Source organism: Zootoca vivipara, chromosome 4 (genome assembly GCF_963506605.1).
Source record: "Zootoca vivipara chromosome 4, rZooViv1.1, whole genome shotgun sequence".
Taxonomy (NCBI): Eukaryota; Metazoa; Chordata; class Lepidosauria; order Squamata; family Lacertidae; genus Zootoca; species Zootoca vivipara.
Window position 1 is genome coordinate 39,027,847 of NC_083279.1, and position 60,760 is coordinate 39,088,606.

General features: G+C 40.2%; 2 protein-coding genes across 13 annotated transcripts in view; both read right to left on the minus strand.

Annotated features, from left to right (window-relative positions):
- Positions 1 to 6,599: 6,599 nt before the first annotated feature.
- BCLAF3 (BCLAF1 and THRAP3 family member 3) lies at positions 6,600 to 35,832 on the minus strand. Of its 4 annotated transcripts, none has more exons than XM_035116802.2 (12): positions 35,523 to 35,832; positions 24,730 to 24,797; positions 23,537 to 24,118; positions 22,536 to 23,189; positions 20,064 to 20,242; positions 18,661 to 18,769; positions 17,675 to 17,738; positions 16,879 to 16,997; positions 13,446 to 13,560; positions 10,006 to 10,101; positions 8,545 to 8,694; positions 6,600 to 6,954 (listed from the first exon to the last, which is right to left on the minus strand). In XM_035116802.2, exons 2-12 carry the CDS (start codon positions 24,768 to 24,770, stop codon positions 6,940 to 6,942), a joined length of 2,124 nt encoding a protein of 707 aa, XP_034972693.1. In that variant the 5' UTR covers positions 24,771 to 24,797; positions 35,523 to 35,832; the 3' UTR covers positions 6,600 to 6,939. The 4 variants fall into 4 exon arrangements, with proteins under 4 accessions (XP_034972693.1, XP_034972692.1, XP_034972694.1 ...); XM_035116801.2 differs by having other exon boundaries at positions 35,509 to 35,832; XM_035116803.2 differs by lacking the exon at positions 35,523 to 35,832 and adding an exon at positions 35,442 to 35,470.
- A 4,380-nt stretch (positions 35,833 to 40,212) lies between these two features.
- The window catches only part of MAP7D2 (MAP7 domain containing 2), a 65,789-nt gene continuing 45,241 nt past the window's right edge, over positions 40,213 to 60,760 (minus strand). For 3 of the 9 annotated variants that reach the window (XM_060273517.1, XM_060273521.1, XM_060273522.1), the window contains 13 exons: positions 59,327 to 59,437; positions 57,182 to 57,304; positions 56,227 to 56,375; positions 53,585 to 53,712; positions 49,824 to 50,068; positions 48,645 to 48,771; positions 48,136 to 48,340; positions 46,806 to 46,910; positions 45,548 to 45,601; positions 44,274 to 44,352; positions 41,879 to 42,065; positions 41,049 to 41,324; positions 40,213 to 40,249 (listed from right to left, as the gene is read on the minus strand). In XM_060273517.1, the coding sequence (XP_060129500.1) occupies positions 41,075 to 41,324; positions 41,879 to 42,065; positions 44,274 to 44,352; positions 45,548 to 45,601; positions 46,806 to 46,910; positions 48,136 to 48,340; positions 48,645 to 48,771; positions 49,824 to 50,068; positions 53,585 to 53,712; positions 56,227 to 56,375; positions 57,182 to 57,304; positions 59,327 to 59,437 (1,763 nt within the window). In that variant the 3' untranslated portion in view covers positions 40,213 to 40,249; positions 41,049 to 41,074. Of the gene's footprint in view, positions 40,250 to 41,048; positions 41,325 to 41,495; positions 41,579 to 41,878; positions 42,066 to 44,273; positions 44,353 to 45,547; positions 45,602 to 46,805; positions 46,911 to 48,135; positions 48,341 to 48,644; positions 48,772 to 49,823; positions 50,069 to 53,584; positions 53,713 to 56,226; positions 56,376 to 57,181; positions 57,305 to 59,326; positions 60,755 to 60,760 lie in introns of those variants that run through there. The other 6 variants (XM_060273524.1, XM_060273518.1, XM_060273523.1 and 3 more) reach the window with 6 other exon arrangements.

A 60,760-nucleotide genomic window follows, 5' to 3' on the forward strand; every position in this document is an offset into this window, starting at 1 on the left:
TCATCATCGTAGGAAAGAGGGAGGCGCTTGTTGTGGAGCCCCCTGTATGCAATGCGTGGCGACCCACGCGCCCGACAGAAACCTCCCTTGCGGAGCGCGGCGCTTTGCGCGCCTGCAGGGTGGAAATGGGGTTGGGGAGGCGCCCTTGGAGCAGGCTGTCCGGCGCGGGGAGATGTAAAATGCAGTGCCGAAGTCCCGGAGACGCGGGTGCTTTTCAGGCGCCGGCCACTTCTCCCACAACACTGGCCGCATGTCCCGCCACACCCACAAAAAAAAACCGCCTCGCGCGGTGTAAGTGGCGCCCTTACAGGCGCCCGAGGGCGGGATCCTGCCAATCGGGGAAGAATTGGGTTTCCTGGCAAAAGGACTCTGTGCCAAAGCAGCGCGCGCACAGCCACACGGCACGCCGGGGCAGATGAGTGCCGGCGGGGGAAGCAAGGGGGACTGCGGAGTGCTTTTTAAAACGCCCGTGCCTACAGTGCGACAATTATTCTTAGGCCATGTGCATGGCAGGAACGGGTCTGTGACATCCTGTTTTCAAGGCCGCCATGAGGAGGAGACAAGAAAAGCAGATTTAAATGGAGGAGGGGCATCTTAAGATTTATTCAAAATTTAAATAGCAAGAAAGCTGAGTATTTTAAAGGGCCATAGCTCAGTTGTAGAACACATGTTCTGCGTGCAGAAGGTTCAGCCCTTGACAATAATATGTGACTCTATCTTGAATGAATAGAATCTTCTAAGAGCCAACATTTCAGCTTTGTCAGTTAGACAAGGTTGAGTTCAGTTGATGGGTGTTGTACATAGATGTGTGTTTACTTATTAATAAAATACCTCCTGATCTGAATTATGGCATTAATCTGGATCTAGATCTGCACTTCTCAACTCCTGGAAAAGGACCAGGCAGTGGGTGATATGAAAGACCTCTACCGGAGCCCCCAAAATGCTATGGCATGTAGGAGTAAACAGGATTGTGATTCGTGGACCTGGATTAAACACTGTTTGCTTAAATGAGTCATACCTACTTGAAAACTTAGGACAATTGATTAGAGCTGCTGATTCCTTCATGCAAATATTGCACTATAGTTGAGTGTACATATCTAGAAAATTTTATCTCCATGAAGCCCAATAAATTCTGCTGGAGTTCATGATCCATTTGTGGACATAGCATGCACCACTACAACACTTGTGTATTTTTCCATATGTGTGCATGCAGAACACACAGTGATGTTGCTTAAAGTCACATTCCATGACATTTACACAGTGGAAGAAAAGCCTCACAATTAGGGATTTGGCAGCAGTAATATAGAGGAGCCATAAGACACGTACACTCTGCCTCAATACCAAATGCTGATGATGGAATAGGTAAATGCTCTGCTGTTTTTAAATTTCTCAGAGGCGTTTGGCTGGCTACTGCTACAAACCAGGTGCTGGACTAGATGGGAGATTATTGCCCAAGATCACACTGAATACGTACAAGTCAGAGGTGACACTAGAAGGCATGTAATTTGTCTCGGAACCCAAGTGCCAAGAAGACAGGGACGTTTGGTCCTCATCACGCAAAAGTATTCCTTTGAATGCAGTTTCTCTCTTTAAAGACCTCCCGGGGGGGGGACCCTCAACTCTTAACATACAAATCCTCTCATCCTACACTCAGCTACACATACGCACATCATCCCCAAACACACATAGTCTCTCATATAGAAAACTCCTCACTTTCCCATTATACCATATTGATTTTTAAAGTAATTTAATATAGAGAGTACAACTCACTTCCAGATATGGTGGGGTCTGACTGTTAGATGAGGTAGCTGTTTTCTTTTGCCCCTTTCCAAACCCAAAAGCAGACAAAGGCAACCACACACATTTAAAATGCCTCAATGGCTCCAGGGAAGAAGGGAAATTACCTTGTTTCCCTTCTGCCCTGAGTCAGATGCAGTGGTCCGTTTGGACAAATGGGACACTGCCCCACCAACCTCAGACTGCTTTCAGCTGGCCCTCACGTTCCTGTCTTCTTACTTACAGCCAGCCCAAGGGGTGGCACTACCTGTCAGCTTCCTCTCAGTTTCTGTTTTATCCCTGTAAAACGGGGCATGGAGACTGAACCAGAATGAGTTGGCTCTGCCTGCCATTTGCTCTGGCTCCATCTGCCGTTGGCCTCCCTGCCTTCCACCCTACCAGTCCCTGTGCGCACCAGCTTATTTGGAGTGGTGCAAGGGCTAGGCTCTCCAACTGCAGAATCCCAACTTTTTACATGTGGCCAGCTGGGATACTGCGATTAAGCCTGGTCCCCATGCCGCTGCAAGCAATGTCAGAAGCAGCAAAACCCTTGCCACCTCATAATGGGGCTAGAGAGGGTTCCTAGCCAGGGTTATGCTATATCTGGGCCATGCCTCAATATGGGTCTGGCTACAATTTATAAAATAATCTCAAGGTGGAAGGGTGGGGAAGAAAAGCAGCAGGTACCTTCGTTCTCGTTGCTGCTGCTGTGACAAAGAGTCCTGATTGCTGGTTAATAGCAAGGCAAGAAGCTGGCAATCTGTGCATCTTTTCTGTTGTTACTGGTGTGTCTATTATAACAGAGAGGAAGATCCATGATTTGCAAAGACCCTGAAAAGCAGAGGAAATGAATGTGTAGATCACCCTGAGCATATTTTTTTTGGTGAGGTGGCCCTCTAGAGGACACAAAGACACATTGCGCACTGTACAGTGAGAAGGGAGTTGGGGAAGGTTGTGAATTTTTAAATTTTGTTTCGACTAAGGCAGACCAACATGGCTACCTACCTGTAACTTAAATTAATTCCACCAGTAATTAAGGTGCAAAATGTCCATGAGGAAATCATACTATTTCCAAAGCAAAGGACACTTTGACTTCTTACACACTTTAAGGAATACTACTGAGGAACTGCTTGAGATGGAGGAAGAGCTTATCCCATCACTATTGTTTCTTAGTCCAAGAAGCAAGTTTTTCCTTATCAAGCACTATTTCCAAATGAAGTTCTTTTCTTTCTCCCATACATAAGTTAATCATTTCTATGGGAAAAAGTGAATCATAGAATCATAGAGTTGGAATGGATCCCTAGTCACCTAGTCCAACTCCCTGCAATGCAGGAAGGTGGCCATCCAACCTCTGCCTAAAACCTGCTTAAAAGGAAGGAGAGTTCACAACCTTCTGAGCTCTTACTGATGTTTAGTAGGAATCTTGTATTTTGTAACTTGAATCCTTTTGTTTGGGTCCTAGGCTCTGAAGCTAGAGAAAACAAGCTTCCTCCATCCTCCATGTGACAGTCCTTTAGATAGTTAAAGATGGCTAAACATACCCCATTCCTCAACTGTTCCTCCTAAGGCTTGTTTTCCAGACCCTTGATCATCATGGTCACCCTCCTCTGCACATGTTCCAGCTTGTAAATATCCTCTTTAAATTGTAGTGCCCGGAACTGAACACAATACTCCAGGTGGGGGTCTGATTGAGGCAGAATAGAACAGGACCATGACTTCCCTCGACTGGGACTCTTAATTCCATTGCTGCAGACTAGAACAGCATTACCGTAGCTTTTTCTTTTTTATTTCGTTTTTGCTGCTGCATTGCCCTGTTGACTCATGTTACGCTTGTGGTCTACTAAGACAACAGGTGTTTGAGTAAAGAAAGCATTCATACAGTGGAATACCTGAGGGCTCCACATCCTTGGAAGGAAACAAAGGAGGAAAAAATGTGATTTTAAACAATGGCAGAGGCTTCATTTGAGGTGACAATGAGGGGTGGAAAGTGGTAGTTTAAAACAAGATTTGAGCACAGTGAGAAGGGAGTTGGGAAAGGTTCTGTTGTGCTAATTTCTTGGTGTTTGCTTCTGTGTTATGCCCATCTCTATTTATCCTTGCTTGTTTTCTTTAAAAAGGCAACCCCTCAGAATCCTGCTCCCCCTGCTTTACTCAAACCTCTGACATTGTTTAAAAGTGCCAGTCCCAAGAGAGGACACTTCAGAAATAGAGTTGGGGAACCGAAAAGGGGGTGTAATAATTCCATGGGTTGGAAAGGAGGTCTTTGGTATTACTATGGGGGTGGGGTGTGTGTGTGGTGAGCACTGGGGCCGAGCCCTACTAGTTATAAATGACAGATAGGGGTGAGAAGGTCCATATGCCTTTACCATCTCATCTTCTGATATCATGCCAAGAACCAAAACCTAACATAAGAATGGATCTGTTGGATCAGACTAAATTTCCCTTTAGCCCAGCTTCTGATTTTCAGCAACAGCATATCACATGCTTCTGGGGGAAGTTTCCCTCTCATTGGTAACTGTACATAACTGTACATACACATTTTTGCAGATTGTGTAAAAAGGCCTTAAAGCTTGATCCCATTCAACTATTAACTCAATAAATGCCTAATTGTTAAAGGCTTGGGGAATAAAATAGTTTGCATTTATACAGTTACTGCTGCCACAGCCATTCCTAGTAATCCAAAAAACCTTCAAAGAATTTTTAGTTAAAATCACAGCATGGATCATTTACTGCATGGGACTGCATAAATAACATATCAGCAATGAACTTTAGCACTATCACACTTTTACACTCTTATGACATCAAAATACACATTAAGAGATGCTGAAGTAAAGAAATGTTTATAGTACAGCTAGGGATTAATCATCACCATCTAAATTAAAGGCCTAATAAGCTCTCTCTTTCCCATCTGTTGGTAGGATATTTGCTTCAATTAATTATCAGAACTTTGCACATAATAATTGTATTTTGTGGAGGACAAATGTGTTATATGTAGACCTGGATTCTTCACAGCTCACTTATTTTAAAATGGAAAGATTTTAAAAAGATTGGGTTATAGGGAAACTCAACAAAAGCAGGCCACATGTGTGATAAAAATGCACCGGTGACAGTTGTTATGAACAGACTCAGTTCTGTTATGATAGAAAGAAACCTATAATGTATTATAATTAGGGAAGAAACTTACAAGGCTAAGATCTGGCTAATTGCAACCTCCTTTTGTTACTGTGAGAAGACACTCTGGCATACAGATCCAGTAGAACAGGAAATGTAAATGCAGAATTTTGTTCTTCCATGGTTAACAGTTGTTGCATAGAAGAGAGAATTTTGGCAGGTACAGCTTGTCCAACCACTGCAGAAAAACAATCATTTGTACAGATCCTTTTTACCGCTTTTTACATTGGGCACTTTATACATCTGCAAAAATTAAAGAGGCGGGGAAAAATATTTGTATTTTATTATTTCCCCAACTCCTAACAAACTTTATTAAAAAAATAATTAAGCAGCTGAGAGGCATCCTACTTCATTAACAAGTGTTACCAGACAAATCAGCTGAAATAAAAGATTATCCGCTACAGAAAACATACAGGTGAATTATTTGCTCCTGGAAATACATGAGCCTATGAAATATACTACCGTAGCACTTCTGTGATATACACTCCAGAATTTTAACTGTCATATCCTAATAACTTATATCACCATCTGCATCCTTCTGATTAAAAAAGAAAAACAGGTGTGCCTTTTTTTTTTTTTTGCTTCTAGGGGCTATCTTTTCTGCTCACTATTATGAAATTAAAGTCTCATTACCCAGTAATGTTACCTTCTGTCCTGTGAAATTATGTTTGTTCTCACAGTGATTTCCTGTCTTTTACTTTTATTTCAGATGCAACAAGTTTGTTGTTTTCTCATATTCTGATTCGTATCCATTGCCCCACAATACACTTCTCATGCATTGCAATGTAGTAACCACATGCAGCTCTTCTTATTCCCAACATCTTGTGTTTTTTTTCAAATGGCCTTGGTTTGAGTTTAAGCAAGAGGCTGTGAATGAAGAGTTGGAGCTTACGGGGATGCCTACAGCTTTCAGTGCTGTTGTAAGACATCCCACAGTTCATAGTTCTTTGAAAGCATTATTAGACAGTTGTACTCAGTGTAGCACTTTGGGAACCTGAAGACACCATTCGCTATTACAAAAGTGGACCCAGAGATAAAGCTGCATATATCGTGATTCAAGTTACAAACTTACTCCATTGCAACAAGGTTTGAAACACAATTAACCATCTCCCTGCAGAATGTACACCACTGGTGGAATTGATTCCATCTTCCCACTAAAGCCCCTCTACCTTCTACTTATCTGATCTAGGGTTGGGGATGCAGCAGAATAGATTTGGAGGAAGGGTGCACAAGTGAAAGACCTTTTGCAAAATGTTGGGTGTCATCCACACACACTCCGTGATCCACACATTCTACTGGTTTTTTAACAGCTCCGAGCTGGCTAGAGGTTTTCTGGCAAATTTCATTTTTGCATAACAGAATGTAACCAAATTTATTAAACATAGTATCCTCCTGATATTGTTGGACTCCAACTCTTAACATCCCTTACTGCTGGACATGCTGGCTAGGGCTCATGGGAGATGTGTCCCACAACCTTTGGAGGGCACCACATTGGCTATTCCTGTATTCAGTATTAAGAAAACTTCCAGGTGAGCAGAGCTGTAGCAATTCAGAAGTTATTGCTTAGAGAAATCATAAGATACTCGTGGCATAGGCACTTTTTGATTTTTATTATATAAGCAAATAAACTTTAAACATATAAACTTCTGTGTATGACAACTCGTTTTCTAGTAATAAAACCATGCTTAGAGTGGGGGGGAAATATTCAATAAATAAAGACTCCCTTCAGTCTTTTTTTTTTCTCTGACTTGCCGGCAAGAGGAAGTAAAAGGAGCAACCCTGCAATGTTCAGTTGAATACTGTATTTGAAAAGCCATTATTAAAACTGTAAAAAAGTTCTGCAACATCCCACTAATGAAAAATAAAATTATCTTTATCAAGAAAAATTAAAGTATTAGTTTTGCTTTTCCCATTTCAGTTCTTGACAAATGCAATCGGATGCTCCCTTGCAACGATCATCATAATCAGAGATATCGCCTTCAGTACTGCAGCTCATATTTCCAGGCCCTATTTAAGGAGAAATATATGTTATTATACGAAGTAAGTTTTTGTAGTTAATCCACATTTTAATTTATCCTGTGTTTCAAGAGAATGCTGCTTCTGAAGCTCCATGTTCCATGGGACAGGAAAGGGGGAAGGTGAGCTCGCCATGGCTGCATTTGGACTGAGAGAACTCTGCCACTCCACCACACATCATGAGAGGACCATATGCCAACTGATCTAAACATTTGTCAAAAAACAACACTTAACACAGGAACTTGTTTTAACAGAGTCAGACCACTGGTCCATCTCAGTACTGTCTAAACTGGCTGGCAGCTGCTCTCCAGGGTTTCAGGCAGGCAACATTACCAGTCTATACTTGGAAACTGAACTTGGGACCTTCTGTATGTAAGCCAGATGCTTTAGCATCAAGCTATGGCCCTTGATGCAATCTCTCTGTGTTAAAAGGCTCTGGTTCCCCCCCTTCCCCCCCCCAGTAAAGAGAACTCATACTCAATTGATGTTCTTTCTCTTTTGCTCCTTGCAAGGGTGGGAGAAAATGGCTACGCAAGCTGCTTCAAGAAAGCAGCTCTGCTCTGGAGCATGCAATACAAACTGCTTTCTACTTCCGGGAACGAAAAGGAGGTGGGGATGGAAACAGGGAAACAGCCTCATTCATCTGGAATTGAGTTCTGTTCCATGAGGAAAGGTGTGCTCTGGTTAAGTGGACATACATTATCTCTGTCTCTCTAAGCATAGCTAAGAGACAAATAGAAATCAGACCATTTTCTGGCTAGGAAGCTATCTGCCTCATTGAGGAGAGAGAATACAAGTCACCCTAGTTGCACTGTGTTTATGCACATGGGCAAATGAAGAGCTGAATGCAGATTTGTTGTCCCCTTCCCCCCCCCCTCGGTTTCTTTCTGCATCTCACCCTGCTGTTAAACAGGGGAGGAAACAGAAAAAGGATGTGTCCCTCTGAATTCACCAGTTGGGTAGTGCGGGCTGCCTATTTTGCTTCCTTTTTCAGGGACAGATTCCCAGAGGATAGACGCCTGCACTGTTCTCATTAGTTAAAGCATGTAGCTTCAAACCTGCCAAAGAGGAAATGATAGATACCTTTCGTTGTTGTGCTGTGCAACTGTGTTAATGGTAGCTGACCCCCCTGACCCTATTGGAGAAAGTAATGTGGCAGGGAGTGCATTAGAAGCTGACTTCCTCTGCTCCTGGAGTGAAGAGGAGACCCTTAACATTATATCCAGTGGCAGATTGGGCATGGGATACTCAGGTTTAAATACTCACTCTGCAACAAAAATATAATTGCCTTCCTGGGTCAGGACAAGGTCTTTCTATTCCTGCATACTACTATAAGCAGTGAGCAGCTAGCTGCCATGAAGCAAACTGGGGAGCCTGGGATCGTCATCTTTCAGGTTAACTTGCCTCATAGTGCAGTGAAACTAAAATGCCACTCTGACCATCTTAGAGAAAGGACAGACTACAACTGTCACAAAATGAATGCATTCAGTAATCAGAAGGAGGTACAGTGTGAACACTTGCATACAAAATATTTAAAGATAAAAGCAGCATATTCTGGGATCGAAGTAAAAATCCACTCACCTTATCTTTCCTCAAAAATCCTCCTCTAAATTTGTTAGTGGTAAATCCCCTTGTTCCAGCATAACGTAATCGTTGGTATTTGGCCTGTATGTATAAACCCTTCTGTACTAAGTTTGATTTAAAGTGGGGACGGCCATCACTAAAGTGGGGCTGTTAGAGAAGAAAAGGAATGGCCATATTAAAAATTTTCAGAATTCTGACCCTTTAATCTGATAGTCAATAATTTTAAAGTGTACACATTACTGTATAATGAATTTTTTTAAAGATACAGTGGTACCTTGGTTTACAAACTTAATCCATTTCAGAAGTCTGTTCTTAAATCAAAGCGTTATTAAACCAAGGCGTGCTTTCCCATAGCAGCGGGGGACTCAATTTACAAATGGAACACACTCGACAGGAAAAGGAACATGTTCTGCTTCCGAGGCAAAGTTCACAAACCAAAACACCTACTTCTGGGTTTGCAGCATTCTTAATCCAAGTTGTTCATAAACTAAGCAGTTCTTAAACCAAGGTACCACTGTAATGATCTTTTCCCCCTCAAGACTTAACACAGCACCACAAACCATCTTCACATGTTACAGTGGAAACAACTTTCAAAACATGCCATGTTTAGGAATTTTAAATGCGATTAATTCTCTATAAAATGCATCTCTTAAGTCTCTTATAATTCAACACAATACAAAAGTAGAACAGATGCCCGGTGATACATCCATATACTGGATATGCCCATTTAACAAATGTCAATAAATCTGTATATTTTCTTTCGGATCCAGGCAAAAAACTGAGAATACACTGCTCCTTTACCAAAGCTGCTTCTGATGATTAAATGAAGCAAAAGGGGATTGATTGTGCTGATTTCTTCTATAATTTATCTCATACTTTCAAATCCATATTTTTCTTTGTAGCCAAGAGATAGTGTGCAGCACAACACCTTCTCAGAACTAATCAACAATTTTGTGCATCTTGTATAACAAATGAAGAGGATGCCAAATGGTGTAAAAGCAACATTTTGCAAATGAAACAATAACTCTATCTTAATTAACAGTGCCCAAATGCAATAAAAGAGAAACAAGTTGTTCTAGATTAAATTAATTACTTTCTTTCCTACTATTAGTAGAAACAAATTCATCCATGTATAGCTTGACGCCTTCAACAGGTAGGAAGAGATACACGGCATCTTTGTTTATAATGCAATTGTTTCTGCAACTGGCATAAACAATGGCTTTTCATAAGACAATGATGCTCTTTCTAAAGCAGGGCAATTTTTCATATGTGGTTGGTTTTTTAACTCATTATCAGAGATGCTATGCCTTCCTACTTTTTTTACTTCATTTTTTTACCTCAATACTCAAATACTGTATAAAGTTCAAAAACAGATATTGCAACCTGGAAAAGGGGTGTGGAAGAGAGACAAATGAATTATTCTACTCCATTAGAATTCAACAAAATTAGAATTCATACCTTGAAGGGTCTTCGAAATGTTTCATGATGTTCAGTATTGTCTTCAAACCGATCATGTGCAATATCACCATGTGATTTTGAAGTATAATAATGATTCTGCATTAAAAGAAAATTACACTAAACACCTGCACACTTAAACTCTTACAAAAAAAATATGAATTATACTGTAATTTGTCAATTATAATTGAAACAGTTGTAAAACACACACACTCTCTGTGGATTTAATGGTTTACGTTAAGTGACAATAATACCATTTGTTTCTGAAGCAGCATAAATGACTTACTGATACTCTTTAAAGGGGTTTCCTTTGGAGGGGTTTGTCCCTGCAGTTTTTGTTCTATGTGTCTTAGATGACACATAATCCTTGCAGCATTTGTAAAAGAGGACCAAGTGAGCGGCCAGTGTTTATTAAATAGTGCTATGAATGCATCTTTGAGCAGATATTCTGAACAGATAATCTCCAAGGTGAATGTAGCATCTAGAATTATCCTTATTTTCCCTGTTAACTTTTGAAAGGTCTTCTTCAGGCCCATCTTACCCCCGCACTCCTAGCTGCAAATAACTTTCCTTTTTTGATACTCAAGCTCCAGCTACATTATCTTCTCCATGACTCTACCAAAATGTGAAATAACTATGAAGAATAATTATTCCTAACAGTTTAACCTTCTATCAACAGCTGGGGTCAAATGCATGCCCCAAAAGATTCATAAAACATTTGTATCAGTCTTCCATAACTCTCGATGTTCCTGGTATACCTAAACAATGATGTGTGAACTGCCACGTGGTGTTTTAATGAGCGTTTTAAGTGAGCGTTTGCTCTTACAGCTTTTTCAGGGGGGGGGTCAGTTCTACAGTGGTACCTCAGGTTACAAATGCTTCAGGTTACAAACTCCACTAATCCAGAAATAGTACCTTGGGTTAAGAATTTTGCTTCAGGATGAGAACAGAAATTGTGCTGCGGCGGCATCGGGAGGCCCCTTTAGCTAAAGTGGTGCTTCAGGTTAAGAACAGTTTCAGGTTAAGAACGGACCTTCGGAACGAATTAAGTTCTTAACCAGAGCTACCACTGTACCTCTTTAAGGATGAATGAGAAAACCAAAGAAACCAGTCAAATAAAGGTCCTAGGATTAAAAGTTACAAACATTTTTTGCCTACCTAGATAATCAATTAGTGAACGAACAGCATTCGGGCATTTACAGTATAACCCTGAACCTGATCCAAAGGTAATAATTCATCTGCAATGAATGTGGGGGTTATTGGGTTGCTTTTGTTTTTTATTTAGATTGTGTACTTCATGTTTTCATGTTATGATTTTATCCTGTGACCTGCCCTGAGACCTCCGGATATAGGGTGGCATACATACATAGAAAGAAAGAAAGAAAGAAAGAAAGAAAGAAAGAAAGAAAGAAAGAAAGAAAGAAAGAAAGAAAGAAAGAAGGGCTAGAAGAGTCCTGTTGCAGTAGAGAAGGGCAATAATATTTGCTGCTCTACAAAGCAGGAAAATTAGTACTTAAATACTAGAAAGGGGGTGTCTCAGTCATCACTGAATATTGTTGCCACTGTCCCCATACCAATCATGATTTAAATCTGATGACCAACCTCCAGCAAAAAGCAGTTGTGGTATTTTGCTCTTTTAAAACATCTGCTGGCATTTCCTCAACTAAGTCAGCAAACTGAATTGCCAGACCAACTGCTGCTTCTGAGTCACTATTTCTGCCAGTCTCCTAACTGGCTAACTAAAAGGGAGTCAGCTAGACCATTTCTTAAATTCCTTTTCTGTACAAGCTTTTCTGCTGCTCCTCGTAGCCTCAGCAGGTTCCATCTCCTTTCCCCATGCTGGCTCTCTACAAATCCCTCAGCTAGAGTAAGAGCTGCCTCCATTTTTGGCTTCTTCTCTTCCACACCCTCTCATGATTATCATGGAGGGAAAAGCAGCTGTGGCTCATCCCTAGCTCAACCCAGCCACTCTGACAAACTTAGTTGGTCTCTAAGGTGCTACTGAAGAAGAAGAAAATTATTTTGTTTTGACTACGCCAGACCAACACGGCTACCTACCTGTAACTCAGCCATCCTATACAGTGGTACCTCACTAGACGAATGCCCTGCTAGACGAATTTTTCGCTAGACAAATGGGTTTTGCGATCAGAGGTTGCCTCGCAAGACGACGAGGTTTTCTATGGCTGCGAAGCGTGGCCATAAAAACCTCTGATCACAAAACCTACAGGGTATTCCTCTAGCGAAAGGGGAACCAGCTACTGTGTGGGAAGAAGGCAAAGGAAGATGAGCTGTCAGCACCTAGCAGCTCATTTTCCTTTGCCTTCTTCCCGCGCTGCAGCTTGTTCCCCTTTGTGTTCAGCTGGTCTCTGTCGGTTGCCGCGAGCAGTGAGGGGCAACTGGAAGAGGCCAGCGGAACACAAAGGGGAACTAGCGCATGGGGGGGGAGGAACGATGCGTTTCTCCGCTTCCCCCCCCCCCGCCGCCGCCTAGCCCGACAGAGCGGCATTTGACGGGGCTTCCGAACCCCCGTCAGATGCCAGCTCTGTCGGGGGGGGGGGAGGAACGAAGGAAGAGAAAGCTGCCCTTTCTCTTCCTTCGTTCCTCTCCCCCTGCCGCCGACAGCAAGGACAGATTCCAGGGTTCAGCGCTTCTCCAAACCCCGGGATCTGTCCTTGCTGTCAGCGGTGGGGGGAGAGGAACGAATGGAGAGAAAGCTGCCCTTTCTCTCCGTTCGTTCCTCTCCCCCCACCGCCAACAGCAAGGACAGGCAGGCAGGCGGCAACAGCCCGGGGAAGCTCCGGGGTTGTTGCCACCTGCCTGCCTTCCCCAAGCAAGCGCCCTTCCCCAAGCCAAAGCACAGCGGCCGCTTGCTCAGGGAAGGCAGGCAGACAGGCGGCAACAGCCCCGTGTTTAATTTCGAAGAAAAATCATGCAGAAAATGAGGCATGGGGAGATAAAATCTTGCCACTCTGCCTTATATGTTTTTCCATTTCAAGCTGGGTTTATATATTAATGTGAAAGTGAGGTTAGGGCTGTGCTGGCTCTGTGGAAAGAGAAAAGTTCTTAGCCCATTTTCAGAGGAACTTTTAGTATATTTTTGCTGGAGAGTAGAAACTTCTGTTGGTTATCAAGCCGCAGTTTGTTTACTATTGAAGTGTACAACCTGAAAACAACAAAGTTGTAAAAGGTTTCCCAATACAGATAAAAAGTACCAGTTTGTAGTGACTCAGTCATTCATTATAGGTTTTTTTATATTGTACAGCCTGAAAATAACTTAAACTGGGGGTTTCCTAAAAAAACACCCACTTATATACAGGGGACAACTTAAGCCTTGTTAGTGTTTGCAGCTTTTAATGGGCTACAAAAATGCATCCCTGACTACCTGATAAAGAACCAATTTAATAGTCAAACAATGTGTTCAATTAATAATAATTTCAACTTACCATGTGAGGTTTCCTAATAAACTTCCTGAAAGGCGGTCTTAGAAATCTTGCAGGTTTTTGGAATCCATACATTTGACTGTTTCGTAATTTTGGAAAGCTACAACTCTGTTCATCCCTAAATAGACGCAATATTAAAAGCTGTGAAAACTAAAATGAAACCATGTCAAACAGTATAGCATTTTAAAATTAGCATTTTAAAATATATATTTTTTAATCTATGAAAATAAGCTCACCAGCCAGCCAGGCTAATCCTCCCTACCCATTGATATCAAGCAGGCACCTTCAGTATAATGTTTTCAATACCTGCTAAAGTTTTTTCTTTAAGCAAGCCTACCCAGACATGCAAATTTGGAATGTATTTTAATATGTAATTTTTAAATGTGTGTTTTTAAAAAGGCTGGCTGGTTTTGAAGAAAATGAAGCTAGCTTGTTTTAAATATCTGATTTTATCAGTAATATTAATGTATAAACCACTTAGGTTTTTATGACTAAGCAGGATAAAATAAAATGAAATAAAACATCCATGCAAAGAATAATGCAGAGTACTGAATGTAAAGGTCACTAAAATAAACCCAAGGTAACGCTGAGTATGTTGCTATGAAGCCTTCATAACCTGACTGGGAAGAAATACAAAAACAATGCATGCTCTCTGTTGGATGAATCATTAACAGCCAGTACCCATTAAAAAAATTAATGTGTATTCCTGTAACTATGGGTAGCTTACATTTTTGAGAGCTGAAGACATTTCTCATAAACAGACACTTTTTCAGACACAAACCAGCAATCAAGAGGGAAGAGTCTCACGGAAAGCCATATGTTTCTACAACAAATATCATATACACAAAGCATCCTTGCCTGTGCCACACTCTTTATGCATGATTAAAAGATTAAAAGTTTATGCATGATTGCAAACTGCGAGTTGTCAAAAATCACAACAGTATTTATGCAAATACCTAGTATGAAATCCTTTTTTCTCTGCATTATTTCCATTAAGTTTGGATGCATCAGTTTTACAGAGTTCTATATGAAGTCCCAAAACTGTCAAGAATGAGAAGCTGTATTTTGCTTCAAATGCATAAAATGGGAGAATTACCAAATATTTACGTGATATTTACGTGATATCTGTAAACACAATTGGCCAGATACTGAACAAACAAAAATATATTCCTAGAAAATATCAAATGTAAACCGTAGTACCCACCAAAATAATTCTGGCAACTGAAAGCCAGTTTCTGTAAGGTTTTAAAGCACTTACTGATGTTCCTCCTATTTGGGAATGTTGTGAGGAAGGACACTTAAATAGTGAGGTAGCCACTGAGAATCCTTTCATAGAGTGGATGTACCACATGGATAGCAATTTCCATAGGGCATTCTCAGTAGATCGAAAGAGACCACAATGGAAAACAGGTAGAAGGAACTGGGTTCTTGGCAATTCATCTGGTCAGAAAATGGGCCACTACTTTTATGCTTGCTGAAGCATCCCAGCCGTCTCTGTGGGCAGCCACTTACATTACAGTAATCTTCTCTAGAGGTTTTTAAGGAATGAAAGATGCAAGAGGGTCAACAGGATACAATTATTCAAATTATGCTAGGCAGAGATTATAAAATAGGAGTTATTAGATTCTCAGTACCATATGCAAGCTGAAAGCCAGAAAAACTAGTGGTTTAGAGCATCCAAGTGCAGAGAAGTATTGCAGACAAAGTGGCAAATGATAAAAGAATTCAGCTTCTTCCAAATGGCCTTTGCGAGCCAGAACTATTCTGAGTCAGTCATGTACGCCTGAGCACTATATGCTCACTGGATGTAACAATGACTTAAAATTATCTCAACGAATAAAGCCAGGCTAAATTCCTGACACTGTGAATTCACACTCTGTATTCAATTAGAAGATCTAACTTTATTTAAATATTGAGTAATCTGGTCTACAAAATAGGTGACAAATTCAGTATAGAGAGCCAAGAATGACTCATCTTCCAGCAGAGACATCCAGAGTTCACCAGGCCATTCATCACCCAGAACAGCTTTGCCAGACAGCACTTTGCAAACACTATGACTGAAGACACGATATATTGCTTTGCGCTGCTGTTCCAGTTGGTCAAGGCTATGTGGACTGTGAAATTTTAAAATCCTATGCCATCTAAACCTAATTTCACTGTTTAGATTTTTCATTAAACAGCTTAATTAAATAAGACTTCCAAAATCCAGGGTTTTAATCATTTGAAAATTTATAGGGACTAGGAAAAGGCGAAGAGCACAGACAGAACATTTGCAGAGAAAGAAACCAAGAAATAATAGCAACAGGATAGGGCCAAGAGCTGTACAGGTAATCTGAAGACAGAAAAGTTGGATACATGCATACCAGGTCCACTTGCCCATTTGACCTCAAGCATCACAAACTCTCAAAAAAACAGCCATACATTTTGAAAAAAAAAACCTAAAGCATCCCAGAATATTGAATTATTCGTCATAGAAGGGACTGCACATTTGCAATTACCATATTCAATACCAGCATCCCTATATATACACAGTTAACAATGTAATTAGGACTTCACTCCAGAAAGCCAATTAGCTACATTATCTTTTAGGTACTGCAAAATAGCATGACTCATTTTTGGGGGGTAAACTGATGAAAAGGGTGTTGAAGACAGACAATAAGAGTCAGTGTCTCACTCCTGTCTCTATGCATCATGCACACCATCATTCTTCTTCTCGTAATTCCCATGTGGTAGAGATGACCAAAGAATAACAGCTGTCCTCCGGAATACATGAGTGGGGAGAGAAAATGCTCATGGAAAACAGTGACTAGTTCGGAGGGAGATGGGATCCAGAAGATGGGATTACAGGCAGAGTGGACATCATCGGGCTTTGACAACCAGACAAATCGAAGCAAGCATAATGAGAGCTCCACCCTCGGACTTCTGACTCAAAGTTTAACTATACCACCAAAGGCAAGAGACATCTCTAATGGGCTGTGCGGCTAGAAAGCAAAAAACCTTCTGTATAGTCCTACTTGAGCTCAAGCTAGAGATGAAATGAAGGAATAAATGAGTAGACTTTTCTACACCCTAAGTCTATGTCCATCATTACCTAAGTCTATGTCCATCAGAGCCTAACATAGCATGGTGACAGTTTAGTATCTAAACTAGTTTGACTTCTCATCCCCGTCTCTATTATTATTATTGGGACTAACGTACAATATACTGCATCAGAGAAAGGAGGACCTAAAGATTATTGCCGAAAGCAAAACTAACTTTAATTTATCCTTTAAATACATTATAGAAAATTAAAAACTTAGGATTTCTGAAGTGTCTTTGAGTGCTACATTGAAAATGATGAGGGGAAAGAAAAAAATACACTAAAATGAAATATGTTTTAAAGTTCATATAATGCAACAGAACTTAAAAGTGCAACCTGTTATTTGAACACAATTACCTATGTGATGCACCATCGATATAAAAGTTGTTCTCATCTTCATTCCGCAATCTTTCTTTTCTTCTTCTCTCAATGTCATATCTTAGATCATTTGGATCTTCTAGAACTCTCATCACGCTCTAAAGAAACAACAAATGGCTTGTAGAATGATACAGTTCACTTGTTCTTATGAATCTTATAGAATGATACAGTTCTTATGAACAAGATTAGTATTAGAAGAAATAAACCAACAAAACAAAGAACTTCAAATTTTAGAGGTCAGTGTCACAGATTATGTTGACATAGGATTCTAATGTGGTATAGTGGTTTAAAGCAGAGTGCCCTGCAGATAGTGCTGGAACTCAATACGCATCAGTCCCAGGCAGCAATGATGTGAGTTGTTTCAATTAACATCTGGAGGGCATCACACTGGCCCCCACTGATTTAAGTGTTGGGGTAGGGCTTTGAAGACCCAGGTCCAAATCCTCATTCAGCCATTAAGCTCACTTGACGTTGAGCCAGGCACTCTCTCTCAACAAAACATACTTCACAGGGTTGTTTGGGTGGGTGGGGGAGCACCTGTGTGTGTGTGGAGAATCACAAATGCTTCCTTGGTATCTTTGAAGAAAGGATGGGATATAAAATGTAAGTAAATTATATATATATATATATATATATATATATATATATATATATATATCCGTTCAGTACAAATGATTTAAGTTAGCATATAGCACTTTAAAATATGAAGGCATAGAATTACAATATTGTCACTGAAAATACACTTTCCTTACATTCAAAAATGAAATACACATACCTGCTCAGACTTGCATGGAACAGCTCTTTTTTTCTGAAGTTCTGCCAAAGACATATCGATTCTCCTGATGTAATGAGCATATCATTCAGCAACAGTAAGAGGGTCAAATGGAAGCAAGAAAGTTAACTTCAATAGGAACTGAATTATCTTACTATATAATATTGTGTAAGAAAAAAGTCATGCTGCAGTTTATATGGCATGTAAACTGTAGGATGATAACAGCAGGCAGAGCAAGCGAGCTAAGCCAGTCGACCAAACAAATAAGGAGGGTGGCACCACAGTGGGCAAGTGAGTGGGCAGGTGGGTGGCCCAGGAGGGTGGCAGTCCCTAGTACAAAAATACTTGCATAATGCATCTTTACAACCACTAAGCTACTAGGAGTTTTACTGGTGCTGGTGGAGCTGGTGGTAAGACACCAAATTGGGAAATATTGACATGGACTATGGGAGTAATGGGAGAGGGTCCAAAAATCAGAGGCAAGGAATTGATGCACATGGGAAAGACATGTCTTCTTGGTCACATTCATATTCAAGATAATGCTGTGTTTTAACACCATGTTCAGTATACATTCCTAGTCATGCAATTTATGTCTATTAGGATTGAAATCCCGGAGGCATAAACGGAAGTCATTAACCGACAAAAAGTCAAGATAGGTCAGGCCTATGTGTGCTGCACTCTGTGTGCTAAGTTTCTACAACTGCACTCTGATGATCAAGTCTTAGTATAGAAAGTCAAGATATGAATGAACTTCATGCATGCACATGCAGTCCCTTTGCTCCCACTTCTTTGCTCCCTCTGTGCAAGCAAGCTGTGGCTAAGCACAGTTCTCATTACATCTGAACATGGAGCTGTGGTTAATAGCTTCCAAACAAGCCAAGATATGGAAACGAACTTTGAACCATGGCGAGAGGCATTCCAGGTAGCAAAGAAATGTTCTGTCAACTACTGAGCAAGATTTTTACTGGACCAATGTACATTTATTTTACCTGTGAATTTCTGGATTTGAATGTCTTTTAACTTCATTTGCCAATGGCTTATCTTCTATTTTTGAGAAGCGCTCATGTAATGTTAGATCAGGAGATTTAAAGTAATTTGCTGTGAAGAGGATGAAAAGGGAAAAGAAAGTTAATCCTTTTCATTGCAATTTCAGCATTAAAAGTGGTGCTGAAACTAACACGCTGGTGACAATGAAGCTATGAAGTTATTTATGTCCTCATGGCTTTGTATCTCCAAAGCCATACCCCCCTCTCTCTCTACATTATCTCTAATGATAATGGGTGGAATTCCATGCCACTCTCTTCCAATGGCTCTATCTGTGCAAGAGAGGGGGAAGCCTAATTGCACAAACAAAAATCCTTGAGCAGGGCTTTCACTGATTAGCTCATTAGGTGAATCCCACCCACAAAATTGGGCTTCGGCAGCCCTTCAATAACTCCCTGAGGTCCTAAAGACATGCCCCTCTAAAGATGTGAACAACATTACTTACACCTCAAAATGCAAAAGATAAAAGCAATACTTACTTTTTATAAAAAGTTCAAAATGGGCAACAAGGCAAAAGATCTAGAATATGCATACATAATTTCATTTTCTCCTGAATTCAAGTGTACTTCTGTTTAGGTAACCTCATATGACTTGAAGAGACCATAACTTGTTAAATGCAACTATATTTTTGTTCAGTCTTTTTTATTTGAAACTGACCTTACACACGAGTTATGACATAGAAAGGGAGACTGTTTCTTCTTATTGCTCAATGCTTTCTAGGACTGTTTCACAGGCAAAAAAGCACTAATATGTCTCTCCTTTCTTCTTACAAAGATTGTGAGAGCTCAGAGAGCCAATCTTATGATAAATCTAATAATCATATATACTAATAATGATCGTGATTCTCCTAGTGTCAGCTCTTATGTAGCCAAAATCACACCATCCTTATATAGGAGCGAGGTGTTTGCAGGCTCAGGGAGAAAACCCTTGTGAGAAACTCCCTCCTCCCAAAAAACCCAATGAAAACTGAGCAGGCCACAGAATGCTGACTGTCTATTGGAGGGGAATGGAAAACTATGTACTGTAGCAGAATTCAACCAAGTATCCCGAATAGGAGCACTCCACACTGCACACAATTTGTTGCAGGTCCTACATGAAATCTCTAATTTAAGGAGTAGAAAGCAATATTTCCTGGATTTATGATGGTAAACTACTAATTTCTTGCTCTGAAATCTGCAAAATATTGCACTGCCTTTAAACAGGGATTATTCTTGCACAACTCCATGAAGTCTATATGATGTTTCACACATCCTGAGCTACTTGGATTAATGAAATTCATAGTAATTTGACAACACAAAGATGCAGACTACACCACATATAATGTGCATGTCTAACACTCTGTAACCACCTTTAACTTGATGGATAATTGTGATGATTTCCTGAGCAAATTCTTTTGATGGGTTTTGTTCTACCTTCTGCGTCACAGATTTTATATGCTCAAACACTGGATGGAAATTTTCAGTTTTTCTACCCACAGCTACTAGATCACATGATGTCTGCCTCTCCATGATATGACTAGACGCACTCCTGGAATAAATTTAGACATGTTTAGAAAATATTCCCTCAAATATTTAACATAATAGTAACAATACATTTAAAAAGGTTATTTCAAAGGAAAGTAAAACTAAGTATTCCACAAATGAAGGAAAGATTTGTGATTTTAACAATGCTAATACATATTACTTTTATATTAGGAACACTTCAAGTACTCACCCTTTTTCACAACCAACACACACACAAGTATTAAAGCAAACACAAAGAGTCAGTTCAACCTATAACGTCCTGAAGACAACTCAAAAATTAAAGCTGGACAGAAATGCTGGAGACAGCTTTTGCTTAAATGCCATTTTTGTTTGCTTTCTTATTCTAATGTTAATAGTGACATCACTGGGCTAAATTTTAAATAATCATTCTGGATTTTCTGAAAACCGTTTTGTGCTAAAAATGGTGACCCCGAACATTTGGCTCAGCCCTATCAGAAATCAGTATCTTAGGAAGAAGCCTTATCTCCTCTTTTGAACATGGTACATACAAGATTCTCTCCCATCTTCAGTATGTAATCCTCTACTCTTCCTGCTCTGGTATCCAAGGAAGAAGGCGCTTCCCTTATATCCTTGCCTTGGATTCATGGAATTCCATGGTATTTCAAATGGCTACACTGCATTCTCATTCTCTGATGTTCTGGTGTCCCTGCGTGGAGCTTTTAGGTTCCTCCCGCAGAAAAGCCCTTCTCTCTCCCAAATTTGACAAATCTACAGTATAATGCACCACAAGAAGTTACAACACAGATTCTCACACTAGAGAAGATGTTGGAACATTTTGCCCTAGATTTTGCTTTTGACTACTGCTGATTTAAGAATCAGAGACCCAAGGTGTATATTTTGATTTAATGATGTTTCAAATATTAATGGCATTTAGATAGAACACAGCAATGAAAAGTTTTTATGCAAGGCTCCTGTGTGCCTATATTTTATAACCCCTGTGCTCTCCAGGCCAAAAGCAATAAACCCTATCTAACCCTGAAGGTGGCACAAATGATCATTAAGGATGTTGTTCTAGTTAGGACTGGGGAGTGAATCCAAACATCTCTTTGAAGCTTCCTGAGATGGCTCAGGGATGAAGGGAAGCAAGATAGGGACAGGAATGTCAACAGCCCTGTCCAAGGCCTGGTTGCTAAGGAAACAGTGATCAAGTAGGACATTTGAGACCCAAATGGCCTGGGCACTTAGGGGCACCCCAAGGTAATTGTGGGCATGAAGTTACTAGAATGGAGCCATGCGTGTTTTACTTGTAACCTTCTTTGATGTATGCAGAAGTATGTTTAGGAATGTTTTGATGTTTGCTGACTCTTTGTATGCTGTGTTTTTTGAGTTACTATATAAGCTATGTTCTGATTTCCCTCTGGGCAGACCTTCTTAAGTGGTGGTTCGGCTAGAACAACCACATTAAGTTGGGCTCTGTCCTACTGCAATAGTATCTAATAAACTCTGGGTCCCTAACTGGGTGCTGGACTTGATTTTCTTCCTTGGTTCCATGTTTTATTTAAAGGTAGTCCCTTGCCTGGGTGAGAACAAGGTGGCGTAGAAGAAAATTCTTACCACACTGCTTATAGGTAAGGATCCAAAAAATGCCTATGCAGATACCTAGAGCAATTGGGTGCACAAGAACTGTGTCAATTTCCTCATCCCATCCTGCTACCTACTTGAGACGCACCATGCAAGAAAGGGATGAATGAAGGCAGAAATTGTGGGAGAAGCTGCCCTTTATCTTAGCCTCAGACAGAGTGAACCCAGTTTTGCTAATCTTCTGGAGCAGTTTCTTGGGGGGTGGGGGTGTCCACTAACAATGTCCTGGAGGGCTTGCAGAAACCCACATTAAATTCTTTGAATTCCAACTTACTACATACGTTTTAAAAGGAACAACAAGTGCATGCTTATTAGCAAAATGCACCATGAGATAAATAATTAGGTATCTAAAACTTTCCAAATAAAGAGCTTAGGGACTTGAAATGAAAAACATTTGTAAAGAAGTAAGAAAAATTTACAAAAATAGATACCGGTAACATATCCTTTTTGTTTTCGCTGCTACTGGCTTTCTCAAGGCCAACTTAAACAGAATTTGAACACTGCCCTTATCTAAATCTCTATCCACTAACATGACTATCCCATGAGATGCTGCAATTTTTAAGCATATGCAGGGGACCTCAAACTTCACTTATCCATTGAGCTCAATACTACCATAGCATAATGATCAAGCGACTTGACATCTTTAATACATTCATAAACATGGATGTTGTTTTTAAAAATCCAAAAGACAATACCTGTATTTATTTATGGTTTTCTTCATATCCACTTTGACTGTGAGTTTTTCCTTTCTTGTGTGGTGGACATCAGACACTTTTACATCTGAAATTTTGTGATGAGTGTCATGCTGATCTCTCCTTCCCCTAAAATCCATTTCTTTCCTGAGTCTTTCCTTCTCTTTTTGATCAAAGGGTAAGAGATCAGCATCACTTTTGTGAGATTTAGCACATGAATTGTAGCCTTTTCCCGAAATATATTTAACTGGTGCTTCTATATGAGGGTCATCTGTATGCCTGACTCTTTCACTTTTATAGTAATTTGAATATTTGCTATTCCAAGCTTCTTTGGGAGAATTATATTTCTTCTCTTCCACCTTCATATATTTCTCTGCTCTTTCATCAGATATATATTTCCCTCCATCTGGATGTCTATGACGTTTCTGACTATAGTCATATGTAATCTTTGTTTGACAGCTATCACTGTACTCTTTTACAACAGGCCGATGGGTTTGAAGACCAGGGTTTCTTTGCTCTCCCTTTTCTTGGTTGAGTGAAGAATGATCTTGCTTCCACTTGGAATTACTTGCTACTTCTCTATCATCATACCTCTCCAATTCTTTAGCCCTTTTAGACGTGTGCCCATATTCTCTGTAATCACGATCTGCAGGATACCTGTGTTGACATAAAGTAGTTTATACTTGAAGTAAGGAAGAAAATGAGAACTTACGTATGCAGAATGCTGGAAAACACAGGCTTTATGTAGAATGTGTCACCCCATGATCCCTCAAGCCACTAAAGAGAGGGGAAATTATGATCCTTTTATATGCTAGCCACCAACAGGATTAATTTAAAAGATACAATACTGCTCTACCACCAGCAGCCCACAATTAAACCATGTTTTATTCTGTTAGCAAAAAAAAATGGTTTTCAGGGTAGAATCTTCAACTATAAGGACAATCGACTTTCACTTGAGGCTTTACACCATTTAAAAAACCATTAAAACTGGGCAATTTCTCTACCTCTTCTGCAAAGAGCTCCTTGGCATAAATTCATTAGAACATCTTCGAGGTGATTGAGTATACTTGTCTTCTTGTAACTGGTGGTGCCTCAATTCATTTCCATTCCACTTCCTTTCAAAGTTACATGAAGTCCCTAATGGCTCATGGAAAGTCTTCATCCCTTTTGTATTTCCAGCAGCAGCTCGGGGGTCTTCATGCATCTCTCTGTCATGTGTTTTGGACGGATAAAAAGAATGGTTGTGTTCTTTGCGAGACATTTCTGGATATCTGGTAGGAAAGTGGCATCTTCCAATATCAGCATTCCTTTCTGGTGAATGTGTCCTACAAGGTTTGTGACTATACGTATCTTCTGAAGGGATTCTTTTCAGAGTTGGTGAATATGACCTACATTCATAAAGTCGGTGGTGGTTAGTTTCATGTGCTGCATATCTAGTACTGGCTTGTCCATATTTCCCATCTTCCACTCGCCACGGCATAGGCTTCTTTGCATCTTTCCGGAAACCTTTGTATTCACAGTCATAGTTGCTATGATTGTGCCTTTGTCTGTTGTGTTCCTGACTCCTGAAGGCAGGCGATAAAGACCTACATATAAACACACAAAAACACAAATCCATGTTAACTACTATAATATAGCTTCTTTTTGTGAATCTTAGGCTCTATCACAAACCATGTCCAAAAGTCTCTGGCTGAAATTACCCTGAGTGGCACATTTTCACTAGCACATGGGGGCTTTGCAGTTGTGACTTGCAGTCTCTCCCTTTTTCAAGTCAATTAAAATGCATGTCATGATACTTAAAAGGACAATAAACACAAAGAACAGAACAGGTTCCTGTAAGCAGATCTTCTCCATTATACAAACAGGAATCTCTGGGAGTTGTGCACACAAAGCTTGCTCTGATCTAATGAATCACACTTAGTAAGCCTCTCCTTATATGCAGTCATTCCAACTCCATTCAAATGGGTATCAGAGCTATCAACACTATTTTGAAGAAAGGAGAAAACACTAAACTTTCATTTCTATTATCAGAATCTCTTTCACATGTGGAGTCCTGAACATATTTACTGTTATACATTATTAGGACTGCAGCCTCAATCAAACCCTGAAAAAGTCCCTTTTGACAACATCATTTAAGGCTCTTTTCTAGTAAGTTAAGTGAAACCTCTACGATCCATAGAAAAATATGGACATTTACCTTCGTTTCCATCTTGGTGATCTTGATCGTGATCTAACCATCTTTTCCTATCAATTAATTTATTGAATCTATAAAGAAAATATAAACAAATGACTACTTATTATTAATTAGGATCTGTTACAATAAAAATAGATAACAATTTTAAAATGTTTACACAATATCAGAGTATTTTAGTTTAGGCATTTTAATTTATGTTTAAATGAACAGCCACATTGTGGAAATGAAAAACGAAACAGAACACTTGTATAAGCTATTCCTTTACTTGAAAGCAAAGTACTGGTAGTAGCAATTGCTGACTTCATTTCTGCAAGTTAGTGCTGATAGATTGCATCCAACTGGTGCCTTCCTGCTGATGGAAGGCTCTTTGATCCAATAGAACCTTCTGTAAGCAGAACAGGAATCCCAGCCATCTCAGTTCTCCTTCACATCTACAATCCCCTTCTACACCACACAAATAAAATCTGTTTTGTAGGAGGATTTTTTGGAGGATGTTTTAGAATACCGGTAGCGTATGAGATGTAGGGGCTGTAGGGATCACCAAAGAACATCATATACAAAAACAATGGGAGATTAGCCTAATCCACTTCATCTTCAGGTATCTGAAGAAGTGTGCATGCAAACGAAAGCTCATACTTATGACAAACTTAGCTAAGGTGCTACTGGAAGGATTTTTTTATTTTGTTTTGACTGTGTCAGACCAACACAGCTACCTACCTGTAACCACTTCATCTATATCAGGGATGTACAACTCCCAAGAGACTGCGATCTATTCACAGAATATAAAAGTGGAAGTGATCCACCCATTTTTTGGGGGGAGGCCTGCAGGTCAAGGTTGTTGAGCTTTTTTTAGGGGGCCGCAGCAAATACTTCGGAAGCTGGGGGGGGCAGCTACAACATAAATCTATAAACAGAAAGTCATCCCGCCAGCAGAAACTCCATCTTCCAGTCTTGAAATCGTGCGCAGATAGAGGAAAGAGGGGTGGGGCCGAATGCTTCTTTTACCCCATGGACGAAAATGAGCCCGCGACTTAAATACTGCTCAGAAGCTTCAGCTATGAGTTGGATTGGTGGGAATTTAATTGGTATAAACTAGCTCTGTTAAGAAGCTAGTAAACCAATACGGGAATCCCAGGTTTTCAGAACACCTACTTTTAAAAAGTGGAGGCATTTGAGATAGAGAAGCTTTTAATGTTTAACAGACCATTGTATTTTAATATTTTGTTGGAAGCCGCCCAGAGTGGATGGGGAAACCCAGCCAGATGGGTGGGGTATAAATAAATTATTATTATTATTATTATTATTATTATTATTATTATTATTATTATTATCTTTACATTCATAAGCAGCTTGTATAAGGCATGGAGCTTGATTTTAAAAGCATAAGTTCAAAGGCTCCATGGACAAGAAAAAATTAGCTGCAGAGTATGTATTATATTGTATGTCAGGATTACTCATAGTTTGTTAAATTCTATTTCTGAATCCCAACTGAGACCTAGTCATTGTCTCTGTATACTGTATAGGGGTATGGTGTTTGCTTATTATGTCTGCTACCTGAACAACTACATTCAGGGAAGTGGTAGCAACCAACATAGAGGCATCTAAGTATACTGCAATCTGAGATTGCTACAGAAGACTGTCCACTTTTGTGGCCTGTTTCACAATACTCCATAGTACTATACTGCTATGGTCAGTCTGGTGGTGCCATCCATACGTGAAATCTGAACAGCAAAAACTGTTCAGCAAAAACCTGAGAGGCATGGCATCTTCAGTAGCTGCAGAGTCACTTTCTCCACATGTGAAAAAAAATGATGGAAGTAAAGTATATGCCATTTAAACTTTTTCAAATATGCAAGGATTTTTTTAGCCAGGCACTGTTTTAATGTTATTATCAAACTATATCACAATTCTCTGTCTATTCAACAAAAATATTTCAAATAATTTATTAAAGGCCAATGAATATAGTAACACAAGCCAGTCTACTTCATCAGATGCATTTCAATAAATCTGCTCCCATTAAGGAATCATAAGAGTCTTTGTTGTTGTTTTCTTCAACATACCAACCCTGCTACCGCTTAGAAGATAATATTCATACATTGTGGGGTGAACCAACCAAACAGGTCCTTTTTCCATGCACCATATTTGCAAACATAGCCCCTTTTTCCTTTGTTTTAACCGTGTCCTACCTTTTGCACAGAGTATTGACTTGTAAAATGAACGTCTTCTCTTGCCTACTGTCTTACACATTCAGTTTTTCACTCATTAATGGAACAGCAACATGAAGTATGTCCTAATATCACAGAACTGTTTCTACACAGTGCTCACTTACGAATAGAATAACAGTCCTATCCATGTCCCAAATGACTACACAAAGCCAAGAAAAATACCATAAAAATCACAGCCCTACCAATCCCAAAGTTGGATATGTGTGACAGAAATCACAGCCAAGAAAAAGGACTTGTCATCCAAACAGCAATGCAATCACATTGGTAGCGTGGGAAAGACTGACATCATGCATAGGATCTTGCTTCGGGATAAAGAGTACTAGCATAGTTTACAGGACAGACACTCCTTTCACCTTGTGGAAAGAAACCGTTCACATAAGAGTCTTTAAAATTCACCCCAAAGTCAAGTCATTTAACATCTTGACAGGGAGGTTTAATCCATTTAGAGGACAAAAAAATTACTACGAAAGTTACTCAATTTGTTTTGCTACTCTTCAAAGAAATGTGAACAATGATTTATATATTTACACAAATCCTTACATCCTTTTAATACAACTTGATTCTGCTCATTCTTCCTTTTGCTGGCTACCAAAATTAAAGTACAGCAAACAAAATGTTTTGGGAAATAGCTCGGATGATAAACAAATGCACATATGACACTCCTTTAGATGAAGAGATATAATTTAAAAAGTTATTCCAAAGGCTTGCTCAATTCACTGTGACTTCAACCTTTGTGGGTGGATGGCAGCTGTCAAGCCTAGGATGTAACTGCTTTAGGCAAAAGGGTGGATATTGTGGCATGCCTTTACATTTCTGTAAGGAAGTAAAACTTCTTGTCAGTAACTCAGGTGCAATGCAAATTCACAACATTTTAGTCAGAAGTAAGGTAAGGTCCCTTTTTCTCTGGAGACTGGAAGGCATCAACAAACCATTTTACAATCCACAAGACAACCGTTTAGAAAATGTTGACATTTGGGGCACACACTTTGAATTCCTTTGTAAAGGTATCTGCACAACATGCCAAGGCTGCTATCCTGTGTGTACCTGCTTCACAATAAGATTCACTAGAAATAATTTAAGATAAAGTCTCAGTCACCAGAGCAGTAATTTCTCTTTTTGAGGAAATGTCCTTACACAGAGAGATATGCAAGGACACCACCTTTTATGCTTTCTTGTCATGGTCACTGGCTTCTATCCAGTTTTCAACAGAGGATACATTCAGACTGACAATTGCTTTCTTGTATCGTCATCTGTTTCTGAAACATCTATGTAACTAATAGCTTGAATGGCATCTGACTTTGCCTAATGGAAAGGCAAGATATTTAAAAGTGTTTGAAAAGAAAGATCTATAAAATGAGGAAGGTTATAGGATTCATTATGCAGGAATGAGAATTGAAGATACCGTATGTGTTTGACTTCTCCTCTCCTTCCCACCCCCCACACCCATCCAAATCAAAGCAACAATAAGCAATCTTGGTTCTGTGAGTCCCTATTTATTACATAAAATTATTTCCAAGTTATATTCTGCCCCTCATCTCAACCTCATCACCATGCTCCAGATGTTCCACAGAGTCAAACCACAACAGAAATTAAAATGGCAAGTTCTAATCAGTTTGAAAAGCACAAAGGTTGTCAAATGGCTTGTTATATAAACCATATCCCTGAGAAATAAAAAACATTTTTATTTCTTCCACCTTCAATGCAATGCGTAGAAGTTTGGAACCCCTGAACTGACATTTGAACAGGCTTTTGTTGCTCTGCATGCTGCCTGTCCCCCTTTATGCCTGGTTCATTTCTACAGCACCGACTCTAACCTTGCTATTCCTTCAGTTGGTTCACTCAACTGATCCAGGAATTGACTCACAGGTTTCTTCCTTTTCCCAGCTGCCACTGGGGAAACTGTTTATAGAATCTCAACTCCACAGGACCCATGATTATGTCTCACCTTAGACAGTCATGACTAGAATAAAAACGAACAAAATATGAGGTTCAGACTACAATCCTAACCCCACATACCTGTAAACCCCACTGAATCCAACAGGAATTAATTTTGAGTAGACATGGTTAGGATTGCGCACACGCGCACACACACACTTAGGGCCCTCAGGTGAACAGCCCTCAAGAGCAACCTGGGACTAGGCCTCACATTCTGATAATAGAGTATTCAACAGCTAGGGTGAATTTATATAGCCCTACTCTTACATTGACAAGACACACAAATCTGTTTCTGTCATTACTAATAATCATGTGTCTAATACAGGAAGATTTGGAAAGGGAAAAGGTACAGGCCTTCCGCAACAAGGCAAAAACAGCATTTCTCTCTTGGGGATGAGTAGCAGAGAGCTCCACCACTGTCTCTGTTATCTGGTGGCTATGGATCACCCCATGACCAGGAAGGGGTGCTTTGCTGTTAGGCTGGATAAAGCTTTCACCTCATCCTGCACCTGCCAACTAGTTAAGAGGACCAATGTGCCCCACACTGAGAATCATGGCAGTGTAGGACACTGTCATCACATGGAAAGTTCCACCTTTTTCAGGTTACCTCAGGTAAAAACCGAAAACCGTTACTACCGGTATTCAAAACCTTACATGGGCTTCATCAATTGCGCTATTTTATCCTTTACACTGCAATTTATGAAACAGTCAAAGGCTTTCACATTGACATAGTCTAAAAATTCTATGGGTGGAATTCACCTAACAAATTCCACCAGTACAAAAAACCCTGTGCAAGGGCTTTCACTTGCACAATGGGGTTTCCACCCTGCTCCCCCAATGAAATTAGGGGAGAAATCAAAACTAGCTTTGCTGTAGATACTCAGGGAATTTTTTAAACATTTTTTTATACTGGAAAACTGTGACCGCCACCTTGATAGCAGCTAAAATTATTCTGCATCCATGGGTATAGCTGCTTCTGCTTCAGTTAATTTAGCATACTGCAGAGGGAACATTACATAACCTAGCACAATAAACACCAGTGTTACACACAAACCAAGGAAGGCTAGCTTTTTTCCAAGAATGCATTAACTTACTCCAAAATGGACTAGAATGCTAGAATCCAAAGATCTGGCAGCTACAAATCTGTCTACAAGCATATGGATAGAATTAGGCACTGGTGCTTCCAGAATAAAAGTCATGATCAAAGGAAAGCACTACTGTTTGGCCTGAGGCCCTCCACAAAAAGTATATATGCTAGATGCCAGAAACCCAGAGGCTTTGGCTTGATGATCAACTTCTCATCCGTCTCTCCTCGCTATGAGAGATTTTTAGGTGAGCAGGTTAATGGAGTGCATGGTACAGTAGTTTAGTTGGTAACCACACAGGAACAAGGCAGAATGGAAATTGGCAACACCGTATATTCTGGCATATAAGACGACTGGGCATATAAGACGACCCCCAACTTTTCCAGTTAAAAATATAGAGATTGGGATATACTCGCTGTATAAGAAATACAACCCAGTGTATAAGACGACCCCCAACTTTGGAGAAGATTTTCCTGTGTTAAAAAGTTGCAAGTGTACTCAAGGCCTCCCGGAACTACAGTAGTATGAACCAAGTGATGGTAGCATGAACAACATACTTTAATTTTTTTTAGCAGTATCAATTTTCTTGGAGTCTGTTTAAGAAATCCCTTGCATATCGTGTTAAGGTTTTTGTTAATGCAAGAAGAACCAGAACGCTAAGCTGTAAAGCTGCTGTAGCAGCTAACACAAAACTACGTACATTTGATGGAAACAGGGGCTGGGGAAACCCAGCCAAATGTGCGGGGTATAAATAATAAATTACTATTATAAATTATTATTAATTCTAAATGATCCCTGAGTCAGATGGATGTTAGTGCCATTCCTGCTGAAACTGTTATAAAAAGGAGAAACGGGTCTGTGATTATGTTCTACAAATATCAGTTACGCAGAATTGTTTTTTGCATTTTACTATTGAGGTTTTTCCTCATGTTATGCTCAATTCCTTTCTGTTTCTAATATTTACTGAAGATACAGTGGTACCTTAGTACTCAAACGGCTTGGCTCCTGAACAAATCAGCTCCCAAACGCCGCAAACCCGGAAGTAAGTGTTCCAGTTTGCAAATGTTTTTTGGAAACCAAACATCTGACACAGCTTCCACTTGAGTGCAGGAAACTCCTGCAGTCAATTGGAAGCCGCACCTTGGTTTTCAAATGGTTTCAGGAGTCGAACAGACTCCTGAAACGGATTAAGTTCAAGCACTAAGCTACCACTGTACTCCTATCTCACAATACTTTAAATATTTACATTACGTACTTACTATGGTATTCACGTAGTAGGTGCTAGAAAGCAGAGCACGAACATAATATTGTACAACTTGAGATGTTCTCTTCAAAATACAGCAGTTCCTTTAACTACTTTGCATTATCTATCTATGTTTGAGCACATATCAGCTTTGAAAAAGAAGTCTGTAAGTTACTAGCCCTTGTGTTGACACACACTCTCTATTAGTCATTTGTAGAACATCTAAGGTTTGAAAGAAAAATAATAATCAGCTCTTCCAGTTTAGGAAAGGTTCATTATATAGTGGCCTGGAGGTGATACTTGCCATAGGAAGCCAGGCAACAAGCTATATATCGCACACAAATTTGCCTGCATACCTAAGGTCTTCAAAGAAAGTTTACATAATGTAGTTCCTCCCTCCATCAATTTTATAGAAAGAACAGTGCCTGAAACAAGATATTTATCGAAGAGTTTAAAGTTCTTTATTATAAAACTTGCCACCACAACAAGCACAGTTTAATTTTTCCACAAGATTAATAAGATTTGTATTAGATGGTCTTGAATGATTTTTTCCACAGCCCTGCCCTAGGGCAGTGGAAACCAGGATGTCAGTATAAACACACTACCACATCTGGAGAATGCATTTAGCTTTGAAAAACAATCTGGTAGAAAGTGAAATTGGTCTTGTGACCATACCTCTATGACTGAAATTTAATATTTATTCATTTTTAAATATCTGCACTCAATTTACCGGTAATTATTTAAATTGATAATTTAATGATGACAATAAGTTCACAGTGGAGACCCTAAGACAGCTGGATGACACCTTGTACATCTCCTCCTAGCAACTCTGCAGCCAAGCTGCTGCCCGTGCTAAACATATTGCTCTGCTTTCCTTTAGACCACATCAGCAAGGCCGAGAAGGAGGTCTTGTCTTCTGGGTGAGCCAGGACCTCCATACACCCTGCCCAGACATGCACCCCGGGGTGGTTATTTCAGTGCTGCTAACACAGTGGTTTGACTTCACCTGAGCCGGAATCACTCTTGAGATGGATGCCAACAGTAAGCTGACAAATCAACTACTGTATAAAGAAACCTCAAAAAAGAACACAACAGCATATGCTTATGCCAAACAAACTGATGCCAATTCTATTAGAGGTGGCAAAAAAATTGATTACTTTTTTCACTGCTATGGATGCTTTGACAATCATATTCCAAATGCCAAACTCACAATCAAACACATTTAACTACCTTCAGGCAAAACTTGTTTTCAAGCAATTGGTTATACTTAAGTGCTTGCCAAAAGAGCAAAATGGAAATTCATTGTCTTTCATTGTCTCTTGTCTTTCAGCAAATATAATTGTGTGGTGCAAAGATTTGTGGGAACCATGACTAGAGGTTTTAGATTATACTCCTACGTATTAGAAAAAACTCTGTTTCTTTGCAAACCAGTATGTTTCAACATGAACACTTTTGTTTAGGCAATATATATTATATGACCAAATTGGAGATTTTATTTAAATCTATTGGGCAATAGTCAATGTTTGTCAACTTCCAAGAGTACATCCACTGAAATAAACAGATTACAAGTCAATCAATTTCAATGGGTCTATTCGATCTATGATTAATGTTGTCTCCAACCAAACACAGCACCATCTACTCTGAAGCAAAGAGAATGCAAAAGAAGAGTGACACTAGTCACCTAAGCTTATGTATGTAGCGGTGAAAGAAAAATAGCAATTTATTCTGTAACCCAAATTGTTAAAATAGAAACTTTCAAAATCGAAGTACCCAAGAACAACTGACAATTAGTTCCATTTTATAATTTTCGGGCATGTAAATAAAAACCTAGGGAAGTAAGAGCAGATGTGCACAACCACCCTAAGGCAACTGAACAAAAATGAATTTGTAATTATACACTTAGTGCAAGAAGGAGATGTACTATATTATTATTTATAACTAACTGAATTCACATAAGACTCTGCTGAGCAAGTCTAAGATCTGAAGAAAATTAACTTACCAAAGGTTCACAGCCCTACAGACAAGCTAAAAAGTTTAGCACTTTGCTGAGCGATACCCAACAACAATTCCAGGCAGTGTCAACCACTCCTCTCTTCACCCCATGAAAAATCACAACGCTCAATGAACCCAATGAAATGGAAAGGAAGCAAAACTTCAGACATTTATAAAAAAAGTTATTTAAGAGTTCTATCATGTACAAATACAAAGATAAAAGCAACCCACTGGATCTGACCAAACGTCTGCCTAGTCCAGTATCCTCTTCCCACAGTGGGCAGTCAGATGTGTCTGGGTACTCCACAAGCAAGGCAACAACCCACATCCATAGTTGCTACCTAGGGAAGAGAGAGGAAAAGCGGTAATGAAAGCAGTTCCCGCTTGTTATCTTCTCAACATATGTTTCTGTCTGTCTTTATCACTTCTCCCAAGTACCAGTTTATCTGAAGCATCAATAAGAGATGGTTTTGACCTTTAAAGCCCTTTACACCTTAGGACCCTCGTACTTATGGGACCGTCTCTCCTGGTATGCCCCGTGGAGGACCTTAAGGTCCATAAGCAGTAATACCTTAGAGTTCCCAGGCCCGAAGGAAATCAGATTAGCCTCTACTAGAACCGGGGCCTTCTCAACACTGGCCCGGACCTGGTGGAACGCTCTGTCTCCTGAGACCAGGGCGCTGCAGGACCCGATTTCTTTCCGCAGGGCTGTAAGACAGAGTTGTTCCGCCTGGCATTTGGCCTGGAGCCAACCTGATTCCCTCCCCTCCCCCATTTTCCCTTTTATATGAGGCTGCATTTTTATTTTATTTTATTTTGATGTATGTAGTATTCTTGTTGAGTTGTATTTTAATCAGTTGTTTTATATTTGGTGTTAGCCACTCTGAGCCTGGCTTTGACTGGGGAGGGTGGGGTATAAATAAATTATTATTGTTGTTGTTGTTGTTGTCTGTTTGTGGGCTTCTCAGACACATCTGGTTGGCCACTATGGTAACTCTGCTTCAGGTTTCTGGTATCCAAAGCGGTATTCTGGCAGATGGAAAAAAAGATAGTTTGATATACAAATACAAGCATATCTCACCATATTGTAGTTAAACAGGTTTATCTTTTGAAAGTTGCACCACAAATCCAGGAAAGCAGGTAGACACTCAAACATCTGATTTCCTCTGTAACAGTCCAAGGTGGTTCCTTGCTTTTGTATCAGCCTATATATTTCAGATCACTTAGCTGCTAGTATTACATTTGTAGAAACCAGCTAATTTTTTTAAGAAACCAGGTGATCAGCTGTTATTTTTACAGCCCCAACCTAGCAGATATTAATCCCTCTTTTTGTGCTCCATATCATGGTGGTTAAAGAGTCTTACATGTTTACATGTGAATTTATTTTATTAACATTTGTATACTGCCCTTCATCCAATGATCTCAAGGCAGTTCATTGCATAAAAATGCAAGTTAAAAGCACAAAATAAGTAATAAAAACAACTAACCAAACCAATAACTCCTCCCCACGTTTAAAAGAATATGGTATGTTAGTCAGCCAAACCTCCCTTGGGAGAGCATTCCATAAATTAGCAGCCAGCACAGAAAAGGCCCTGTTGTCACCCTATGGACCTCATGTGGAGGAGGCACCCAAAGAAGAGATTAAATCCGTTGCAACGATTTTTAGCACAGTGACAGAATGGCAACGATTCTGATTTAATATGTTATTAAGCATACAGTTTTCCTTACAATTTGCCACACTATTGCCAAAGTATCACTCTCACAATTTGGACATCTGGATGAGGTTTTTTTTGGAGGGGGGGTTTAAACCTCAGGCTAATTTACTCTAATCAGCCTTTTATCTCACGCCACAGCAAAGAACTTAGACCCTATAAAGAACACGCTGAACCCACCGAATGACCGATGTCGTGGCTCTCTACGCTTTAAAAAAACCGTTCGCGGTAGGTAAGCACTGACGGACCAAGGAAAGGATGACCAGGGTGGGCACAGCACCCCAACCCACCCTCAAATACGAAACCGAAAACGAAGCATCTCATGTGTGTCACAGTATAACAACTGCGGGTAGTTTTAAGCGTGGCAGAGAAGGCGGGATGTCGCTTCTTGGGACAGGGTGGCTAAACGGGACGGGGGGCGAATTCGGCTCCAGACCCAGAAAAGGTGCAGCTCCCTTTCCCTCAACAGGACCCCCTGGGGAGACGGACAACCCCCCCCCCCGCCCGCCTTCGACCTTCCCACCTCAGCCATGGGGAGAGTCGGCCACGCCAGGCCCGGGAAGGAGGGGGCGGTGTCCCGAGACACTTGCCTCACCGCACTTGCCTCTTCGAGGTCGCGGCGTCTCTCAGCCTCCTCGCCCAGCCTCTGCAGCTGCTGCTTCTCCGCCAGGACCTGCCTCCGCCTGCCTGCCTGCCGGTCGCCTCCGCCCTCCTTCCTTCCTTCCTTCTCGGAGCGCCCACCTCAAGGCTTCTCCCCGCGCCCGGAGCTCCGCGAAACGCAGGCCCCGCGGCGGGAGGAGGAGGAGGAGGAGAGAGAGAAATGGAGAGGAGGAAGCGCCCTTCTCTACCGGCCAGGCCTACCTACCTCGCCCACCCCGGCCCAGGCGTAAGGGCCGGGCCAAGTGCCCCGGAAGTAAAGGGGCGGGGAAGGAGCGAATGCCGACGCTTCCCTGGCGACCCTCGCGGGGCCCGGTATGCACGAAGCAGTGCATTTCATTCTACCCTTAGTATTGTTTCTTATGACTGCGTTTTGGGTGTGGGGTCGGGACAGCCTTTGTAATCTTTTTGTTTTAATGCTTCGAAATTGTATTTACCCGGAAAGGCGACCTAGAAATACTTGACTATAAAACAGACATAAACATAAAAAGGGCATTAAACTCCACATGGTGCACTACTGAGGCTGACTGTAGGTTAATCCCAGGTGTGGGAAGGCAGGCTCTTTCCCCAAACTTGGGTCTCCCCCCCCCTCAGCTGTGTGGGTTTTTTTGTTTTGTTTTTTTTGGACTACAGCTCCCATCATCCCTAGCTAGCAGGAACAGTGGTCAGGGATGATGGGAATTGTAATCCAAAACAACAACTACAACAACAGCTGGTGACCCAAGTTGGGGAAGCACTGCCTGGTTGAGAAAATGCGCTTTTTATACATGCCAAAAAGGCACTCCAGTCACATAGCCCAAGGCAGGCTTGGCTTTCAGATTCTGTTCCACAGCTGAGCCTTGACTGATGAAGCAGCCTTCCCTTGCTTAGCAGGGATCTCCCATTCTCATCCTTGCTTAATTTTGGGAGCAAAAAAAAGTACAGTACTCTTAAGCTTGTTATGTGTTGTCCTAGCTGTATCGACAAGGAGACTTGGAGAACAAAAAATGTTCTGAGACATTTTGCTTTAGCAACATCAAAAGGGTACTGGCCTACTATGGATTTCAGAACTTTCACTGTATTTACCTTTTAAAAAATGCTGCTATGCATACTTGCATGGGGATGAATCCCACAAAACTCAATAGGACTTTTATCCAAAAACCATTGAACTGCAATTTCAATTAGTTCCCCTCAAATTGTTCACATGGGAATAATAAATCTCACTTTCCCTAACATACAAATGGAACTGCAAAATCAAGGTATCATCTAGTTATAGATAACTTATATATCCAATAGCTACCGGTAGCATATGGGCTGGGAACAAAGGAACAAACACAAGTGTTCAACTACCTAGGAATTGGAAGGAGTCATTAGATACAGGAAAAGTATAGTAGTTAAGGTTGGAAAATATCTGGGCACAGTGCAAAGGTATTGCATAGGAACACAGAAAGCAGCCTTATACTGAGTCTATGTGGCTCAGCCTGACCACTCTGAGTGGTAACAACCTGAAACGGTTTCAGATGGGACATTCCCAGCTCACTTGTTGGTGCTGGTAATTGAATATAGGACGTTCTACATATCAAACAAGTGCTCTAAGGTTTCACCTACACAAGATTCTGCAATTTATGCCCACAATGCTGTTCCAAATTTAGTTTTTCTCTTTTCTTTAATAGGCTAATCTCTGAGCTAATTCTCATGTATTTACTTTTCTTGTTCACATCCTTTTGGATTTCTATACTGTATTTAGGTTTTTGGTTTTTTGTGCCTAAACAACTGTTCAAAACATTACATGTGTCATTCAACTCATATACACTTGGCACAACATCCTAAATTATGAGACCCAGGGAGCAAAGACTTGTGGCACCTTAAAGATTAGCAAATTAGATGTGGCCGGAGCCCACTTCATTACATGTAGTAAGTGTGATAGTTATATATCCTCTGAATGCAAAATGGAAGGCGTATTAAGGAATGCAGTTAATGGGTTAATTCCACTAGCGAGGAAGGAGCTGACTTACTCCTGAGATGCACCTTGTTGAATCTCATGACTTACTTATCTGTGTTAGTTTGGGGTCAGTTGTTATCAGAAAAGGGTGGATCACTGCAGAACTATGGAGTTACCTAAACACTTTGAGAAGAAAAGACTTGAGAGAATTGCCAGACTTCAGTACGTGTACTCCAAAATCTAAGATGTTACAGGAATGTGTGCATCAGAACTCATACCTAATGATAGCTTTATCCTTCATTAATGTGTCTGCAGAATAAGTAATGGAACCCTGCCTGGAAAGCTACTAACAGTCCAGGCATGTCCAAAGTCCATTTTGGGGGCCTAATCCGGCCTGCTGGTCAATTTAATCTGGCCCTCGTGGTAGTATATGGTAAAATCCTTAAAAAAGCTCAACAACTTCGGGGTTAAATCCCCCCAAAAAGTTCAACAACTTCAATCCCAAAAAAGTTTGGACATCCCTAGACAATACTGAACTAAATGGGCCAACACTGTGGTCTGACTGCGTATAATGTAGCTTCAGAAGGTCATATCCAAGGCTGTTGTGCAAGATCAGAATCACCTCCACACACACCCTGTCATGTCTCTATAAAACTTTTTTAAGGGAGCAAAAGGTTATCCAATAATGAAACAGTCTGAACAATAAGAGTATTTTTTTATAAAAATGCATGAATCACAGCATTATTTTAGGATTCCTCGTGTGTAAAAATTTGAGAAATACCTTTCTAAAAAATGATGTCTGCTGCCACAAGCAATTTTTTTAACTCTCTTGAATTAAAAATAATTTGTGCTTTTAAAAATCTGCTATAGACTTGGACAATGCAGTCTATTTAAGAATCAATTGTGCTTGCATTTGGCTTTCATATGTTAAGTTGCTTTTGATTTATAGAAACCATCAAGTTTTTCTCGTATTAAACCTTGAGTTCTTGGTATTTCATGTAAAAGAGTTTTATGTCAAACCTTCTCCCTTGCATCCTTGGAGAAACTGTTTATTAAGTGTTTCAATACTTGAATAAAAATACATTTTACCTGCAGAAAATGCTTTGTCATTAATCTGTCATAACCAAATACACCAACCATCACCACAATATGATTAAGTTCTTTATTATTTATGAGGAAAACTGCAGAATAAACTTTGAAGAACACCATACCATGCTACCACATACTGCACAGTCACCAAGGAAGTATTTTTTGCTGGATGACATCAACATAAATATTGTAAGCATTTGGGTATATTATCACATAGCTTCTATAACTACTTTTAATTTCTCGATAGGTGCCCATTTTTAGAGTCACGAGAACAAAGCTACATTACATTTCAACACCCCCAACATATAAAAGTTTCCCATTTCTTTAGCTCCAACAGAATTGTCTTTTTGTTGTTGTTGTAAAGAACAGGACAGAGTTGTCCTCTAGTAGGCAGCATAGAATACAGCATAAAAGGTAAGAGTTCACCAAAAGTTGAAATTCCTTGTTCACAATCCAGGCTAAACTAAACACTCTTAAGGTTGATCGATTTCAAATTCAAGAGAAATTTAAGTGCTCGACTTGCCCTTTGGAATTAACGGGTCTCAAAATGCTTAACTAAGCTGAATTATGCCCTTCATACATTATACAGAACATCTATGCATTCTCAACAAGAGCTTTCTTCATATACAATTGCAGAGTGAGAGAGGTTGATAAGACTATAGTGTTGCAGGACTCAGAGTACGATTTTCAGCACTTGTGGTTATGTACCTTATAATATCTTGTTGCCCATGTATATATACTGTTTGCTGTTGATTATATGATGCTGAGGTGTTGGATATTAGAGAATCCCATGAATGAAAACCACCTGGTATTGATAACAGACACTGAATCTTGAACATTAACATCATATCATCCTGGACCCCATGATACAGTTACTTCTACAATAATATAATACATGTAATGATAAAACTTTCCTCCACAGACAGTTAAAATAAATACAGTGTGATAGGCTTTTGCTAATTTCATGTTAGCGCTATATTAGTGGTAGCTCCAATTCAGTGCCAACTCAGTTACCGACCGATCAAAAAGTACTACAAATAAAATTGTTATGTGCCATATTTTAATGAGTGATAATTCAAATGTTCCACTGTCTGCAAGAAAATCTATTGGATTCCAGCAGTTGCATATTTTTTCCATGCCTTCTCAGTTATTGATTTGCAGTAAGACACCTATAATAAATGGCATTTTAAAAATGACTTTTTCCCAAGGGGAAAAAACAAACAAACTGAAAGGCAAACACAGGAACAGCCATTTCATTTTAATGTGCATTTTTACATACACATACACACACACAATCCTGCTAGCTCAATGACAAAAAAAAGGTTTTAAAATAAATTTTACTGACTCACTTGGGAGCCCACTGATAATATATTTATTTATATATATATATATACGTATATGTTTAATAACCATGTTTTCTTAGCAGCTAAAAGCTCAATTATAAAAAAAGCTCCCACAAATATTCCCTGAAACCACTCAAACTGAAGTTTCCACTCCTGACCAAAATGACTACTTGCTCATCAATGCACATGGGAAGACAGTAAATTCAGTGCAGAGGAACATGATATCCAATGTTGAGGACTGCAGCAGCTTCTTAAAATGACGAGCTCTTGTTTGACCAACAGCAGCGTTGGAAGTGTCTATATTCTCCCAAATAACGCCATCTGTCATCAGAAAAATAGACTGAGTGAGTTTATGTAAATCCAATGTTTTATTTGCAGATTATTATGTTGCATTGTTCAGATTTTCAGATAATTATACTGCATTTAATTGTTCTGATCTTCACTTTCAACTTCTCAAGGGTTAAATGCATAACATTATGCCAATCTCCAAGAAAGGAGACCGCTCAGACCCTCATAATTATAGACCCATTAGCCTTCTGGATGTGGCCTCTAAATTATACTCATGCTATCTACTAAACAAAATTCAGGAATAGATGGTTTTTAAAACACACACACACACAACAAAAAACCATTGCCCCCTTCCAAAGTACTGTTCACATGTTCAGTGAACCCATGAATGAGGCTGTCCTGTCTAGCAACGCTCCTGACATCTCCCTCTGGCCACAGCCCATGATACCACTGTGTTTGGCAGAACAAATAAAAGGGACACTGTGTATATAGAGAAGGGTTCCCAAACTTTAGCCTCCAGCTGTTTTTGGACTACAGTTCCCATCATCCCTGACTACTGGTCCTGATAGCTAGGGATGGTGGGAGTTGTAGTCCAAAAACAGCTGGACAGCCAAGTTTGGGAAACCATGATATAGACAGGCCAGTATTATCCAATTCAGCCCTGCTCCCCACTCACGTGCTCACTAAAAGCACAAACAATACTTCTGAAGAGGGCTCATGAGTCCTGGTTTTCTTTTCACTTGTGTGGAATGTTCTTGGCAGTCAGAAGGCAACACAAACACTGCCTGCAACAGGTAGCTAAACAACTATACTTGTTACAAGAATATAGTACCTTATTGCTAAGTAGTAGTGTGTTTGTCAACACAAGGTGTTGAGAGTTGTTTCCTGTCCTGGACTATTAAATCCATCAATCAAGTTTTTATTACAATCATCTATGCTGACACTTTCACTTGATAATTTTGGGTAAGTGGCCTGGCCAGTAAAATCTAGTAGATCTTGAAGAGCCTTCCCATTATTTGATCCATTTTGGTCCAAAGAAACACCAGGCATAATTTCATTCAATGGTGAAAACTCAGGAATAGATATAAGCTCTTCTTTTGAAGCAGGACTGTTAAAAAAGACAGAGAGTGAAAACCAGGTTACTAACATGTATGTTGCATGAAATTCATGACAATGCAAATCTCCTGAGATGATAAAAGAGTGATTTCAGCTCATCTATTTTACAGTAGGCAGATAATGAATGGCAGATAACTCAAGGTTGCAACCCTAGACAACTTACCTTGAAGAAAGCACTATTTGATACAGTAGGAATTGCTTCTGAGTAAACATGCATAGGATCAGGCTGCAGAATGCATTTTGCTCCTTTGTACACCATAGTTAAGAGCATCAAATATTGGTTCACAGATGCCCATGGAAGGGAAGGAATGACAAAAGAATTGGAAGAAACATAGAACACAGCATGTTTCATTAAAGGGTAAATGAAACTTTCAAATTATTAGGGCCAGGATATAAATTACTTTAGGTATTTATTTGTGCAAATTCAGCAAGATTTAAAATAATAGTATCATACAAAAACACAAATCTAAAGTAGCAGCAGGCACATGTAACAAATTGTGTGGTTCTTTGGATCCTGACCAAGATTATTTTTTAATGGTTATGTACCTCACATCCATAGACTGAACTTCATCTGTTGAATCATCAATGCTGTTTGATTTCCCATCCATTGGGTTCAGCTGAATAAGGCCCATAAGTGGCTTAAGTCCATTAGAAAATACATCATGAGGGAAAGAGTCAGACACAGCACATCCCAGGCCTTTATCATCTTTGCAGCTTGTCAGTCCATTCATTTCTATGAAAAGGATGTCATGAGGAAATGTGATTGTAAAAGCAACAAGAAAAGAAGTCATTGGTGAAAGCGAGCCACATGTTTATTTCTACCCTTAATACAGGATTTGTTCTCTAGGAAATGCAATTAAACAATATTGCCTGAAAGATGAAAATATGCAAGCTTGAAGTTTCACATGGGAAGTCTGAGATGTTACATGCAATATGTGAGAGCTCTGAAGGTTCCCCACCAATAGGCAGGGGAAAAGAGGAAATCACACTTAGTAAAGGTGGCAGCCAGCTGCTCTCCTCATTATTGGGTTATACCGGTAGACAACTAAGATACTCAGGTGGCGCTGTGGTTAAACCACTGAGCCTAGGGCTTGCTGATCAGGTCGGCGGTTCGAATCCCTGTGACGGGCATAGCTGCCAAGTTTTCCCTTTTCTCGCGAGGAAGCCTATTCAGCATAATGGAATTTCCCTTAAAAAAAGGGAGAACTTGGGAGCTATGGTGACGGGGTGAGCTCGCCTTGCTTGGTCCCAGCTCCTGCCAACCTAGCAGTTCGAAAGCACGTCAAAATGCAAGTAGATAAATAGGAACCGCTACAGCGGGAAGGTAAACGGCGTTTCCATGTGCTGCTCTGGTTTGCGAGAAGCGGCTTTGTCATGCTGGCCACATGACCTGGAAGCTGTACGCCGTCTCCATTGGCCAATAATGCGAGATGAGCGCGCAACCCCAGAGTCGGTCACGACTGGCCCTAATGGTCAGGGGTCCCTTTACCTTTAAGATACTCAGAGTAAACCCACCAAAATCAATGGAACTAAGTCTACTCCAATGGGTCTACTCCAGGTAGGACTTTGTTGGTTATCACCCAATGTTTATCTGCCATGTCTAGTAGCTTATTTCCCCCCTTTCTCCCCTTTCAACAGGGGAACTAGTAGAAAAATAGTCACTAAGAATAAAAGTGGGGGAAACAATCAATGGTTGGAAAAGGATAGAGAACAGTTGTGTATTATTTCTATCACCTGCAGTCTTTGGTGTCTGGGTGGAGAAGGCTTCAGAATTCTCACGAGACAGAATTTCACATAGACAGCCTCTGCTTATATGGCAAGTTTAATGTGTAAGTAGGCTTTAAGACATGAGCCCAGAATCATGCATACCTCCATAGGGCCTGTTCAATACTCATCTCCTGAAGTAAAGTTTTGTTGAAACGAGAGAGAGCCTCTACTATGCCCCTTGCTCATGGCACATAAAGTACTGTGGCTGAACTAGGAGATACTGCCTTTGTTTGAAAAGGAACATAAGAAACTACCTGATACAGAGTCTGTCTTGTCTGTCTTACCTAGCCCAGTACTGCCTGCTGTATTCTACGATGACTGGTAGCAGTGACTCTCGCAAATCCAGAACTGCTTCCATGTTCACTATACTGAAGGGTTTGGAGATGCGAGTAGTGCTAAATGTTTATTTCTTGCCTTTTTCTTGCCTTTTTTGCACATGCTCACTCAAAGAAACTATTTTTTTAAAAAATATTTTTTATTACAGATTTTCCTCATTTACAAAAGCATCACTTGGGTAGGTTCTCTTTCTATTCACTTGTTATGTTTCCTTGGTGGTGAGAGAGGTTGGGGTGGCCTAGGGTGTGGTTGATTGTCATTGGTTGGCTGCAGTGGGATTTGTTTGTTCGTGTGTGTGAAGGGGGTGGTATTGCTGGGTTAAGTTAGCCATATTGAATCATATGCAATTGGTGGGTTCATGTTGTTGTCTTTTTGGGCTGTCCGTTTTTGGGTGTCCGTTCCAGTCTATTGGTTAGCTTTTCTTATAAGGCTGTCTCCCATAACACTTGATTCCTGTTTATTTCTGACAGGTCCCTCCAGTGTCTGGCTATGATGATTCTGGCTACTGAGAGTTGGTGGGTTATCAGCTCTTTACAGTGTGAGTGGCATGCCCACTCAAGGTAACTTATGAGGTTTAATATTAAGAAGAAGTAAAACAATGTAAATAGCAAAACTAGCAAACACACACGAGAAGCAGGCCAAAATGACTACGTTTGCCAGAATAATACTATGGGCAGGCCAAACACTTGAACTTTCAGAAAGTATTGCCAAAAATAGTAACGATATGGCAGGTTTCACTGAAGCATGGATTTTGGAAGGCTATCAATAAATAATTTAATACCAATTTTGGAAGGCTATCAATAAATAATTTAATACCAATACAGTGTTGTTTTTTTACCTGATTGACTGATAGCAGGTGGTTTTGGCTGTTTGTCCAGATTTAAAGATGATGGCACATCCAGCTGAATATCTTCCTTCTGTATCAAATATGTAAAATTCACTAACTGCAGATCTTTGCAGAGGCACAGCTGAACATATGCTTTGCTCAAAATGTTTTATATATATCCCCCACTGCTGTATAACAAAACATTATTAATCTCTTATTGTAGCATTCTCGATAAACATGAAGGAAGCAGATGTAGGGGAAAGAATGGCTGCAGAAGGAGATGGGTGAGAACTTCCAGCAAGATCCTTATATCATGTCTATTATCTGCTCCAGCGTGGGAAAGGTAAGCAGTCTCTAAGCCCTTGTCCAACACTAGTTTCCTGGGAACCTCAGATCTTTACTATGGGGCTCTGCAGGTTGGTATCTATGCAGATTAGAGATGCCCTGGCCACATGCCAGATTCTCTGACGATTTGTTTTTAAAGAAAAGCTCAATCAAGGTGCTATGTGGGAAGGGAGGAGGTGACAAGGGTTTAAAATAGCTACAGCCCCTGTTTTTTCTTTCTCATGTCGTTTGGACTATAAACTGCAGAAGCAACAGCCGTTTGATCCAGCTGGTTCCTCCCTTCACCAATCAGGCTTGCAAGGATAAACAAGCAAAATGTACCCAGCCAGCTCTTCAGTTCTTTGCACAATAGTACTAATTGCTTCGGTCTTTGACCATTACTCTTGAAGAGCCTATCATTAAACCAAGTATGTAGAATAAAGTAGGAGCAGTAAGCGATTAAGAATCAAACTACAAGTTACGTGCAGTTATGTGTTTCTTCTTGCCCTGTTTTGTCTGTGTTACTGAAAAGTAGCCACAAGTGGCTGCAGCTGAGAAAAAGCAGAGTGGGAAGGAGGAGGGGAGCTAAAATACTTCTATTCCTGCTGTTGAGAAGGGCATCCTCCATGTGGTGGGGGAGGAAAATGTTGCATGAACTGTGTACTTTGGAACTAAGATAGAAGGCACAATACACTTATTTTCATCTCTCCCCCTTACAGGCATTAAGAAAGGTAATATTTGCCATTATGTTGCCCCATGTTTGCACATAATTGGTTTCTTCTGCTGTTTATATGAGAAAGAGAGAGAGAGAAACAATTGTGACCCTTCTAAGAGGACCCCAAGTGGCCACTTGCGTTACAAATGAAGATTAATCTTCAGATTTCTGGGGCAATGGCATTTATTGTATGTTGAACTACATAATTCTACACTTCCAAGGAAAGGAAGGAAATTCTGTTCCACACCTTGATTTCTGGTGTTTCACTTTTTCTTGTCCTTTTCATTATTTCATCTATTCTCTGAAAAGAAAAAGAAAACATTTATGTTGTTTATTATCCTTTGCACTCCAAAACTGAAAGTGCTAAGCTAACTGAGATTGCATCAATATATAACACAGAAGAAATATCTCCCCATTCTACAGGCATGTGAGACTTGAATAAGGTAATAAATCTTGGGCTGGCCACATAAGGCAATGTCACCAAGTCATAATTCTGAATCACTGCTACTGGAATATTGCAATATGGATCTCTTTAATGTGGTTCATCTATGTAATGAAAATGCAATGGCGAGTCACCAGTGCCAGCAATTTCATACCATCAGACTAAAGACAATTGCCATACATGTAACAGAGTATCTTTTAACTTTGCTTTTGTTATAGTAGCCTTTCCCAACCCACTTTGGGTCCCCAGATGGTGTTGGACTACAATTCCCATCATCCCTAGCTAGCAAGCCAGTGGTCAGAAATTAGGGGAGTTGTAAGCCCAAAGGATAATGGTTAGGAAAAAAGATAAGGTATATAAAAAAGTTTTTTTTCTTTTCTTTTTTGATGTGTGTTTTGTTTTTGTTTTTATTGTTCTTTTTTATGTATAATTGGGTAGATTGGGGGGGGGGGACACCCGCCTGCCTCTCTCCTTGTCATCCTGGAGCTTCTTGGTGGCAGGGGGAGGCTCTGGGGGAGGGGAGGGAGGGGGGAGGGAAACCCAACTATAAAATGGAACACCCTTGATTGCCCACTCATCAGGGGATTCTCTTGTGGGAGGAGGGGGCTCTTGGAGGGTGGAAAATATGCATTGTATGTTTATGCTTTTTGTTTGTTTTATTATTATGCAAAACCAATAAAAATTTATTTAAAAAAAAAGAAATTAGGGGAGTTGTAGTCTCCAGCAACCTATGGGGACCCAAGGTTGGAAAAGGATGTTGTTAAAGACTGTGTAGGATTATTACAACCCTAACTAACCATGATCCTATACAGAAAAGTTGCAACTGGTAGGCAGATCCCATGCATACCAATTGGCTGCTCCCAAATCTTAAGGGTTAAATATGAAGAGGATAATAATTTTGAACAGAACTTATAATGAAGAATTACATTAGACATTTGGAGCTCAACTACATCATCAAGCTTTTCTCTTGTCTAGGACACCTTTAATTTAGAGGTGCATTTGATGAACTTAAGGGGACAAAAGTCACAAGGCTGTCAACCGTGATATAGACACAATTCTCTACCTTCTTTCGCTCCAGTCTTTCTTGCTCTATCTGCTGCATGATTTGTTCCCTTTCCAGACGCAGATGCTCAGCCGCCTCCCGGGCCTTCGCTTCTGCTGCTTCTTTCTAATTAAACACACATAAGTCAACAAAAAAAAAAAACAACCTTATTCATTCCATCACAGACAACTTTCCAGACTCCAGAAAATGTGAGTGGACAGCATTTCCCCAAAATATAGCAGCAAAGTTCTCTGCTAGGGTTTTGTGTCTGCGTGGGATATTTTTTCCTGAATGGTTGTGGTTCCACCCATCTTCCCATGTGGGTCTGCTGGACTGTAGTAGATGCAGACTTGCTAGTGCCACCAGTTCCCAGAAAGGTATAAGAACACAGGGAGCTAGCTGCCTTCTAGCAATTTAGAGCGCTAGTCGATTTACTTCAGTGCAGTATTATCTATACTGACCTAGAGGTGGCTGAGATTGAATCTGGGAAATCTGACATGCAAAGCACATGCTCAACTACTGAGCTAAGGCAATTCCCAAGTGGCCCTGCAAACCCACCTGGAAAAGGGATTTAAACATGCTCTAAGCAGTGCAAAGCCCATCCATACTGATGGAATTGTAGTTAAAAGTCAAAGAGCTAACAAATCTAAGTCAGGACATATAGTTAGCATTTAGCATGTATGTCATTTTAAAGGGCAGTAACTATAGGCACCTGAGGTTTAACACTTTCTACATAATGTGTGACATGCTTAATAATGCTGGACTTAGATCAATGGCAATGTCTTGCATACAGATGTCTGCATTTTATATCCCCAAGTGTTGAAATGATAATGGATCACGGGAGATGGGTAATGGAAAGATCTGTACATGAGACTTCCAGGAAACCAAGAGCAGTTTAGAGATATGCCAGTGGTCTGACTTTGAATAAAAAGTAACAATGGGAGCCAGTGTGGTGTAGTGGTTAAGAGCAGAAGACTCGTAATCTGGGGAACCGGGTTTGAGTCTCCGCTCCTCCACATGCAGCTGCTGGGTGACCTTGGGGCTAGTCACACTTCTTTGAAGTCTCTCAGCCCCACCCACCTCACAGGGTGTCTGTTGTGGGGGAGGAAGGGAAAGGAGAATGTTAGCCGCTTTGAGACTCCTTCGGGTAGTGGATAAAGCAGGATATCAAATCCAAACTCTTCTTCTTCATCTATGATAAACCTACAGAAGCATTACATACTGTATTTCTGCTTTTTACAAAACATAATTATTTATTCTGAAATATTAGGCTCTATCTTGAAAAGGGCTGCATAGTCAAAACACTTCTGAAATAATACGTGTGCGCTCTTGTACCTCAAAAAGGCCATACCTGCATCTCAATCATAGCTTGCAATTCCTTTTCTTGTTTTTCCCTTAGCAGGATTTCTTCTTCCGCTCTCCTCCTAGCTTCCTCCTCTGCTGCTCTCCTAGCTTCTTCCTCTTCACGCCTTCTTTCCTCCTCTCTCTTGCGAGCCTCTTCTTCCAGGCGAATCCTCTCTTCTTCTTCCTTTCTTTTCAGCTCTTCTCTCTCTAGCCTGCAAAGCCACAGAAATACTTATTTTTAGACTGGCAGAGAGAGCTATACCTTGCATTACACTTACATACTACACAGAATCGTGTACTTTTGTCATGTTTCCCCTAAATTTTGGGGGATCCAGTTCTGGGAAATCATGGAGATGGACTCACTATAGTTTAGATAAGTTAACTAATTCATTCCATGTTAACTTACACCTCTCTGAAATTGAAACTAATTAAAAGGTCTCTTAACAGCAGCAATGAGAAGCTGTCAAAGTGTGTGCTGTTATTAATGGAGAAGTGGGGATGGGGTGGGGGAAATACCTTTCACGTTCTTCTCTCTCCTGCTTTTCTTTTTCCTCTTGTTCTTTCTGGAGACGAGCTTGGCGCCTCTTCTCTGCTAAAATCCTTGTAGCTTCTTCAGCATCAGTAGTCCCTGCTGCAAGTTTCCCTAAACAGTTGGTTGTTCGGGTTAAAACATTATAGACTGCAGCCCAGGAAACACTGGGCAACCTAAACATTCAGTGGAATTTCACTTCACTTCATTTCTTAAAAGCATTTATAAACTGCTTCATATTCAGGGGGGGCTCAAAACAATCAGGAAACAATCAGGTCTTGCAGTGACCAAAAGAGGAATGACTGCTGGGAGGAGTGTAGAAAGAAGAAACACCAAGGTGCAGCTGCATCAGCAGAACCAGATGCCTTCATCTGCCCCAGCTGTAACAAAACATGTCTCTCCTGTATTGGTCTCTACAGCCACAGAAGGCACTGTGACTTTCAAATGGTTTGACTTCACCCCTGAAGGTGCACTCACTCGTCCATTGACTCCCAAGACAGATGGATGCCAACTAATATAATGTTGTTATACATGTGTTAATGTATAATGACCATGAACATTACATTTTATATAATGTGTGCAAAGCACAGAATTTGATGGACATAGTTAAGGTTGTACTAATAAGTAGCTCAAAATTAGTAAGCAGAGAAGAATATTTAGAAAGTATATCAAGGTGGTTGCATCAAAGTGAAACGAACAACAGCTCTGTCCCCCAGGCAACTACCTCAATTAGTTGTATAAATTAATCCTTTGTTTCACTGTTTAAAGGAAAATGTTCATATAGTATTTCTAACTGCACCTACAATTCATGTTATCTTCAGTAAAAGCAGGGCATGTTATTGTACTGAGAGAGGTTGACACCACAGCAAGAAAAAGAACAAGAAATATCCAGGAATTGATGTCTGGCTTCTCAATATGTTTTGCTTACCAATGGTCCAATAGTTTATTCTTGACATTATACCTACTAGTAGACCTAATTGAATATTCTAAGAAGACTTCCTAAGATCAAGGCATTCATGGCATCCTCTGGATCAGTGCCAAATTTCCTTTGCCACAAAGATGGAAATGATAGAACTAGTTATTTAATATATACGGAGTTAAAAGGTATTACAGCAGAAGCAAAAAAACAGAACAAAAACAAAAAGGCAAAAGCAAAAAAGGCACACCTTCACTGCTCTCGGTCTTTCCTGCAGAAGGCAGAGATTTTTCAGCTAGATGTTGGCTTACAGCCTCTTCACCAGGTGACCCTTGGTTTTTCTGACCAGCAGTCTCCCTTTGCTGATCTTTATGCTTTTCTGCCCTTTTCTTAGGCGTTTCTTGGTTGATATTTGAAGTGGCACGGTGTTTCACAGGAGAAGCCGGAAACTGTTTAGTAGTTTTGGGAGACTGTGGGTAAGTCTTTGTAAGTGTTCTAAAAATAAATTCAAATAAATAATTCAATACTGTATTACCAACAGATCCCAGGAAGGACATAACTGATCTTAATCTTGGTTGATTTCTCCCCCTTCGCCACTCTTTGCCCTTTTACATCAAATAAAACATAATTTTATTTTAAAGCTGCAAACATAATAGAATATGAGGATTAAGTTTGCAGACTGTCTGTTCTTAGGCAAAACATGACTGTGACCAAAAACATTAGGAAGAAACAAATCATGCGCCAGGCAGCAAATTAGTCTGTAAAAAAAACAGGGAGAGAGAAATTGTGCCAACTGGGATTAACAGCAAATCCATTTCATACTTGTTCACACAAATTACACTGTCATGAGGCAATGTGGTAGGTTCACAAAACATGAAAATACTTGAAGCATTACTCCAGGGGGGAAACTGAGTCTATGACAAACATACCCTGGGCTTGTATCAATACACAAGTTTATCTCATCTTGTTTGTGTGAGAATATGCCCCAATAATTAAGCAAAGACACTACTGCACATTTTCTGTGGTCTATATTGAGTTTAGTATTTTGCAGGTCAATTCTATCCAGTGATGCATAATGATCAATGAACTGTTGTACTGCAGTATTACATTTTGTGCTTGTTTTGCTGTTGTTATCTGTCTGCTGAAAACTTCAGTAAAAATAATTTAAAGAGGGAGACACTGCAGAATACATTTAAAGAACTTCAGAATTTATATTATCTGTTTTTGACTGGGAACACAGTTTGGTACATTTACTATTTAAAGTAACCAGTATCTACTTTTAAGTGAGATTTTGTTTTGTTTTGCCCAGTCAGCTGATTCTATAGATTTTTGTAGACACCACTCTATTACTAAATATCTATACCACTTTCTGACTCAGCTCTAATTTCAGGCAGATAAACTTCTTTGTCCCTTTTGTCCTCTAGTCAGCATTTCTTGGTTTCCGATTTACCCTTTATTTTCTGTTTGCGCTGTTATGAACCTTTTGGCCATGTACATATTTCCCTCTTTTTCCCTTTTTCCGTTACTATGCTATTCTCTTTATCAAAGAACTTCTTGCAGGAAGTAACATAATAGCTTGTTCACCTTGCTTATGTATGAGCTATTTCTCTCTTTCTTTTCCAAACAAAATTGCCTTGGAAAATAACCTTTACAAATTTTGTGAGGATCTAAACTACTGCACTGCCAGTTCAATGTGTCCAGCAGGAATGCAATTTATTTTATATAGGGTCGACCACTCGGTCGGTGGGCACACGTGTTGGTGAACACCGGTCCCACATTAGAAATGCGGTTCTGGAAGCACCCCTTGTCGAACATTTTCTATCTAACAATCACTCAGACTCAGATTTGCTCTTTACAGTTCTGTGGATTAATAGGAGAAATGCAAACACTAGATGTGACTACGTAAAACGGTTAAGACAAAAAGAATCACAATTTATTTTTATGTTCAAGACGCTCCATCCAGGAGGGTTGAACTCTGAGTTAGATCTGAATTGTTTCATTTAATTGTATTATTCAATTGTACTGTTATGCTTCTTTAATTCTGTCATGTAGCAGAGTGGGTCTGTAGCTTTAAATATCTCATGCTTCCGTGATTAACAAGGGAGTCACCTGTGGTTGAGTTGTGGTTACATAAGTATATGACCACTGCTTCGTAGGTGTATGTACACTGAGGTATGCTATCATTATCATTTCTTTCAATGTTAATTTTAATATTTTGGACTATTTAGACCAGGCTTCCCCAGACTTCGGCCCTCCAGATGTTTTGGACTACAATTCCCATCTTCCCTAATCACTGGTCCTGTTAGCTAGGGATCATGGGAGTTGTGGGCCAAAACATCTGGAGAGCCGCAGTTTGGGGATGCCTGATTTAGACTTGTTCATGCTGGTCATTGGCCTTGATATAAATATAAATATATATGTATTCTTTGTCATTCTATATATTCTTTGTAGTTGTATACTGAAGAAGACTACGTCGAAACAGTGTGATTATCTGAATCACTGTCTCACCGGATGAATTTAGTTACATAGATTGTACAGCTGACAATTGCTTCGCTGCAGTTTATAAAGACATATATTTTGCCCTTTACTCATCTGTCTACGTGTTGCCTCTTTTGGATCAAGTTCAATGTATCCAGCAGGAATATTAGTCTGTCTGCAGTTCAACAGCAGCCGCAGCCGCAGCAGCACCCTTGTGCAATGCTCTATTGCCAGTTACTTTTGATAGGCACTTTTTAGAGGACATCCAAGCAAGCTCTTCCTATATGCCCTCACTGGCAACATTCCAGCTGTTGGCCACTTCAAAACCTTACATGCCTACCCTCTAACTGGTTCCACATCCATAGAATTGTCTATTCCTTACTTCTGCTGTTTTTGTGCTCTACCCCTCCATCTGACGTAGGTGATGATCCTAAGCTAGTAATAACTTTAGCTACCATTATTTTCTGTGGTATAGTTGGACTGGGTGCATTAAATCAGTGGTTTTACAACTAATTAAGGGTACATTCAGAAAAATAAATTTGTAGATTTTAACAGCCCTGCTCAGCGAACATTTTTTTAACCCAGGCCAGACTCCAAACGTTTGTGGGTCCTAGACAGGCCAAGCTCAGCAAAATAACCCTTACCCAGTGCCAACCAACCTACCACTACTTGTCCTCTCTTGGCTGGCAGTACATTTGCTCACAAGTTTACTTAGCAGTGGCTGCTTCATTACAAGTCACATGAATGCGAGGAGATGATGGAGCAGCACTCGTTTTCTGCTCACAGGCCATGGCACAACTTTGCCAGGTAAAGCTGCAACCAAGCCCATATGTGAGCAGGATGGGGCAGCTGCCAGCCTCCTCGTTGCAAGCGTAAGCAGGTTTACCCAGGGGTGGCAGTTGCCTGTGATGGACTGCCACCAGGCAAACTGATGAAGGAGTGGCACCATGAGTAACTGTGCAAAGTGTTCTGAGCTGAGCCATTGGAAGTGAGTGGCTGTTCCCAGAAAAGTGTCTGTTCTATTGCTAACAAACAAATGTAATCAAGCTAAGTGACAAATCTTGCTTATTCATCTATGCCCTCAAAACATAAGAAGACACTTCATTGGCAGCCTAGGCATTTCTAAAGAATTTAGGCCAGGATTGACTTGGGAAATATTCTGTAACAACAGATGTTCAACATGCTACAGAACGAAAAGAAAAGAAAAAAGTGATTCAATACGATTAGAATCCTGTGTTTAGGAAATTGCTGGTTTCCTCTTCAGCTATATGATGATAATGAAACTGATGGCTTTAGGACTGGCATTTTTCTCTTGAAAACTGCCTATGCCCTCCCTTCTTTCCCCTGCATCAGACTGCTCATTGAGGCAGAGTGGAAATGGCATTCTGACGAATTCTGAACCTAATTCTCCCACTGGCTGCTTTAGGGACAAGACGAAGGCTGAAGGAGACTGATTGATCCTTGAAGCGACTGTGAGGAAGGATGGGGAAAAAAGGGGGGGAGGGCCAATGAGATTTTGCTGAATTGTCTTACTTAGGAGTTGCAGGTGAACCTGATCGCTTGGACAAGGCTGCTGGAGAGTCAGATCTTCTAAGAGGAGATCCCAAACCAGATGGTGTGCCGGGGGTTGTGGGCCGCTTCTCTTTCTTTTTCTTCTCATTCTTTAAAAAGAAGACGGCAAAAGACAGGTACTTTTGGCATCTGATAAAACAGATTCAGCAAAGATACCCACAAACAGACTTGTATGTACAAACCAAAATTGTATTTTAATTTTTTAAAACAAGTATTGTGAAAGCTCGCAACTTATTTCCCCCCTATGGCCATCAAAGCTCCACTAAATCTTTATACACACACACAAATATGCAATATATATAGATTAGATAATCAAAATACTGCAATGGCAAAGTAGTTCAGTTAAGTGCCATTGCATAGAGTTCTCTCAGGGTATTTTACAAGCAGTGGTCAAGTTCCAAAGGATCATACAGAAACCCAAGCAGGGCAACCTGCTTTTGAAATTGAGCAGAATTTTTAAAAGCCGTTTGTTATTTGTGAAATGTTGGGGGGAGGGGGTGGAAGACAAACATGCTACTGGTGTAGCCACAATGCTCTGAAATACAAGAGAAGATGCAGAGGGCCCTTAATAAAAATATATAAATCCCACCCTCCCAACTGCTGCTGTGTTTCTTGGTCAACAAAACAAACTGGAGTTATAACAAGGTTTGAGAGGAAGTATCAACTTGTGACTATTAGTAATACTTCTGCAGAATTTTTGAGGCAAACTTAAGTTCTGGGGGATCTGAAGGGCAGGGTTGCCAGACTCAATAGTGGACAGGACTTCTGTGCCTTTTGAGTGTGGTAACCTTAAAGAGAAACCAGCAGACCCTTTGTTTAATTTCCAAGCAAAGGGTCTGCTGGTTTCTCTTTAAGGTTTCCAGACTCAAAAGAGAGCAGGGCAATTAAAGGCACAGAAGTCCTGTCTATTGAGTCTGGCAATAGAGGGTGGGGTAGAGACTTAGCATTTCACATTTTTATTTTAGTGGTTTACAAGTAAAAGCAACTTATTCCATTACATAAGAACTTTTGAATGGTCAAGTGATATCCACTGGTGTCCAAAATTCTACAGTAGATTGAAGAAAGCGATGTTTATTTAAATTACTTGTATCCTATCTTTCCATGTTAAATTTTCAATGTGACTTTTATTTCCAACCTTAAACTAAAAATAACAGTACGTTAAAATAAGGTGAATTCAAATCAAACTTTAGTCTTATGCATGCAACCATTTGTAAAACACGGTACCTTACTATTGCATTAATTACTCTTGATGAAGAAGAATCAAGCAAATTGCACCTACATTATTCTAAGTACTGTAGTTATAACTAGTGTAGAATGTAGGTCGGCACAACCATGATCAAGCAGTTTGTACACTGCTTATGGGAAAAGCACACTGCTAATATACAGAAACATATCTCTAGCATTTGACTACGTCTAGCGTTAACCCCTAGCCACCTGCTCTAATTATTAATTTATTCTTCTCAATACACATACTTGAGTATTATTGAAGAAGAAAAATACCACAAGGTGTTCCTCTTATTGCTTTAAAGTAAAGGTAAAGGGACCCCTGACCATTAGGTCCAGTCGTGACCGACTCTGGGGTTGCGCGCTCATCTCGCATTATTGGCCAAGGGAGCCGGCGTATAGCTTCCAGGTCATGTGGCCAGCATGACAAAGCCGCTTCTGGCAAACCAGAGCAGCACATGGAAACGCCGTTTACCTTCCCGCTGTAGCGGTTCCTATTTATCTACTTGCATTTTGACGTGCTTTCGAACTGCTAGGTTGGCAGGAGCTGGGACCAAGCAACGGGAGCTCACCCCGTCACAGGGATTCGAACCGCCGACCTCCTGATCAGCAAGCCCTAGGCTCTGTGGTTTAACCCACAGCGCCACCTGGGTCCCTCTTATTGCTTTACCCTTGTGGTATTTGGTTAGTTATCAGATAGAATTCTAAGAGCGCACCCTAGTGTCCACAAATATTATTAGAACTGTACATGAATGCATTGAAACATATCCCTTCTTATTTGCAGCGCCACGCGGAGCTGAAACAAACACAAAACAAATCCTCTAGCAGCAAGGGACGCTATCAAAACCTACCCCAATTAAGCATTAGCATACTTTAGCTCTTACAAGCTAAACTATTTTTCTGCTGGGTTAGGAAGCAAGAAAACAAGTTCAAATTTCAAAACAAATTATTTGTAGTGATGCACTCAGATAATTTTTTAAATAAAAAAAAACCTTTAAAAGCACTGAAGTCCGTGCTTTAAAAGGTATAATGCACTGACAATTATAAGAATCTGCAACTTAAAAGGATATAATCTAATTTCAAGTTTCAAAAACTCTTCACATCTGGGAAATATAATATCACACCAGACACACAGACTCCCTAAATACTTGACTCTTCTGCGCAACATAACAGTACTGAGTGCAAGCATCACTGCTTATAAATAGAGAGAGAGCAGAGGAATGGTTACAACAGAGTGGCTGGAAGCAGGAGAAACAGAGAGGTCATTTACTCTTTAAACAGTGACCCACAGAATACCCAATCATCTTATAAATATACTTAAAAAAATAAAAAGAGCATCTATCTTATCTATCTTTGGTCCGGCCAAGTTTCAAGCCCACCTGTGGCACTTCTACTGCAGTTGCTCCTTTCATTGCATCGGATGTTGACGCAGATGCTGCCTTCTTTCTCTCCATACTTCGAGTGGGTGAAGGCTTGTAAGGAGATTTAAGAGGGCTAGCTGGCGCTACACGAGGACAGATATGGAATACTAAAGAGTTATAGTACAATAGCCAGAGCAATAGGGAACATAGACAAAGAAAGCGAGGGGGGAAAAGGGGGGGAGGAACAGCAATCTTTATTAGCAACAGAAAAACACAAACTGTTCAAACAAACACATTAATAAACCATATTTTCTCTCTTTATACAACCACCACACATTTACTGAAGTGCCTTCACTAAGCTTAAAAACTTTAGGCCATAGGAATAAAGAGTTCTTCTATTGACAGGTTTTAAAGATCTGGCCACTCCTAACAGATTAAAATCTCTTGTTGAGAATTATTTGTTATTGGTCAATTTTTCATGACCACTTTAGATTCAGAAACATGTCTAAAGTAGTATCCTAAGGACTGGAGAAATCAGCTCTAAAAGTGATACATGGTACAGCTATTACTAGTTTGATAACTGAATCAGAGTAGTTCACTGGCTAGGAAATCATACTGTCTTGTTTAGGGTTAGTAAAACTGCTTTTAAAGTCCTAGTATGTCATCTAATTGGATACTACTTAGACTCCTAGCAAATTTGAGTTAAGCTTAAGTATAAATCACTATTTGGACAATTTTTAAATTTGTTTTGTTATTTGTTTACTTTCTAGCCAACCGAAATGTTACATTCTTCAACGTAATTTCTAAGGCAACTGAGCAATAAAGCTCCTGGATAAAACTCTGCAGCTTTCCTTGTTTTTGAAGGATTATTATTACATGTGGAATAAGATTAATAAATTACCGGGGTGGGGGTGGGAATCTTGAATTATTTTTTTCTATGAGCCTAATACATTCCTTAAAACATTAGGTTTACCTGAATCACTGTATTGCTCAGAAAGCATTAATGTACTTCTGCTTCTGGCTAAAGAAGCTTGTGTGGGAGTCAATAGTCGAGAAATAATAAAGTTTTCCATTGGACTAAGGTGCATGCGATGAGCTGAAGAATGGAAACAAATGAAAAACAGTAAGAAAAAAGCCACTTCAAAAAATTGCAAACAAATATAATGAATGGCCAAACGAAACTGAACGAAGAGGAAAAGAACAAATAACTGGGCATCTTTGAGAACTACAAATCCTCGGATTTAATTCTTCTTAGGAGGGCTACAGTTTTCAGTGTTTTAAGCCAAGTACCTTATGTGTTATTCAGTCTAACAAGCAGATTGGACATTAACGTATTAGCCTCCCTTATGATTTACCACATTTCTTCATTAATATACGAGACATATTTGTGTCGGAGGGTATGGTATATTTTATGCAATGATACTGTAGGTTAGATAATGCGAGAACTATTAATGAATGCCTTGATTTATGAAGTGCTGCACCGAGGCAGCAGTTTCAGAGCAACAAGTGCTAGAATATTAATTCTAAGCCATTCCTTCCAGCGTTGAAGTCAGCAATATTAGCACCCTGGCAGTTTGCCATACTCCATGCTATACAAAGGGGTTAAACTAATCTTCCAGCCCCTTTTTGCCAGGTAACCAATAAGCTTCTGAGTCATAAGAGCTGTGGAGTCCAGGACAAAAGTACACTGGCCATAGTTAGCAGTTAAGAGAAAGATTTCCTAGCAAATGGGAGCAGAATCAGCTAGCTCTGCAGTGAATGTCAGGCACAGGACTGGATGTTATACCCTATTTAGATCCATCGCTTCTACCATTATAGTGAAAACTGCTAACAGGATCAGGTGGTAAGGTAGGCTGTGATCCAAACACACATAAATGGAATTAAGTTCCACAGAAAATTAATAGAATACTATTGTTGCACCAAAAAAGCACTAAAAAAATGTTCACAACTCCAGGCTCAAATTAAGTTTACAACAGAAAAAAGCAAAAACTTCCTGTAAGCAGTGAAAAATGAAGATGAGGGGGGAATAACTATTCTCTTAAGAATTATTTTACTGTAATTAAATATTTTCCTGCTGGGTATTATTGCTGACATGTAAATCTACCCTCAAACGTGGCTTATATCCATCCAGGCCTATTTCTCCCCACACAAAACATGCCCAAGAAGCTTTCTTTTGCTTTCTTCTGTCTACAGTAGTCTCTCTCAGACTTCTTCAATATGGACCCTCTCTTCAAAACATGTCCCATTCTGTTCTGTTCTGCCCTGCCCCAACCTAGCACAATGAGCATGCACAGAGTTTTGCAGACAGGCTGCTGTGCGTAAGGATCTATCCAGTAGTATATGAATCCCAACGCTGGCATTAGAAGACAAACAGAGCTGGGTTGCTCTGATCTCTGGTCTTAAAATAACACACAGGCAACCGTCATGAGAACAAAGCAGCTCTTCTTCACCTACATGCAGCTACCGGTAGCTCCACAAATACTGTGTGGATCAGTGGAGATTCAAGAGGCATGGGACAACCCTTTCCTACAAGTTCCACAATTGCCTAGAAATCGACCTGCGCATCCACCATGACGAGGTACTCCACATCCTCTGGGAGTGGCCTGTCCTACAGCTTGATTGCCACAAGTGTTATGGCGGACGCCATCTATTAGCCATCAAATTTTCCCCTAAGGGAATACTTGTTTCTTGGCACATTTGGTGATGAAAAATGTCAAGATTAAAAATCAAACGACTAAGGTTGTAGGCTATACTTCTTAGAACTACTTAAATGGACAAGGTTTATGCTGAAGAGAGAGTGGAGAAAGCGGCTTTGATGCCTGTTTTAAAATCTCAAGTTCCTAAGCAATACCAAAAATGTCTGAAAAACAGGACTCTTCATTTTCTAAGGGAGTTTCCTTAATATACTTAACAACAACAACAACAAAACAACAAAACCTGAAGTGATTTCTGCACTGATTTCTGGTAACATTATTGCCTTCAGAGGATTAACCAATTGAGAAAAGGAAGGGACAGCCGGGGGGGCGGGGATGGAGAAGATAGAAAAAGAGAGGTTTACTTTAAACACAAAATGAGAGAGATTATTTCTGGTGCGACAATGAACAGCACATTCACTTGCCTCTGTCAGGGGAACATGTTATTGTTGCTGTGGAGTGGGAGAGGCGCTTATTGATAGGCGACTCCATTTGCTTTGGCAGATTCATTGTAGAAGCTGAAAGTTTGTCACATGCTGCAGAGAGATGCATTGAAGACATTTATATTCATTCCGCAGTGCCAAATGCTCCCACAGCTAACCTTTAATTTTGTTACTGTGGACCTTGTGAATGAATCAGCACAAAGAATAAAGCACATCTGATAAATCCACAGGCTGGAGCTGCTCGCCCTGTCTTGTCTGTGAGCTATAATTCAAGACAGACTTTTGGCTTACAAACATTTCAATGTTACAGTATGGTGTAAGATTATCTTATAGTGACCTGGGGGGGGGGGGGACAGTACTAAAGAACAACAAAAATGAATAAAAATTAACTCTACTTTTATTTAAGCAACAGTGATGCGACAAACATATCCTGCTTTTTGCCTACGCTGTGTTGAAGCTGGAAGATTTCCCACAATTTCCAAACAATTCAGAGCTCTAGAACAGTGTTGGGGAACCTGTAGCCCCCCAGTTATGCTGCACTAAAACTCCTATCATCCTTGACCACTGGGTCATCCTGGATGGGACTAAAGGAAGGTGTGAAACTCCAGATGTTAAGAACATCAGGACACAGAAGTCAGAGGGTGGGCTCCAACCACCAAGCTTCTTTCTGGTTAACAGCCAGACACAATGACCCATAGGACCACCTGGCTAAGGAAGTCACAGAATCATAGAGTGTGTAGTGTTGGAAAGGACCACAAGGGTCACCTAGTCCAACCCCTGCAATGCAGGAATATTTTGCCCAATGTGGGGCTTGAACCCATGACCCTGAGATTAAGAGCTTCATGGTCTAGTCTGGGATCCTGTTCTCACAGTGGCCACTCAGGTGCCTGTTGGAAACCTGCAAGCAGGACCTGAGCACAAGAGCAACTCTCCACTCCCGTGGTTTCCAGCAACTGGGATTGAGAAGCACTACTGCCTCCTACTGTGGAGGCAGAGCACAGCCATCATGCTTAGGAGCCACTGATAGCTTTCCCTCCATGATCTGCCCAATCCTATTTTAAAGCCTTTTAAGCTGGTGGCCATCACTTCCTACTGTGGGATTAAATACCAAAGTTCAACTATGTGGTGTGTGAAGAAGTACTTTCTTTTATCCGTCCTGAGTCTTCAGACATTCTCATTCATTGGGTGTCTCTGAGTTCTACTGTTATGAGAGAGGGAGGAAAAACCTTTCTCTAGCCACCTTCTCTATACAATGCATAATTTTTATGAAGTTCTACCATGTCATCTCTTACTCACCCTTTCTCTAAACTGAGAGGAGATATGACATGATGGCCATCTTCAAATATCTAAAGAGTTCTCACATGGAGGATAGGAGCAAGCTTGTTTCTCCTGCTCCAGAGGCTAGGGCACAAAATA

Coding starts and splice junctions, on each gene's coding strand:
- BCLAF3 (XM_035116802.2), bottom strand. CDS start 24,770: ATGGTTAGATCACGATCAAGATCACCAAGATGGAAACGAAG. Junction 24,119..24,729: donor TCACCAAGATGGAAACGAAG/GTAAATGTCCAT, acceptor GTTTATATGTAG/GTCTTTATCGCCTGCCTTCA. Junction 17,739..18,660: donor TCAAATCCAGAAATTCACAG/GTAAAATAAATG, acceptor TCATTACATCAG/GAGAATCGATATGTCTTTGG.